This window comes from Hemitrygon akajei, chromosome 11, assembly GCF_048418815.1.
Source record: "Hemitrygon akajei chromosome 11, sHemAka1.3, whole genome shotgun sequence".
In the NCBI taxonomy this organism is placed as follows: Eukaryota; Metazoa; Chordata; class Chondrichthyes; order Myliobatiformes; family Dasyatidae; genus Hemitrygon; species Hemitrygon akajei.
In genome coordinates, this window is record NC_133134.1 from 162,453,978 (window position 1) to 162,514,925 (window position 60,948).

The following is a 60,948-nucleotide window of genomic DNA, read 5'->3' on the forward strand; positions in this document are numbered from 1 at the left end:
CAGTCCTGACGAAGGGTCTCGGCCTGAAACGTCGACAGTGCTTCTCCTTACAGATGCTGCCTGGCCTGCTGTGTTCCACCAGCATTTTGTGTGTGTTCTCTCAGTTTCCCCATCATTTTCTTTTTCAGCAACTGCATCCTCAATTTCCTCACTTATCACGTTTTGTCACCCTGTAACCTTATCCTTCAATCTCTCTGAATTATGGAGGACAGCATGTGTATAAATGTCTCTCTCCAGCAGACTTCATCATGATCATCATGACTCCAGTATTTCTACTATTTTTTTAATGTTTCTTAATTGTACATATGATATTTTTAATGTTCTATCGCTGAGCAGCAGTGAACCGTCTGACTGGCCTATCAGAGTTCTCTTTGGGAACTAATGACTTGATCAGACTTTCTGATCTGGCTATTGTTCACAATTGCACTTCATTAAAAAAAAGATCACAGTCTGTTTGGATTGGCAACATTTACCGCCAGCACAGGTGCACCACGAGGCTAGGTGTCTAGCTCCCTGTTTTCCTCACTTTAAATCCGAGATTCCCAAACTTCTTTTTACACCATGGACCTCGACCATGGACTCCAGGTTGGGAACCCCAGCTTTGATTGTGTGGCGAAGTACAGCTCCAATGCTACATTGCTCTTCTTTCTGCGAAGTTTGCGTAGAAGTTTATTTGGAATGCTGCATACTCAGGGCCTTTGCATTGTCAATGATCCTTCCCATCATATGTTTTGGAACCAACAGAGCCATGCCACCCTCTCTGCTTTCCTGCATGTCCTGTAATGACAACGTGTATCCCTGGATATTAAGCTCCCAGCTACACACACAAAATGCTGGTGGAACACAGCAGGCCAGGCAGCATGTATAGGGAGAAGCACTGTCGACGTTTCCGGCCAAGGCCCTTCGTCCTTCGAGTCCTGACGAAGGGTCTCAGCCCGAAACGTCGACAGTGCTTCTCCTTATAGATGCTGCCTGGCCTGCTGCGTTCCACCAGCATTTTGTGTGTGTTCCCTCAATGAAGAGTCTATCGTTACATCATAGACTGGTACAAAAACACCAATGACCAGGAATGGAGATGTCTACAGAAAGTAGATAAAGCTCTATCCATCACTGGAATATCCTTCCCCACCATAAAACCATAAGATATATGAGCAAAGTTAGGCTATTAGGCCCATTGAGTCTACACCACCATTTCAATGTGGCTGATCCATTTTTCCTCTCAGCCCCAATCATCTGCCTTCTCAATGTACCCCTTTATGCTATGATCAATCAAGAATCTATTAACTTCTGCCTTAAATATAACTAAATTAACATTGGCCTGGACTAGGACCAGAGCCCTCCATACCACTATCATCCACATACCCTTCCAAACTTCTGTTAAACATTGAAATCAAGCTCGTTACACAATCTCATGACGCTCTGCATGAATTATTTTTCCGTATGCTCCCCCTTAAACATTTCATCTTTCACCCTTTACCAATGACTTCTCGTAGTTTCACCCAGCCTCGGTAAATACAAGCAGGCTTTTTCCACAATCTGTACTGCTCATAACTTGGGCTCAGTTCATATCATCAGAGATGCTTACACCTTTGAAACTCAAGAACTTGAAGCTGTCCACTGCTGACACAGCTGCATCACTGCCTGGTTCGGAAATTGCACCATCTCGGATTGCAAGACCCTGCAGCGGATAGTGAGGTCAGCTGAAAAGATCATCGGGGTCTCTCTTCCCGCCATTACGGACATTTACACTACACGCTGCATCCGCAAGTAGCATTATGAAGGACCCTACACACCCCTCATACAAACTCTTCTCCCTCCAGCTGTCTGGGAAAAGGCACTTAAGCATTCAGGCTCTCACGACCAGACTGTGTAACAGTTTTTTCCCCCAAGCTATCAGACTCCTCAATACTGAGAGCCTGGACCGACACCTTACTGCCTTGTTTATTATTTATTGTAATGCCTGCACTGATTTGTGCACTTTATGTAGTCCTGGGTAGGTCTGTAGTCTAGTGTAGTTTTTTTGGTGTTTTTTATGTAGTTCAGTTTAGTTTTTGTACTGTGTCATGTAACACCATGGTCCTGAAAAACATTGTCTCATTTTTAGACCATAATACAAAGGAGCAGAAGTCAGCCATTCGGCCCATCGAGTCTGCTCCGCCATTTCATCATGAGCTGATCCAATCTCCCCTTTAGTCCCATTCCCCCACCTTCTCACCTTTGATGCCCTGACTACTCAGATACCTATCAATCTCTGCCTTAAATACACCCAATGACCTGGCCTCCACTGACACCCATGGCAACAAATTCCACAGATTCACCACCACCCGTGGCAACAAATTCCATAGATTCACCACCCTCTGGCTAAAAAAATTTTTTCGCATCTCCGTTCTGAATGGGCGCTCTGCAATCCTCAAGTCATGTCCTCTCGTACTAGACTCCCCCACCATGGGATACAACTTTGCCACATCCACTCTGTCCAAGCCTTTCAAAATTCCGAATGTTTCTATGAGGTCCCCCCTCATTCTTCTAAACTCCAAGGAGTACAGTCCAAGAGCGGTCTAACGTTCCTCATACGTTAACCCTCTCATTCCCGGAATCATTCTAGTGAATCTTCTCTGAACCCTCTCCAACGTCAGCACATCCTTTCTTAAATAAGGAGCCCAAAACTGCACACAGTATTCCAAGTGAGTTCTCACCAGTGCCTTATAGAGTCTCAACATCACATCCCTGCTCCTATACTCTATTCCTCTAGAAATTAATGCCAACATTGCATTCACCTTCTTCACCACCAATTCAACCTGGAGGTTAACCTTAAGGGTATCCTGCACGAGGACTCCCAAGTCCCGTTGCATCTCAGAACCTTGAATTCTCTCCCTATTTAAATAATAGTCTGCCCGTTTATTTCTTCTACCAAAGTGCATGACTGTACCAGCAGTTATGGTCGAAATGACAATAAAAGTGACTTGACTTGACTTGACACTCAACGAGGACTGGTGAGTTCCCTTGACTTCCCCTTCCTGGAGTCCACATTCAATTCGATGGTGGCTCCAAGTGGTTAGGTGTAGAGAAAATGGCACATATATGGTAGATAGGCCAGGTAACAACACTTCACACTGTTGGTTCATGCCAGAATTGAATTGAAAATACACATGGACTAAGATGTTAACTGTCCTGTGCTACCATCAGTGGGATCATCAGTTGATCTGCCACCTGTCCTCAGGAGATTCGGCCCACTTATGATCAAGACTCCCTGGAGGTGGTGGGCCAGCCGTGCTAAAGCACCACCTCCCACTGATGAGCTTAAAAACTTGGCATCTGCCTCTATCAGAGTTGTTGGTCACTTCCATCCAACAGGTAGTTGGATGGAAGATCCCATTTTAGAAGGAAGGGCACAAGTACAACTAATGAGATTTGGAGAGTCATCAGTGATACAAACATTACACATTGTTATCTAAATCCAGTCCCAGCCCATGCGGTTGCATTAACAGACTTTGCTCTGATCCTCAAGTTCAGAGCTGGGGATTTATACAGTGCCTCTTGAGAAGGCTGATAGCACCCTTCAAGGCATTTGCATTGGCAAGAGGCATTTCTGTGCACAGTGTAGTCTCCTACTCCTTTGGTCTGGTTATCAAAGTTGAAAACAGAATCAAACTCTGTACATTTTGGGGATATATTCAATGGTAACCCAACTTCTCAATGTATATCGGCCCTCTAAAGCATAACCCCAACAACCAGACCGGTTAATACCTAACATGTGGTCAGAAGTAAGACAAAGAAAAGTGAAGACTGCTAATGTCACAGTGATCTGTGAAATGAAAACAGAAAAGAGTGCAGTGTCATGATACAGTTCTGTGCTTAGGAGAAAACAGACACACAGAATACACTAAACTTATCACAAGCAGTAATCAGAAAGTTTAGATAGTCAGTCCTTGTCAAAAAGGGTTTTCTGGCCGTCGGTTCTCTGCTTTGTGACACTGTTTCCTTAACGTGCGATGTGTGGATCCTCATTGGCTTCACCTGCACCTTCAGAGCAATGTACCGAGTCAGCTGTACTTCAAATGGGCCTTCCCACCGAGACTCAAGGCAATGCTTTCGTCAGTTCAATCTCATCACTGTCCTGTCTCCCTTTCTTTTCACCATCTACACCTCGGACTTCAGCTACAACACAGAGTCTTGTCATCTTCAGAAGTTTTCTGATGACTCTGCCATAGTTGGATACATCAGCAAGGGAGATGAAGGGGGAAAAGTTTAAAGGGAACATTAGGGGGGGCTTTTTCACACAGAGAGTGGTGGGAGTGTGGAATGAGCTGCCAGATGAAGTGGTCAACGTGGGCTCACTTTTAACATTTAAAAAAAACTTGGACAGGTACATGGATGAGAGGTGTATGGAGGGATATGGGCCAGGTGCAGGTCAGTGGGACTAGGCAGAAAAATGGTTCGGCACAACCAAGAAGGGCCAAAAGGTCTATTTCTGTGCTGTAGTGTTCTATGGTTCTATCATAATTAGTAATGATCAAAAAGTTTAGATAGTCAGTCCTTGTCAAAAAGGGTTTTCTGGCCATCAGTTCTCTGCTTTGTGACACTGTTTCCTTAATGTGCGATGTGTGGATCCTCATTGGCTTCACCTGCACCTTCAGAGCAATGTACCGAGTCAGCTGTACTTCAAATGGGCCTTCCCACCAAGGCTCAAGGCAATGCTTTCGTCAGTTCAATCTCACCAGTACCCATCTCCAGGCTAGTAGGTGTTACACTCTGAAGCCAGTACAATCTTCTGACCTTCAATTACCAGTTGATGGAAACCTTTGAGTGTGTATCAGTGCCACACAATACAGCAATATGTTTTCACTCATGGTGTGGATGTCATCTGTTTAGCCCAGAGGGAAGGAGCCACTGGTAATAGCATGAAGCATGTCAATACTATCTCATTCACAGACAGGCCTGTCACATGACTGAGAGCACAGCACGTAGTCATGAGAACCATGTTACACTGTACTGCTGTCACAAAGCAACAACATTCATGATGTTTGCAAGAGAATACGCTTGAGTGTTTCCTTGAATGATGACAGTTCCTTGTTGGATTGTACTCCTGTGATCGGTAGTAATTAGAACAGGAGATGGCCATTTGGACCCTCAAACCTCATGATTGATCCGATTTTGGCCTCAGTCCCTTCGCTCTCCACCCTGAGGCCAAATCCATCTGAGCCTTGAATCTATTGAATGGCCAATCCCACAGGTCTCCAGGGTAAACGTTCCAGAGACCCCGGAACCTCAGAGGGTGAAACAGTCCTGTTCACCGTCTTTAGTAGTAATCCACTTCATCTGACTGGTTGTGTTAAACGACACTGTCGTCACTGCTACAACACAAGAACTGTACCGACAAAGTTACACACAATAAGATATTGATCAGATTAAACCCAACTTTATTGATAATCAATAATGGTATTCCATAAAATTCAAGAAATAGGCAAAACATTAAATATTGCACTGTTGACAAAGAACATGCAAATAAATGGTAAATGATTATATAACCTCACCTCACTTCAGGAGAGACATTGCAAACAAACCCGATGGAGCTGTCTGATCCAAAGTCAAAAGTCACAAAAATATTTCCCACTATCCAGAGTAGATTCAAATCAAAGTGAATTTATTTTCAAAGTACCTATATGCCATTCTTATGAGTTTCATTATCCAGCAAAGACTCCCTAAAGTGAGTCCACAGGTTGTGGGTTCAGTTCAGTGTCGGATAACTTCCCTCACCCTAACACTGAACTGTTTCCAAAACCTATCACTCCTTTCAAAGACTGTTACTCATGTTCTCAATATTTACTATTATTGTTTTGTTTTTTTTGTAGTTACAGTACTTGTCTGTTTCACACCGGTTGTTTGTCAGGCTTCGTTCTCTGCAGATGTTCATTGATTCTATTGTGTTTCTTTATCTTTACTATGAATGCCTGCAAGAAAGTGAATCTTGAAATGAAGAAAAAAATATAAGGAGTGAAATGACATTCAGTTGTCCAATCAAAGAAAACTTGTACATTCATACTACCCTGAAATACCCCAATAAGGCAATTTATTGCAGTGTTGCAGCCTGTGCCCCACCACAGATAATACCCTCCCACTTCCCACAATAAATTGTGCAGAGTGGCAGAATCCATTTTTGCAACTCTCTCTCTCTGCCCCCTCTTGGGCATGGGTCGGCTTCACCCGGGGAACACCTGAGCTCCAGTAAACAACTCACATTTATACAGTAGAGTTAAATTCACCTGAGACCATTTGGAGTGGGGAGACAGAGAAAAGAACGTCAGCTCCCCACTAAATGTCAACAGGACCATGGACAGCGTAATCAGAGACATTACAAACATAGACATTACCAGCTCCTCAGTAATCGATTGTACACCACAGTGTATTTGCATTGTCTACAAACCTGACCTGTTATCATTCAGACCACCCACAACATTCTTGTGTTGGCCAATCAGCACATTCTCCTTTCTCCCACATGCTTTGCCAAAGCAACTAAATGAACTTCCATGCTAATCTGGGAAAGGATGGAGTGGGGAGCAGTTGTCCATCATTCACACCCATCAGGAATTATCAGTGGGGACACCGGACTTCCTAGTTGCAAGTCAATCACAGAATTAGTTCTGTCCTTCCATTTCCCCACATCCATGAATTTCACAAAAGCTCAAAACGTCTTTCTTCTCTTGACTGTGGATTTACAAAATCCTTTAGTCAAATGCACTACTTGTATATTTCTTATCATCACATTCATACAATGTTATATTTACAGTAAAGTAAGCTGGTGAGAAGACACAGGCTAAAGTTATTTTCAATAAGTAAGCAGTGTCTGCATGCACCAGTTTACTCTGCACAAAACACGATTCAGTACAAAGAATGGACCTTACCTATAATCTTCACACTTAACCCCTTGGACACTAAGCACCCCAGATTGAGTAATAACTGTGCAGTCTTTGAGAACATGGCTTCCAATGTTGACTAGTTTCCATTTCTGCAAGACTGAGCTTCTATTTCAAAGCTGGGAATGAAGCAGGTTGGGTGGAGTTTGACGGTGAAGGGTAGTACGTGGGACGATCTGAATACTCATCTACAGCATTTCTATTTGAGGTTACAAATGATATCACATCATGATGCTTACATCCCTCATATTAATTGAGAATTCTTGAACAATAAGCCATTGCATAAAAACTCTCCATTATTGGTCAGAAATCCATACTGCTCTACAATGAAACCTGGAAACACTGGTCCATTCTCACCCTGTAATGATTGAACAGTAAGTGGCCAACGAAGTGGGAGGAGAAACTAAGCTTGGCTTGAATTTTGACAGGTTTAAAGTTTATAAAAGCTAAAATTTTAAAATCGTAACTTTTAACCCCACAGATATGGACAAGCAATTTGCATAAAATGTGTTTGGTGCTCTGATTTCTATAGTGCAAATCCAGCTGCCTTTTCTCAAGTTTAAAAACACCCTGAGTATGTTAAAAAAAAAAAGCAGGTGATTCCACCAATCATTATTAAAAAGTGGAAAAGCAAAATGCTGTCTCAATTCCCTGAAAATGATTATTTGGACAAAGTTTAATTAGCAATGGCCCTGACGTAGTGCCATATTTAAAAGGGTGAACAGCTCACAAAACAGGACAGAAGCAAGAGCTGTCGCAGGGCAGAGGCATCGATTGCTAAGGTGAAGACACACGTTACAGGCCACAGTGTCACCACTGAATTCCCCCAGCAACATTCAAATATTACGCAGCACCAAGTCAATAGTAGTACCGGGGAAAATCCAGTCGCAGTCAGCCTCTCTGTGTGTGTCTACGGTGGTGTACATTTTATTTTTTTTAAATTTATCAAGTGCAGAATAGGCCCTTCAAGCCACGCCACGCAGTAATCCCGATTTAATCCTACCCTAATCATGCGGCAATTTACAATGACCAGTTAACCTGCCAACTGGTACGTCTTTGGACTGTGAGAGGGGAGCACCCAGCGGAAACTCACGCAGTCACAGGGAGAACACACAAACTCCTTACAGGCAGCAGCAGTAATTGAACCCGGGCCATCAGCACTGCAAAGCGTCGCGCTAACTGCTACACTGCACATCAGATCTTCAACATTTGAATCAACTGGTATTTTAAGTTCACATTGATTGAGGTAAAAATAGTGCGGGCTAAAGTGGGAGATACAATACAATAAAAGGTGCAAACGCCTTGAATAACGGAAGAATGGCTTTTCTTCCTTCCAAGCTTGAAAAGGCATTATCCCTGAAAGCAGGAATCAGTGTCACATGGTTCTTTGTGACACTCTCTCAATGTTTTAGGAACAGCTTCTTCCCCTCTGAAACGATGAACACTACCTCACTATTTCTGCTCCCTTTCTGCACTACATATCTTTATATATACTGTAATGCTTAGTGTAATATAGTGTATTTTCTGTATGGCATTACACGGCTGCCACAAAACAACACTTTCATGACCTAAGTCAGTGATAATAAATCTGATTCTGATTGTAAAAGCAATCAATGGCTGACACCCCATCGGTGCCACAGTAAGTCCTGTTCTTGTTCGTTCAGCTGCAGCTATCCCAAGGCATTACAATCCAAATTGGATAAAAGCTTCATCCACTGGTATGAACACATTCCACACTCTGCAACATTCACATCGAAGCTCTCGTACACACAAACTACACGGTTTACGGTTTGAGGTTAGGAAGCAGTAACTCAATAACATATTACGTTGAAAAAGGGATCAATTCTTCTCAACGGACTTGCTCTGAAGCCTTTTAGATTTGGATTTTTTTTTCCATTCAAGCCTTGGGCTCCGAAAATTGTCAATCAGTAAAGAACCAATGAAACGATGAGGACTGGAGGTGAAATGATTCCAGGGTTCACCAGAAGTCCCCTATTCTTCCTACTTAAAGAGCTGCGCCTTGGCTTTATCGATTTTCATCTGTTGAGGCAAGTGGACATCATTCGCTGACTGAGAGTCATCGCTGTCACTGTCACTCTTGTTCCAATCAGCCTTCAGTGGTGTCAGCTCAGGGGCAATAATATCACCATCCTGCAGGTAGATACAAACATGGAGTAATTATCCACTTCGAGAGAAACGAAAATCAGTCGCTTATTTAAACCTTAGAAGGGCAATCTCCTTGCACTTCCACACCAACCGGCCAAGAGAAAGGAGGGTGGTGATGCATCCTACAACCAAATAGCTAAAGTCCGGATAAAGGGTCTCAACACAAGATGTCCCCTGAAAGATCAAATACGAAGTACTTACTACCTTGAAATTCATCTTCCTCCTGGAATTTATTTATTTAGTCATTTAGAGACTCGGCACGGATTGGCCCTTCCAGCCCAATGAGCTGAGCTGCCCATCTATTTAACCCAAGCCTAATCACAGGACAATATACAACGACCAATTCTAACTGTTACATCAGTGGACTGTGGAAGGAAACCAGAGCACCTGGAGGAAACACATGCAAACTCCTCACAGACCGCTCAGGAATTGAACTCCGAATGTCGACACCCAGAGCTGTAATAGTGCTGTGCTAACCACTACACCACCATACAGGGAAATGAAGAAATACAATAGAATTGATGAAAAACTATGATAACAAAGACTGACAATGTGCAAAAGACGAATGATACATATAAAAAAAATGCAGATTAATACTGAAAGGTAGATAAATACAGAGGATGTGAGAAGAAGTCTTTGAAAGGAGACTAAGTTGTGCAGCCAGTTCAGCATTGAGGAGTGTGAAGATACCCACACTCATTCAGGAGCCTGATGGTTGCAGACTGCCCAAACTTTCCTTATAACTAGGCCCTCAAGTCCTAGCAGCATTTAGTAAATTTTCTCTATACTCTTTCTAGTTAAGGGCCTTTCCAATAACATGGTGTCTGAAACTGTATACAATGCTCCATGTGGCCTCACTGACATCTTAAAATCTTCTTTTTCAGTACTTTTATTCAGAAGAAAAAACAAGATTTACAGAATGCAACACACAGATACATCTCAACATAAAGTGTGTACATTCATATATTGTAATAAAATTGATCAAAATGTTATAGCACATCACAAAGGTTTACCACTCCGTAATCAAAAATTTAAAGATAGGTCATGCATCATAAAAGGAATTTTTTAATATAAAAAAATCAACCCCCTACCAACTACCAAAGAAAAAAGCTGACGGATGATAATGGATAATTTAAAAAAGAAACATATTCGCTTAAGAGAAGATAGAAATATACATAAAAGTCTGTACACTGTTAAGCTTTATAAATTGGAAAAGTAATTTAGGAAAGGTCCCCAGATATCATAAAAAGATTATTTCGAATTTAAGACTGAGCAGCGGATCTTTTCTAAATTTAAATAAGACATAATATCACGTAGCCATTGAAGATGTGTAGGAGGGGTAGAATCCTTCCACTTTAAGCAAGATTGCTCTCCTTGCTAAAAGAGAGGTAAAAACTAAAACCTGTAGGTTAGGAGCATTTAAAGTTATATCTTCATTTGCAATAGTACCAAACAAGGCAGTAAGGGGATTTGGGTCAAATTGGACCCTAAAAAGTTGTGAGAAGGTATGGAATACTTCCCGCCAAAACTTTTCAAGTTTAGGACAAAACCAAAACATATGAATTAAAGAGGCATCAGCAGAGTTGCATTTATTACAAAGTGGAGAAACGTTCGAATAAAAACTGGACAGCTTCTGTTTAGAAATGTAAGCTCTATGAACCACTTTAAATTGTAGAAGAGAGTGACGAGCACAGAAAGATGATTTATTAACCCGTTTAAGAATTTTATTCCATCTTTCATCAGAAATCTGACAATTTAGGTCATCCTCCCAAGCTTTTTTATTTTATCTAAAAAGTCTTGTCTAGAATCAGTCAACAAGTTATAGATACCGGTAATAGAGCCATTAGCAAAAGGTTTTAAATTTAAAAGATCGTGCAGTAAATTTTTAATCAGGACCTATAGGAAAAGTAGTTAATTGGAAACGTAAGAAATCTCTAATTTGAAGGTATCTGTAAAAATGTATTTTTGGCAGTGCAAATTTAGTTGACAATTGGTCAAATGAAACAAGAGACCCTGAGATAAACAGGTCCCAAAAACACTTAATACCTAGTTCATCCCAATCCTTAAAGACTTTGTCAGTCATGGAAGGGATTAAAAAAAAATTAAGGAGAATGGGAGATGATGATGAAAAATTCGCTAAACCAAAAAATTTTCTAAATTGAGACCAGCTCCTTAAACTTTGCTTAACAATTATATTATCTGTTGTTTTATTTGCTGAAAAAGAAGAGTATGATCCAAGAAGAGAGACAATAGAGGAATTTTTTTTTACAGAATTAACTTCTAAGGAGACCCATGATGGGCAATCTTTACGATAAATATAATAGGACCAAAAAGTAATATTCCTTATATTGACAGTCCAATAGTAAAACCTAAAATTGGGCAAGGCTAATCCACTCATCTCTTTATTTCTTTGTAGGTAAACTTTACTTAAATGAGCTTGTTTATTATTCCAAATATAAGATGTTAAAATTGAATCTAAAGAATCAAAGTAGGTCTTAGGAATAAAAATAGGTAAAGCCTGAAAAAGATATAAAAATTTAGGAAGAATCTTCATTTTAATCGAATTAATTCGGCCAATTAGGGATAAAGAAAGAGGAAACCATTTAGAAAGCGTCTTTTTCACATAATTCAATAAGGGGTTTAAGTTTTCTTTAAATAAATTCTTGAAGTTTTTACTAATTGTTACACCTAGATATGTAAGTTGACTTGTAACAACTTGGAACGGAAATTTGGCATTTGATGACATTAGGTCATTTAAAGGAAATAGCTCACTTTTATGTAAGTTCAGCTTATATCCTGAAAAATAATTAAACTGGGAAATTAAAGAAACAACCGAAGGTAAAGAAGTTTCAGTGTTAGAGATAAAAAATAAAATATCATCAGCGTATAACAAAATTTTATGAGTCATACCTTCCCTTAGTATACTAGAAATGTCCTTAGATTCTCGAAATGTGATTGCTAAGGGTTCTATAGCTAAAGCAAAAAGTAAAGGACTAAGAAGGCAACCTTGTCTAGTTCCCCGCTGTAATTTAAAGGGCTTAGAAATTTGAGAGTTAGTGATAACCTGAGCGGTAGGAGACAAGTAAATTAATTTAACCCAACAAATAAAATTAGGCCCAAAATTAAACTTTTCTAGTCTTAAAAAGATAATTCCACTCAATGCTTTTTCAGCATCTAAGGATAATATACACTCTGATTTTTTTTAGATGGTGAATATATCACATTCAATAACTGACGTATATTAAAATGTGAGTAATGAGTTTTAATAAATCCAGTCTGGTCATGTGATATAATAGATGGTAAAATATTTTCAAGTCTTCAAGCTAAAATTTTTGATAAAATTTTTGCATCAACATTTAATAAATCGGTTTGTATGAAGAACATTCAGCTGGATTTTTTTTTTAAGAATAAGAGAAATAAAAGCTTCATAAAAAGATTGAGGGAGTTTACCTGATTTAAAGGACTCTGATAAAACAGGATAAATAAGGTGTAAGTAACGTAGTGAAAGTTTTATAAAACTCCCCAGGAAAGCCATCAGGTCCTGGGGTCTTACCAGAATGTAAAGCACGTATGGCCTCAGCCACTTCTTCATTGGAAATAGGCTGATCTAACTGTATTAGGCTATCAGCAGACAATGTAGGAACATTGATATTACTGAAAAAGGCATTCATATAGGTATCATCTGAAGAAGAGTCAGACTGATACAACTTAAGGTAAAAGTCTTTAAATACGTTGTTGATTTCAAAATGGTCGGATATCTTAGTACCATTAACTTTAAAAATTTCTGTGATTTGACGATTAAATGTAAAAGATTTTAAGCGATTGGCTAATAAACTACTTGTTCTATCCCCGTGAATGTAAATTTTAGTTTTATCTCTCAACAGCTGTCGTTCAATTGGATAAGTCAGCCGAAGATTATACTTGGATTGGATTTCAATTCGCTTATTATATATACTTGGATCTGGAGATAGGGCATACTTTCGATCAAGATCTTTTAATATCGCTGCTAGGTAAGACCTTTCTTTGTCAGCTTTTTTCTTTACATAGGTAGAGTAAGAGATAATTTCTCCATGAATATAAGCTTTAAAAGTATCCCAGACTATAGTACCAGCAGTATCTCCTTTAAAATTTTCTTTAAAGAAAAAAGTAATATGATTTTCCAAAAACTTATATAATTTTTTAATCAGATAACAATGATAAGTTAAAACGCCACCTTCTATTTGATACAGAATAAACAGGTAATCTTAAAGCCAGAAGCACAGGTGCATGATCAGACAAAGCAATCTCCTTATAATCACAGGATTGTACCAGTGGGAGCAAGTTTCTATCTATAAAAAAGTAGTCAATCCGAGAGTACACGTGATGAACCAGAGAGAAATATGAATATTCCTTTTCTTGGGGGTGCAAAAAACGCCACACGTCGAGAATACCACATTAAAATAGAAAAGATTTAAAAAGTAGAACTGATTTATTAGTGACAGGAGTTTTACTTGAAGAGCGGTCTAATATAGGGTCAAGCCAAAAATTAAAATCTCCACCCATCATTAAGGAATACTGATTCAAATCAGGCAGAAAAGAGAAAAGATGTTCAAACAACAAGGAGTCATCTGTATTTGGAGCGTATACATTCGCAAATACCATTAGTTTATTCTCAAGACTACCCGAAACAATAACAAAATGGCCATTTGTATTATTAATTACATTATGTTGAATAAAGGATACATTCTGATCAAACAGGATAGAGATGCCTCTTGATCTAGATTGGGAGGGTGAGTGAAAATGTATACCCCTCCATCCTTTGAAAGAACGCGAAATATCTTTACGAATATAGGTTTCTTGAAGAAAGATTATCCGAGTTTTAAGTTTCCGGATATAAGAGAAAATCTTATTTTGTTTAACAAGGTTATTTAGACCTTTCACATTAAAACTGAGTATATTAATAAAAGAATCCATCAAGTATCCTTTAGTAATGTATAAAAGGTAATCACAGACATGTAGATAGCGAATAGATAAAACAGTAAGAACATCCAATCAGCTTTATAGAAGAACCCATTTCCCCCCTCTCTCCCCCCAAAGACAGAAATCAGCCAAGGGAGGCTGAAGACTAATTTTAACGTTCCCAACCCAAAACTCCAGTGGCTTCAGAAAATATATATGTATAGCTGTGCTGAATAAATGATTGTAAATATATATATATACAAAAAACAAAATACCAAAGCAAATAAGTTCGCTATATACGAAAAAAAAACCATGGGAAGATATAAGTATTAGTCTCAGTAAAAAGAAAAGACAATAAAATCAAATATTAGTAGAAGCCAATCAGGAAAACAACATATGCTTGCGGGTGCAAAAAATAAGAAATATAGAATATTGTATACTATTGAAAAACAGTAAAAGACCAAAAGGTATATAAATAATCAAAAGATGGGGAAAATCAGAGCAAATTTAAAGTAAAGCAAAACACCCTATAGTTTCATTCCTCAGTAATTACTACATGTACACCCTAATTACCTTCAGTCAAATTACTAAAAGGAAAGTAAAAATCTACATAACATTGAAAGAATATAACGTATTGTTTAAAAAGAGCTGCGAAAAAGTAACATTAGTGAACCCGTGTAATGGCGGAAAACAGCAAAAGAGAAATTGGATGCGGTCTGCCTGCATATTTTGCATAGTTTGAACGATAACAAGGCGCCAATTACTTAATCAAACACATAATTAAGGCTTCGTAAACCAAGAAACCTTGTTATCAACAAAGCGCCAATTACTTGATTGAACACCTGAAATTAAAACATTTGGCATAAAGAGAAATATTCAAGGCTGAATTTAAGTATGGAGACTATGTAAAAATTTCTTAGCTTCTTCAGGCTTTGTAAACCAAGAAACCTTATTATCAGAAGTAGTAACCTTGAGTTTACACGGATCTCTGAAAGAAAGGTGACAGCCAAGCTCAAAAAGATCAGACATGACCTCTTTAAAAGCCTGTCTAGCTCTTAGAACTTCCGGTGGATAATCTTGAACGATCCGAAACTGTTGATCACAAAATTGTAATATGCGTTTCTTCCTTGATTCACGAAGGATCTGTTCTTTAATCTGATCGTCATAAAAGCGAATGATAATAGAGCGAGGTTTGCCAGGATCCCAATTAGGCGGGGTAACTCGGTGAACGCGCTCAAATTTTGGTAGTTCCGATAATATATCAGGGAATAAATCTTTCAGCATTTGAGCACAAAAATCGATAGGTTGATTACCCTCCAGTTTTTCAGAAAGCCCAAGAATTCTGATATTGCACCTTCGGTTCCTGGTCTCCAAATCTATAAGTTTCTTCAGTAACGCGTCGTATTTTTTTAAGTTGTTCCTTAGAGGTTTTCTTGTAACCTTTGATATCCTTCTGCAACACCGGCAGAGATTCTTCATGTAGCTTAATACGAGTTTCGTGGTCATACACAGTCTGCTGTATACTTCCAAGTTTCCAGTTAAGCGTTTTCAGTTCAGATTTAACCAGGTCGAAGGAGTTCTGTAACAAGTCAAACTTGGATTCCAAGTCATCCACAGTTTATCCAATTTTTCGAGTCTCTCTGACATTTGTTGAAACATTTCAGTCAAAGTCTCTAAAGTAACCTCTTTTTTAGAGTGTTTTCTACTCATGGTGCTTTCACCGAGATAGGTTTAAACAGCAAAGTGAATAATTTCGGAGCACGTAGCTACTGCAACCTACTCCATTACAGCCACCAGAAGTACCGGAATGACATCTTAGAATCAAAGTCAGGTTTCTTATCACCGACATACGCAGTGAAATTTACTGTTTTGTGGCAACAGTACTTTGCAATAGACAGTAATAAAAAACTGCATATTACAGTAAGTATATATTAAAATATAAACTACACATGTGTATTTAAATATTTATGCACATAGAAAGGGGGAAAAGAGAGAGGGGTGATGTTCATGGGTTCATTGTCCATTCAGAAATCTGATGGTAGAGGGGAAAAAAAGCTGTTTCTGAAATGTTGTGTGTGTGTGTGTCCGTCCTCAGGTTCCTATACCTCCTGCTTGATTGCAGCAATGAGGAGAAGGTGGTGAGGTCCTTAATGATGGATACTGCCTTTTTGAGGCATCGTCTTTACAAATGCAACATGGATTATTCTATTGGGAGCTGGTACAGAGCTGAAGGAACTAATGGTATGTATAGTTATTTTGAGGGCACTAAAGCAGTTCCTCTAACAGCATCACAACCTTGTTGTGGTTTGGAAGCTTGCGTGCCTCACTGACCTGGGCAGCTGTGTTGGCTGGAGCCAGGGTCTTATGCTTCGATTCTTTGTAGGGTCACCCAAGCCAAACAGGTCAAAGGGCAGAGGACGGACTAAGAGTGGTCCATTGGTCCTCCAGGTTCAGGGGTTCAGCTCAGGGCTACAACCCTGTCTGGTCAAAAAAAAATTGTTATGGAAACAGCAATGAAGAATTCGTCTATAGCTGAGTGCAGATGACAGTATTCCTAAGTCTCCACCCAGGACTTGCATGGCTGACAGTAGTGAAAACCAGAGGAAGCTACTGACACGATGAAGGAAGCCCTGACCACCACCAGAGATGCAGGACCTTCATTTCTGCCCTAAATGCCAGCGGCGTAACGGGCAATAATTAATAAAGGCAGTTAGAAGCCACTTCCTCCTGGCTGATGTTGCAAAATCATAAAGTTTCTCTTATCCTTATAAATGAAATATACAATTCTAATGATTAAAAATAACTCCAACGAAACTCCTGTTCTTCTGCATTTTATTTAACTACAGTTTCTGTGGATTCTTGACCTTCTCAGGCCCAGCAACCATTCACTATCAATTCCAGAAAGAAAGATTGCAAAACCCACTGACCAAAATCAGTCTTGCTGCCTTATACTAGAATATAAAATTCAGTTGTGCAGAATGAAATTCAACGAACAAAGAGTTTCCAAAACTTATACTGTTGTGTTAATTGTTGAAGGTTGATGTTAATTTACACTCAGTGGTCACTTTATTCTGTACATCTGATCATTAATGCAGAACATGTGGCAGCAACTCAATGCAAAAAGCATGCAGACATGGTCAAAAGGTTCAGTTTTGCTCAGACCAAATATCAGAATGGGGAAGAAATGTGATCTATGGGACTTTGACTATGGAATGATTGTTGGTGCCAGATGGGGTGGTTTGAGTATCTCAGAGACTGCCGATCTCCTGAGATTTCTACACACAACAGACTCTAGAGTTTACAGAGAACGCTACAATAAAAAAAAACATCCAACAAGCAGCAGTTCTGTGGGTGAAGATTCATTGTTACTAAGGTTGGAGGAGAATGGCCTGATTTGGTTCAAGTAGACAGGAAGCCACGTGTTAAAACAGAGGTGTGTGAGAGGATCTCAGTGCTCAACACGTCAAGCCCTCAAGTGGATGGATACAGCAGAAGACAACTAACACACAGAAATATACTCAGTGCCCATTTTAATGCACATCTGCTGTACATAAGAAAGTGGCCTCAGAGTACAAGTACTTTGCTTGTAATGTACTGCTACAGCAAGATCGTTTTCAAGGTATTTGTCCCCTGGATAAGTATACCCATGATAATGATCTTTCAAATACTATTACAGTAACACAGCAGTATCTCCCTCTCTTCCTACCCTGGGCTTGGCGAAGTCCCTGTCCATACACCATTTGATAAAGTGTTTCCGTGCAGCCTGCACAATCTCCTCGTTGGTCCTCTTACAGTACACTTGGATCAGCTGCTCCGTAAACCTCTCCGGCAGCAACTGAGATACCTGGATGGGCATCAGAGAGAGAGAGAGAAGGTCAATACCCACAACCACGAGGAGACATACAAATATATGAGGTTTGATGGCCACACAGCCCCTCGTCTGTTACACCTTCCAGCAGATCAAAACTAACCTGTTGTAACTTCCAATCCACAATACTGTCTACCCAAAGTGACCACCCACCAGTTTATCATGCTTCTGCCTTAAAAATGTTCTAGCACTCTGCTTCAAAGAATAGAGTTCCAAGGATGCATGATCACTGAGAGAAAAGGGCATGACCTCTTAAATGGGCAACCATTTAATTTTATAATCTGAACGCCTAGTTCTACATTCTCCAAAAGGAAACATCCTTTCCACTTCAATCCTGGCAAGACCCGCTTAGATGTCTCAAACGATTCTCTCACTCTTCTAAATTCCAGTAGATGAAGTCAAACCTGTCCAAACTATCCTGTTATGATAACCAGACCACAATGAGCTTCCTAGGACAATGGAGCAAGGTTCAGATCCAAGTCACAAGTTCAGAGCTGGATCCCAGTGAGATGGCCAACACCTCCAGGCTATGATAGCTGGGAAGCAAACTGAAAAGCCCACGATGAGTGCCCATAACTGCCCCATAGCAACAGTTAATCACAGCCCCAGCAATGGTCGTTGCAAGGCTAGAAGGAAGCAAGTTACACACTGGGGAGGTTACCTGCTTTTTGCTGATTTTAACTGTCTTGTTCGGGCTATTCTTGCAGTAGAATCGGACCTTATTAATAGGGTTTTTCCCTTTCATTCCATAGTCCATTTGAACAACCTAAAGTGAGGAATTTTAAATATATTTATTTTGAAATATTGACAATTGGGAAGAGTTTAAACTAGAATTGCTGGGGGGGTGGGAACCGAACTGAGGTAATGGAGGAAAGGGAGGTTGGCTCACAAATAGGGAAAGCTTGGAGACAGTGCGAAAGGGAGGATAGGCAGGTGATAGAGAAGGGTCGTGCTCAGTCTGATGTTTTGAGATGTGTCTATTTTAATATGAGGAGTATCATGAATAAAGCGGATGAGCTTAGAGTGTGGATCAGCACTTGGAGCTATGTTGTTGTGGCCATTATAGAGACTTGGATGGTGCAGGGGCAGGAATGGTTGCTTCAAGTGCCAGGCTTTAGATGTTTCAGAAAGGATAGGGATGGAGGCAAAAGAAGTGGGAGCGTTGCACTGTTGATGCGAGATAGTGCCATGGCTGCAGAAAAGGTGGAAGTCATTGGAAGGGTTGTCTACAGAGTCTCTGTGGGTAGAAGTTAGGAATAGGAAGGGGTCAATAACTCTACTGGGTGTTTTTTTATAGACCACCCAATAGTAACAGGGACATCGAGGAGCAGATAGGGAGACAGATTCTGGAAAGGAGTAATAATAATAGGGTTGTTGTGGTGGGAGATTTTAATTTCCCAAATATTGATTGGCATCTCCCTAGAGTGAGGGGTTTAGATGGAGTACTTGATCTGGTATTGGGAAATTAACCTGGTCAGGTGTCAGGTCTCTCACAGGAAGAGCATGGAGAGGGATAGGAACAGACAAGTTAGGGAAATGTTTAATTGGAGTAAAGGGAACTACGAGGCTATCAGGCAGTAACTTGGAAGCATAAATTGGAAACATGCTCTCAGGGAAATGTACCGAAGAAATGTGGCAAATGTTCAGGGGATATTTGGGTGGGGTTCTGAGTAGGTACGTTCCAATGAGATATGGAAAGGATGGTAGGGTACAAGATCCGTGGTGCACAAGGGATGTTGTAAATCTAGTCAAGAAGAAAAGAGCTAATGAAAGGTTCAAAAAGCTATATAATGATATGAATCTAGAAGATTATAAGGCCAGCAGGAAGGAGCTTAAGAAGGAAATTAGAAGAGCCAGAAGGGGCCATGAGAAGGCCTTGGCGGACAGGATTAAGGAAAATCCCAAGGCATTCTACAAGTATGTGAAGAGCAAGAAGATAAGACTAGAGAGAATAGGACGAATCAAGTGTGACAATGGAAAAGTGTGTATGGAGCCAGAGGAGATAGCAGAGGTTCTTAATGAATACTTTAGTTTCAGTATTCACTATAGAAAAGGACCTTGGTGAATGTAGTCAAACACGAGGAAATCTGCAGATGCTGGAAATTCAAGCAACACACACAAAATGCTGGTGGAACGCAGCAGGCCAGGCAGCATCTATAGGGAGAAGCGCTGTCGACGTTTCAGGCCGAGACCCTTCGTCAGGACTAACTGAAAGGAAAGATAGTAAGAGATTTGAAAATAGGAGGCAGAGGGGAAAATGCGAAATGATAGAAGACCAGAGGGGGTGGGGTGAAGCTGAGAACCAGACAGGTGATTGGCAAAAGGGATACAGAGCTAGGGAAGGGAAAGGATCATGGGATGGGAGGCCTAGGGAGAAAGAAAGGGGGAGGGGAGCACCAGAGGGAGATGGAGAATGGGCAGAGTGATGGGCAGAGAGAGAAAAAAAACTAAATATATCAGGGATGTGGTAAGAAGGGGAGGAGGGGCATTAACAGAAGTTAGAGAAGTCAATGTTCATGCCATCAGGTTGGAGGCTACCCAGCCGGTATATAAGGTGTTGTTCCTCCAACCTGAGTGTGCATTCATCTTGACAGTAGAGGAGGCCATGGACAGACATATCAGAATGGGACGTGGAATTAAAATGTGTGGCCACTGGGAGATCCTGCTTTCTCTGGTGGACAGAGCGTAGGTGTTCAGCGAAACGGTCTCCCAGTCTGCATCAGGTCTCACCAATATATAAAAGGCCACACCTGGAGCACTGGATGCAGTATACCACACCAGCCGACTCACAGGTGAAGTGTCGCCTCACCTGGAAGGACTGTCTGGGGCCCTGAATGGTGGTGAGGGAGGAAGTGTATTTTTACAAGGATAAGTGCCAGGAGGGAGATCGGTGGGAAGGGATGGGGGGGATGAATGGACAAGGGAGTCGCGTAGGGAGCGATCCCTGCGGAAAGCAGGGGGGGAGGGGAGGGAAAGATGTGCTTGGTAGTGGGATCCCGTTGGAGGTGGCGGAAGTTACGGAGAATTATACGTTGGAGCCGGAGGCTGGTGGGGTGGTAGGTGAGGACAAGGGGAACCCTATCCCGAGTGGGGTGATGGGTGGATGGGGTGAGGGCAGATGTGCGGGAAATGGGGGAGATGCGTTTGAGAGCAGAGTTGATGGTGGAAGAAGGGAAGCCCCTTTGTTTAAAAAAGGAAGACATCTCCTTCGTCCTGGAATGAAAAGCCTCATCCTGAGAGCAGATGCAGCTGAGACGGAGGAATTGTGAGAAGGGGATAGCATTTTTGCAAGAGACAGGGTGGGAAGAGGAATAGTCCAGGTGGCTGTGAGAGGCTGTAGGCTTATAGTAGATATCAGTAGATAGGCCATCTCCAGAGATGGAGACAGAAAGATCAAGAAAGGGGAGGGAGGTGTCGGAAATGGACCAGGTAAATTTGAGGGCAGGGTGAAAGTTGGAGGCAAAGTTGATGAAGTCAACGAGCTCAGCATGTGTGCAGGAGGCAGCGCCAATGCAGTCGTTGATGTAGCGAAGGAAAAGAGGGGGATGGATACCCGTATAGACTTGGAACATGGACTGTTCCACAAAGCCAACAAAAAAGCAGGCATAACTGGGACCCATACGGGTGCCCATGGCTACACCTTTGGTTTGGAGGAAGTGGGAGGAGCCAAAGGAGAAATTATTGAGAGTAAGAACTAATTCCGCTAGACGGAGGAGAGTGGTGGTAGAGGGGAATTGGTTAGGTCTGGAATCCAAAAAGAAGCGAAGAGCTTTGAGACCGTCCGGGTGGGGGATGGGGGTATAGGGACTGGACGTCCATGGTGAAAATAAGGCGGTGGGGGCCAGGGAACTTAAAATCACTGAAAAAATTTAAAGCGTGAGAAGTGTCACGAAGGGAAGGGAAGGGATTGAACAAGGGGGGATAAAACAGTGTCGAGATATGCAGAAATGAGTTCGGTGGGGCAGGAGCAAGCTGAGACAATGGGTCTACCTGGACAGGCAGGTTTGTGGACCTTGGGTAGGAGGTAGAAACAGGAAGTGCGGGGTGTGGGAACTATGAGGTTGGTGGCAGTGGATGGGAGATCCCCAGAGCTAATAAGGTTGGTGATGGAATAGGAGACAGTGGCCTGGTGCTCCTTAGCGGGGTCATGATCAAGGGGTAAATAAGAGGAGGTATCAGAGAGTTGTCACTGTGCCTCGACCAGGTAGAGGTCAGTACGCCAGACTACAACAGCTCTCCCTTTATCAGCGGGTTTTATAGTAATGTTGGGATTGGTGCGGAGGGAGTGGAGAGCAGAGCGTTCGGAAGGAGTGAGGTTGGAATTAGTTGGTGAATGTAGTGATGATTTACAGCAGACTGAAAAGCTTGAGCATGTAGATATTAAGGAAGAGGATGTGCTGGAGCTTTTGGAAAGCATCAAGTTGGATAAGTCACCGGGACCGGATGGGATGTACCCCAGGTTACTGTGGGAAGTGAGGGAGAAGATTGCTAAACCTCTGGCAATGATCTTTGCATCGTCAAGGAAGACGGGAGAGTTCTGGAGGATTGGAGGGTTGCAGATGTTGATCCCATATTCAAGAAAGGGAGTAGGGATAGCCCAGGAAATTATAGACCAGTGAGTCTTACTTCAGTGGTTGGTAAGTTGATGGAGAAGATCCTGAGAGGCAGGATTTATGAACATTTGGAGAGGTATAATATGATTAGGAATAGTCAGCATGGCTTTGTCAAAGACAGGTCGTGCCTTACGAGCCTGCTTTAATTTTTTGAGGATGTGACTAAGCACATTGATCTAAGGCAGAGCCGTAGATGTAGTGTATATGGATTTCAGCAAGGTATTTGATAAGGTGCCCCATGCAAGGCTTATTGAGACAGTGAGGATGCATGGGATTCAAGGGGACATTGTTTTGTGGATCCAGAACTGGCTTGCCCACAGAAGGCAAAGAGTCGTTGTAGACGGGTCATATTCTGCGTGGAGGTCGGTCACCAGTGGTGTGCCTCAGGGATCTATTCTGGGACCCTTACTCTTCGTGATTTTTATAAATGACCTGGATGAGGAAGTGGAGGGATGGGTTAGTAAATTTGCTGGTAACTCAAAGGTTGGGTGTGTTGTGGATAGTGTGGAGGGCTGACAGAGGTTACAGTGGGACATTGATAGGATGCAAAACTGGGCTGAGCAGTGGCAGGTGGAGTTCAACACAGATAAGTGTGAAGTGGTTCATTTTGGTAGGTCAAATATGATGGCAGAATATAGTATTAATGGTAAAACTCTTGGCAGTGTGGAGGATCAGAGGGATCTTGGGGTCCAAGTCCATAGAACACTCAAAGCTGCTACATAGGTTGACTCAGTGGTTAAGAAGGCATATGGTGTATTGGCCTTCATCAATCATGGGATTGAGTTCAAGAACCGAGAGGTAATGTTGCAGCTATGTAGGACCCTGGTCAGACCCCACTTGGAGTTCTGTGCTCAGTTCTGGTCGCCTCACTATAGGAAGGATGTGGAAACCATAGAAAGGGTGCAGAGGAGATTTACAAGGATGTTGCCTGGATTGGGGAACATGCCTTATGAGAATAGGTTGAGTGAACTCGGCCTTTTCTCCTTGGAGCGATGGAGGATGAGAGGTGACCTGATAGAGGTGAATAAGATAATGAGAAGCATTGATCGTGTGGATAGAGAGGATTTTCCCCAGGGCTGAAATGGCTGCCACAAGAGGGCATAGTTTTAAGGTGCTTGGAAGTAGGTACAGAGGAGATGTTAGGGGTAAGTATTTACGCAGAGAGTGGTGAGTGCGTGGAATGGACTGCCGGCCGCAATGGTGGAGGCGGAAATGATAATTTTTTAAGAGACTCCTGGATGGCTACATGGAACTTCGAAAAATAGAGGGCTATGGGTAAAGCCTAGGTAGTTCTAAGGTAGGAACATGTTCGGCACAGCTTTGTGGGCCAAAGGGCCTGCATGGTGCTGTAGGTTTTCTATGTTTTATGAAACACAAATTACACTGTTGTAAAATAAAATGACTCGGGGTCTCATATTTCTTCCCAAATCTCAAGTGTAACGTACTCTTGGTGTGTAGGTGAGTGGTGGAATCTGTACAGAGTTAACGGGAACATGTGGAGAATGAAATGGGTTAGGGTTTGGTTAGGTAAAGGGTTACTCGAAGACTGGCTAAAGGACTTGTTACCAAGAGACACAATCTGCCAGATGTATGGAGAACTCTCCTCTCCATCATTAACGAGCCAGTACTCACATTTACAATGAGATCTTCTGCCCGGAGTGTAACTTCTACAGGTGCTGATGGGGCAGCTGCAACCAGTTGATCAGCCAGTTTATCAAACTCTTCCTGAAAGAGAGAACATTGCAACTGGGTTGGATTAAATTGGTTACGTACAAATAAAATCCAATGTGCATGAAGGCACCCACCAGAGTAAGCCCCTGCAGTGATTGTAATGTTACCAAAGTCCACCTAGGGCGGGTGGCAAACACGGGTTATAATCTTTAATCTTACCAAAGGAAAAAAAAATGGTGGGAGTTCACTTTGCACTTCAGTGCACGGGTGTTTATTAGGTGTGCCAAAAATCAAACTTGCAAAGATTAGTGAAAATGTAAATATTTACAAGAAGATGTCTACAACACAGCTCCGTGCTTATTAAGTGAATTCCTGGCAGCCCCTATCTCTCTCTCACACAGAGGGCAATCGGCTCTTTTTATTGGAACCAGGACATACCACCTTTAATTACCAACAAAGTTAACTTAAGGCTACACCTGAATTAGAATATGATGCACCGCACAATGTCGTAACACTCATGTTACAAAATAATAGTACCTACCTTAAATACAGCGTACAAACGACATACATATTTACACATCTCCATTTCTAATGGAATTCCACTGTGTACGATGGGAAAGGTGCCATTAGCCAAACCTGAGCACATCAGCTTGGTTTAGGACACAGTGACACCATGAAACATCAGGATGCTCAGAGCAATCACATATTTACAGTTAAAAGGAAATAAAGATCGATATTAAACTAACACACACACACACACAAAATGCTGGAGGAACTCAGCAGGCCAGGCAGCAATGGAAAAGAGTACAGTCGATGTTTCGGGCCCAGATCCTTCAGCAGGACTGGAGGGAAAAAGTTGAGGAGTTGAGTCAGAAGGTGGTGGGTGGGGAGGGAGAAACGCAAGGTGGTGGTGGAAACTAGCGCAGTAGGGAGGAGGTTCGTAAAGAGTTTGTAAGTTGATTGGTGAAAGAGATACAGGGCTGGAGAAGGGGGAATCTAATAGGGGAGGACAGAAGGCCATGGAAGGAAGAAAGAAAAAGGGGAGGGAGCACCAGAGAGAGGTGATGGGCAGGCATGCAGATAAGGTGAGGGATGGAAAAGGGGATGAGGTATGGGGGTGGGGGTGGGGGTCATTACCAAAAGTTAAAGAAACTGATGTTCATGCCACCTGGCTGGAGCCTACCCTGACAGAATATGAGGTGTTGCTCCTCAACCTGAGTGTGGCCTCATCACTACAGTAGAGGAAGCCATGTATGGATGTGTTGGAATGGGAATGGGCAGTGGGATTAAAATGGCAGACGGAGTGTAGGTGCTCGGCAAATCAGTCTCCCAATCTACGTCGGGTCTCACTGACATAGAGGAGGCCACACCAGATAGAGCAGATGGGCCCAACAGACTCACAGGTGATGTGTCCCTCACCTGGAAGCACTGTTTGGGGCTCTGGATGGTAGTGAGCGAGGTGATATAGGGGCAGGCGTAGCACTTGTTCTGCTGTGAAATTAAACTAAACTGTGGTATCTGCAATGCCGGGGGAAACAGCGGCTTAATGATGAGGACATACTGGCAAAGACACTAACGTGTGCACACACTGCAATGACAGCAGAATGGCAAAGCAATGTTTACATATGAGTGAACGTGTGTGTAAAGAGTGCGCTTACGTCACAGCACCGTGCCCAAAACGGCACGAACAAAAACCTATTGACATCTGGCAGGCAGAGTCGCCACTCTATTCTTTAAACACCACCCATAATGAAAACGTCATTGACACTTTTCGCACGAATGCTGCTTCCGTGAAGCCGAGCCTGTGTTGCTGCTGCAAGTTTCTTCTTATTGCCCCGTGCACGCGTGAGAATCAACTCAGATCAGTAAAATTCTCTCTCATCGAAGTTCAGTCACTGACTTTCTTTGGGGTGGCACAGGGACGTAATGGTTATCCCAACACTTTGCAGTGCAGGTGACCCAGGTTCGGTACCCACCGCTGCCTGGAGGGAGTTTTCTCGTTCTCCCCGTGACCATGTGGGTCTCCTCTGGGTGCTCCGGTTCCCTTCCACTGTCCAAAGACAGGTTAATCAGTCACTGTAAATTGTCCTGTGATTAGGCTAGGATTAAATTCAGGGCATGGCTCGAGGGGCCTACTCAACACTGAATCTCAACAAATAAACTCCAAACCCAGATCAGCGGTCTCTGCACACTGAGCAAATCTAACGACGTAGGGATGTTACGGGAACACAGTGCTGAGGTAGAACTTCAGCAATAATCTCACATCTGACCATTAGACCCAACAGGAAGATTGTGATCTTCTCTCATCAGGATGTCTCTTCCACTCACATGGGATACTCACCCGGAGCGCTGTGTCCACAGGGCCCTTACCATTGTTAAGGATCTCCCCCCTTCTGTCCACCAATCTCTTTGACCCTCTACCTTCAGGCAGGTGGTCCCACAGCATTAGAACAAGGACTGTTAGGATGGGAAACAGCTTCTTCCCCCCCCCAGGACATGAAACTACTGAACTCCCTGCTGCCACCTAGGGCTCACCACAAATGAAGCCTCAGTAGATCATAAGATATAGGAGCAGAATTAGGCCACTTGGCCCATTGAGTCTGCTCCATCATTTCGTCATGGCGGATCCAAATTTCCTGTCCGTCCCAGTCTCCCGCCTTCTCCCTACATCCCTTCATGCTTTGACCAATCAAGAATCAATCTATCAACCTTTCCCTTAAATATACATAAAGATTTGGCCTGCACTGCTGCTTGTGGCGAAGAATTCCACAGATTCACCACTCTCTTGCTAAAGAAATATCTCCTCGTCTCCATTCTAAAAATGACACCCCTCTCTTCTGAGGCTGTGTCCTCTGGTCTTACAACTCTCCAACCATAAAAAAACATCTTCTTCACATCCACTCTATCAAAGCCTCCCACCACTCGATAGGTTTCGATGAGGTCACCTCTCATTCTTCTGAATTCTAGTGAATACAGGCCCAAAGCCATCAAATGTTCTTCATATGACACGCCATTCAATCCTAGAATCATTTTTGTGAACCTTCTTTGAACCCTGTCCAGTTACAGCACATCCTTTCTAAGACAAATGGCCCAAGACTGCTCACAATACTCCATGAGAGCTCACTAGTGCTTTATAAAGCCTCAACACTACACCCAGTAGTGTTAACACGAGGAAATCTGAAGATGCTGGAAATTCAAGCAACACACACAAAATGTTGGTGGAACGCAGCAGGCCAGGCAGCATCTATAGGGAGAAGCGCTGTCGATGTTTCGGGCCGAGACCCTTTGACAGGACCTGATTTTGGGGGGGGGGGGGGGGGGGTGTTAATCACGACCAGAATATAGGTGGTAAGTCAACTATAAGTCACTTATAAGTGGCTAATAGACTCAATTTCATTTCTAAAAGGGTTTATCTAACAAATTTAATATTAAACATATAGTGCCTATTTTCCTTGCATGAATATAGTGTTAAGTCAATTATAACTCACTTGTAAGTCAACAGCATCATAATATTTTAAGTAACATTTGGATATTAAACGCACAGCACATATTTTCCTCATATGAACATATAAAATCATTGCAACACACCAATATCGCAGAATCAGTGGGAACCCTGGGCTTGTTTCCCTGCAACAAGACAGTCCCAGAGGGGTGATGGGAGACAGCGATACTCGAAGGGGGTTCCTTATGTCCAGACTATTCCACAAGTTAGTTTTTGTTGCATTCATTGCAGAAAACCCCGCTTCGCAGAGATATGATGCTGGAAATGGAAGCAACGTTTTCAGTGCTTTAGTGGCTATCTCAGGATATTCAGCCTTGACTTTGATCCCGAATGCCGGCAGAGATGTTATGTCAAACATACTTTTCAGCCCACCGTCATTTGCAAGCTCGAGGAGTTGATCTTCTTCCTGCGCTGACATGGATGATTCACCGGGGACATTCACAAATGGATCGCGGACACATTCCTTTGCATTTCTTGGGTTATTTGCAGTTGGGAAGTAACGCTCGAATTCTGTCGACAGTGAAGATAGGTGATCGCGCACCAGCTGTGAGAAGGATGGTGCAGCCTCAGTCTCTCCCAAAAAACCCAGCTAATGTTGGGAACATGTCAAATATGCCCCTGTCCACTCACCTACCCACAGTTCCATTTTGGCTTTGAAAGCTGACACTTTATCTGCCAACTTGAAGACAGTTGTCATTCTCCCCTGAAGTGACAACTTGAGTTCATTGAGCAGGTTGAAGATGTCACACAGATAAGCCAGTTTTGCTATCCACTCCTCATCACTGAAGTGTGCTGCCAGAGGTGACATTTTTCCCCTGAAAGAAATCTCTGTAGCGGCTTTCTTAACTCAAAAACCCTGGCCAGGGCTCTCCCTCAATAGCCACCTGACTTCAGTGTGTAAGAGAGGTGTTTGGGCTCTGCATCCATTTCCTCGCAAAGCTGCTCAAACAGATGTGAGTTAAGGGCTTTTGCTTTGATGTGATTGATAACTTCAACATCACTCAATATGCTGTTAAGATCAGGTGACATTTTTCGGCTAGCCAGCATTTCCCTGTGTATGACACAGTGTGTAGACTGGCATTCAGGAGCGACCTCTTTGACTCGGGTAGTGAAACCAGACAGCCGTCCAGTCATAGCTACAGTCCTGTTTGTGCATATTCCAACACAGAATGACCAGTCCAGTTTGCCTGACCTGTAGTCATTCAAAGACTTGAATAGTTCTACCCTAGTTGTGTTAGTTGGCAGCAGCAGTGCACACAACGTATCGTCGTGCACATCATCTTGAGATATATATCGCACATAAACCAGCAGTACTGCCTTGTTGTCGACATCGGTAGACTCGTCGACCTGGATAGCATACCATGGTGACTCGTTAAGCCGTTCCAACAGCTGTGCTTCGATGTCCTCCGCTATGTCGTCGATTCTCCTTGAAACTGTGGTAGCTGAAAGAGAAACCTGTGCCATCTTGTTAGCTGCAGCTTCTCCCAACAGTTCACGGCACATGTCCTTGGCAGCAGGCAGAATCAATTCTTCACCAACAGTGAAAGACTTCTTAGCCTTAGCGATACGGCTAGCCACTAAGTACGATGCTCTCAGAGCAGCAGCATTTGTGGAGGTGGTGGCTCTCAGCACTTGCTTCTGTCCCGCTTGCTCACGTTTTTTCCGCTCAAAAAACTCAGCGGGTTTGCCTTTAAGTGCAGGGTGCTTGGACTCAAGGTGCCGAAGCAGTTTTGAGGGCTTCATTGCCTCATTAGACAGCTTGTCTCCACATATCACACACAGGGGGCTTGGAACGTACGAGTCACCGGTCGCATTAAAGCCATATTTTATGTACGACTCGTCGTATTATATGTTGAAGGAAGCTTTTGTTTTTTTGCAGTCTCGGCCTCAGCTGTCTCTGCGTTATCATCATCCTTAGGCCTTTTATGCCCCCCACCACCTCTTCCAAAGAAACTCTCAAGCAACGTTTGTTTTTAACTCATCAAGTAGTTGTAGGTTAATAACCAATTGAAGACCTTGTGTGCGTTCAAGTTCAACAGTGGGCGTGACAGGGAATGAGGAAAGGTGCAGCTGACTCATATCGTTTCCTCACGGCCCGGTAGCACATGCTTTGCGGCCCGGTGGTTGGGGACCACTAGGGTAGATGACCCATTCCTCCACAGCTGCACTACCAACCTGGGTAATAATTACCTGTTTAATTACTGTATCTGCTGCAGGCTGAGTCTGCCCAATCCACTTGTACAGTTTGCGGCATACAACATTGCTCAGGACTTCCCGTGCCTCTTGCAGTTCAGCATCAGCTGAATTCAGGATCTGTTCAAAGATACTGTCTAGAAAAAGAAACAATACCTAAGGTCAAACAAAAAATATGACCACTTTGATCACTTGGCACCAAAACATACTTCATTCTGTTGTAACGGAGTTCTTTCTTGTAAAATTGTGTGAAATTCATGTTTAATTTGAATGCTAGTTATTAATGCAATGTGCCGTTAATGCTGCTGTAAGTTTCAGATTGCATTTGTGCTTCTGTCAAACTGAACTTTGACTTTCAACTTCACAAGATGATAACAACAGTGACTGGATTTAGATTAAATAAATATTTTAAATGGACATGGCAGGTCAGGATATGTGTGTCGCTGAAGTGTTGAGGGTGTCAGAGTAGCGTCGCAGTTACTGTGATGTTTTTACAGCTCGGGGCGTCGGAATTCAATTTTAATTCTGGTGTCCTCTGCAAGTTTGTATGTTCTGCCCCCGAGTACAAGGATTTCCTCCGGGTGCTCAAGTTTCCTCCCACAGTCCAAAGATATACCGGATGGTAGGTTAATTGGTCATTGTAAATTGTCCTGTGATTGGGCTAGGGTTAAATAGGTGGGTTGCTGGACATTGTGGTTCTTTGGGGTGAAGGGCCTGTTACATGCTGCACCTCAATAAAATCAATGTGGGACTTGGCTAAAAACTGCCCCGACCCATGGTAATGACATCTGTAAAAAGCCCCTGCAGCCCAAGGGACTTGGCCTTGGAGATGATGAATCCAGCTTAAGAAGTGGATGCTGAGATGGAGAAAGAAATTTAGAGTGAGATTTTACATCAAGAATATCAGAATTGAACAGTCAAGAGGATGCCGCTATGACTGAGGATCCAGAGAGAAGCACGGCACATCCTCAGGTAGGGAAGGGGAGGAAGGTGGGGTGATGTGGTCCCGTTGGATCAGGATGGGAGAGAAAAGAATAAAGGGGGAAAAGGGACAGAGGGGGAGCAGTTACTGGGAGTTTGAGAATTCAGTGTTCACGTACCAGGTTGAAAATTACCCAGATAGATTACGAGGTGCTATTTTATGACAAAATTCAACAGGCTATAGTGATGACAAGGCTTGCCCAGAAAAACCTGCAAAGTAGAATTTGAGAAACACACACAAAATGCTGGAGGAACTCAGCAGATCAGGCAGCAGCAATAGAAAAGAGTACAGTTGACGTTTCGGGCCGAGACCCTTCAGCAGGACTGTACTCTCTTCCATAGATACCGCCTGGCCTGCTGAGTTCCTCCAGCATTTTGTGTGTGTTGCTCAGACTTCCAGCATCTGCAGATTTTCTCATTTGAAAACGGAATTTGGTTTTCAAATAAACAGTGCAAGAATGAAGGGGAAAGACCAGGGCAGTGGGATTTATTGGTGAACATTCACAAAGAAGCAATGATGGCCTTGTACTGTGAAGAGAACATCCAGGATTAAAGAGTAAATTCTGGTGAAACTTAAGGACAGGAGTACTCACCTGTGAGTTTGGTGTAAGCCTCCATGTCACCAATGGCCGTTGACATTCTATACTGCTTCCCATCCGAGCCGCTGATCAGGATGTGTGGATCTGCCAACACCATTGCTTCTGTGATCCTAATGGATGAACATGTTGAGAAACGTGTCAGTACTGTTGTCCACACAGCCTCCTTCTGATATTAACAGCAAACACAAGAAATGGATGTGGGAATGGCCTCAGCTTACTTGGGCTATGGGAGAGGAAGGGTAAGGAAACGTGTTCAGATTCACCACTCATCAGCAACACCCGAGTGAACACTGCAACAAACACTCCACGTTCTGGTTAGTAAAGGGTGTGACCAAATTATCTGCCAGTTAGTAGCCATAGGTTGACCCATGTGGTCACAGTGCCTTTCACACAAGCCAGTGCCATTCACCAGCACAAGGGCTGGGAGAAGATGAGTGGGTGGACACAAGGGTGTAAAATGAGTGAAAGCACCGTACCAGCCACACTGCAGGAATACTCACATGCTCTCAATGCTGTTGACCACTCTGTGCTGATAGGCCCTGCGATGCAAGGTGTTGCGCGTGTGAAACATGTTGTACAGATCGCCAGCCTCCTGCAGGGAAAGGTGGAAAAGGAGAGGGAGAGGTCATTTCACCCTTATCATTGTGTGTATGTCAGGAACTGATTGCAGCAGTGAGCAATCCTGCCACTTTGGCAATGAAAACTATCCACTGATCACAAGACTATGATTTACTAGATGCCAGAATGATGCAGAATACTTTTGCCCCATTATAATCCAAAGCATTCATGGACTTTAATCTCAATATGCCAACATTGTAAGTATGTAATTCTGTGCATTTACCTGACTACATGCAAACTGTTTAAGTAGGTGATTATAGCAATTGAAACTGTAGTTAAACTTTTTCTGTTATCTTTATGTTGGGAAAGGGCAAAGCACTGCGTCGGGAGAGTAAGATTCTCCTGGACACACACACTTCCTCCCTCTCTTGAATGACGGCTGTGAAAATAAACACTTTTATTTCCCAGATACAGATTCTGTGTTGCTCAGTTTTAGTCACAACAACAGATTCCACAGGTTTAAAATAAATACAAAAAACATCTACATAAGGCTTCAAAATGTAAATAAGTGCTCTGCTCCTGAACAAAATTAGTCACAGGTGGCAAACCAGGTGACACCGGTCAGATGTGGATCTTAAAGTGCTCAGTTACTTTTATTATTTAGTTATTGAGATACAGTGTGGAATAGGCCCTTCTGGCCCTTTGAGCCGTGCTGCCCAGCAACCCCGCGATTTAACCCTAGCCTAATCATGGGACAATTTACGATGACCAATTAACCTACCAGCAAGTATGCCTTTGGAATATGGGAGGAGACCCACGCAGTCATGGGGAGAACATACAAACTCTACAAGCAACGGCGGGAATTGAACCTAGGCCACCTGTACTGCCAAGCGTTGTGCTCACCACTATGCTACTATGCCACCCAGTCGTGCAAAGGGAACTTAAAAGGGAATTCAATATTTAAACTCCCAACACCAAAAGTGGGGCCAATACATGGGGGAAAACTGGAGTCCAGAGATATCTGGAGGAATATGTCTCCAGAGGAGCCTTAAAAGTGCTTCTTTTATACACTCTTTATTGCCTGCAAGAAAATGAATCTCAGGGTTATATACGGTGACAGATATGTACTTTGGTAATAAATTTACATGGGAACTGTGAGGAGGTTCTCACCAATAGGAGAGAACAGAGTTTAGTTCATTAAGAACAGAGGTCACAGTGAATATGATTGGGGCAATCATGATTAAAGGCATCAATGGTTTGTGTGCACCTCTTCAGTTCAAGTACAACTGAGATAACATTTCTGGCCCACCAGGCATCAGCAGAACTGTTGCAATTAGTGTCAAGACTGCATGAGCTTTGGCAAACAAACTCAAGAGACTCCCACTACATCTTAGAACATTCATCACCTTATCTCGAGTGCAAATGACCTTCTTTTTTTTGACTTCGTAAACTCGAGCAAACTTGAGGAAACGTTGAAAGTCAAAGTTGTTTCTGATTCCAAGATGGTGACAGTCCCTTTAGGGGCAAGAAGAGACATGTTAATGGCTGCCTCTGCCATGTCATTGGTATTTGGTTTATTGTTACATACAGTTCAGTGGCAACTTTTATTAAGTACAACTGTATACCCGCTCATTAATGCAATTATCTAATCAGCCAATAATGTGGTAGCAGTCAGTGCATAAAAGCATGCAGACAAGATCAAGAGGTTCAGCTGTTGTTCAGACCAAACATCAGAATTGGGGAAAAAATGTGATCTAAATGACTTGAACATAGAGTCACAAACAGGAGGAAATCTGCAGATGCTGAAAATCCGAGCAACACACACAGAATGCTGGAGGAACTCAGCAGGCCGGGCAGCATCTATGGAAAAGAGTACAGTTGATGTTTTGGGCCGAGACCCTTCAGCAGGACTGTAGAATGATTGCTGGTGCCAGATGGGGTGGTTTGAGTATCTCTGAAATTACTGATCTGGGATTACTGATGTGGGACGGACTTATTTCCACTTGGCATAATTTAATTATTATTATTTAGTTATTATGGTTTTATATTTTATTGTATTTTATTTTTATATTATTTATAGTTTTGAATTTCTATATTTCTACACTATTCTTAGTTGGTGCGACTGTAATGAAACCCAATTTCCCTCGGGATCAATAAAGTGTGTCTGTCTGTCTGTTTTCATGCACAATACTCTCTGAGGTTTACAAAGAATGATGAAAACAAAACAAGAGACATCCACGCAGTGGCAGCTACGTAGGCGAAAACACCTCGTTATTGAGAGACGTCAGAGGAGACTGGCCAGATTTGTTCACGCTATGCATTCACTTTCAAGGAACCCACAACTCATGTTCTCAGTATTATTTATTTAGTTTATTTTTAATTGATTATTGGAATAACTTGTTCTCTTTTGCAGACTGTATATTTGTCAATCTTTATTATGTAGACTTTCAAGTCTATTTCCTCATTTTCCTGTAAAAGCCTGCAAGAAAATGAATCTCAAGGTAGTATATGGTGACATACTGTATACGTATATGATAATGAATTTAATTTGAACTTTGAACAGTGGGACAGAATCTGTCTTTGAACCTGGTGGTGCATTGTCCATCTTTCCCATTTTCTACCTGATAGAAGACGACTGTTTGGGGTGGTGGTGGGATGGGGTCTTTAAAGCTGGCTGCTTTAGATAGATAAATAGACACTATATTGATTCCAAATGAAATTACAGAGTCACAGTAAAAAGAATAAAAGTTAAGTTACCTCAAACAGTCTAACAAGAGGGGTCATCACTTCCCTGGCTATAGGTTGACTCATTGTAAAGCCTAATGGCCGAGAACAAAAATGACCTCATAGCACTCTTTGGAGCAGCGCAGTTGTCTTAGTCTATTACTAAAAGTGCTCCTCTGTTCAGCCAAGGTGGCATGCAGAGGCTGAGAAACATTGTCCTGAATTGTCAGGATTTTCTGGAGGGTCCTTTATTCTACCACAGCCTCCAGTATGTCCAGTTTGACTTCTATAACAGAGCCAGTCTTTCAAATCAGTTTATTGAGCCTGTTGGCATCATCTGTGTTGATGCCATTGCCCCAGCACACCACCACACAGAAGGTTGTATTGGCGGCAAAACAGAGGCCTGCATACTCCAAAGGACCTCAGTCTCCTCAGGAAGTAGAGGTGACTCTGGCCCTTCTTGTACACAGCCTCTGTGTAGGAGCTCCACTCAGTCTCTCATCCCGGTGCATCCCAGGTACTTGTAGATCCTCACCACATCCATATCCTCACCATCAATAGTAACAGTGCAGGCTTAGTCTTCCTAAAGTCCATCATCATCCCCTTTCTCTTACTGATACTGAGCTACAGATGATTCAGTTGGCACCATTTGACAAAGTCCTCCAACAGGGCCCTATATTCATCCTCCTGTCCTCCCTTTATACACCCAACTATTGCTGAGTCATCGGAGAATTTCTGCAGATGACATGACTCAGTGCTGTATCTAAAGTCCGAGGTATACAGGGCAAACAGGAAGGGAGCCAGTACAGCCCCAGTTCTGCTTATGGCCACGTCTGACACACAGCTCTGAAGCTGCACAAACTGTGGTCTGCCAGTCAGGTAGTCCATTATCCAGGACACGATGGAAGTGCCAACCTGCATTGATCGGAGCTTTACCCCCAGCAATGAGGGCTGCTTGGTATTGAAGGCACTTGAGAAATTAAAAAACATAATCCTCACAGTGCTGGCCTGCTTATCCAAATGGAATAGGCTCTGCTCAGCAGCTAGATGACAGCCATCATCGACTCCAGTGTGCTCCTGGTAGGAAAACTGCATGGAATGGGAGGCTGCTCTGACCAGGGGTCGGAGTTGAGTCAGGACCAGCCTCTCTAGGGTCACACATCCGGCCGCTGAGGCAGCAGGAAGCGTAGACAGAGCTCGTGGAGGGAAAGCTGGTTTTCACGATGGACTGAGACGTGTCCACAGCTCTGCAATTCCACGCAGCCTTGGGCAGAGCAGTTGCCCGTACCAAGCTAAGATCCATCTACATGGTTCGGGCCAGAGCAAACTACGTACTAAAGCAGACACGCCATCTGGTGAGCGCTCGCACGGATGACATTAGTCAAAGGGCTTACATCTCAACGTTCTAACATCCCTAATGAAGAAAAAAAAATCTGCTTCTCAATTTCAATTCCAAATCGCAATGGGTTAATTTCATTTTTTGCCTCCTTTTCTGGAGGAATTAATCCAGAAGTTGACATTTTATATTGATTGTAATGTCTCAAATCCCTGAGTCAGGAATCATGAAATTAACTAGTGAATAAGACCATATTAGACATAGGAACAGAATCAGGCCATTGAGTCTGCTCTGCCATTTCATCATGGCTGATTCATTTTCTCTCTCAGCCCCATCCTCAACCTTTCTCCCTGTATCCCTTCATGCCCTGACCAATCAAGAATCTATCAACCTCTGCCTTAAATATATGTAAAGACTTTACCTCCACAGCTGCCTGTGGCAAAGGATGCCCCTCTACTCTGAGGCTGTGTCCTCTGTTCTTAGACTCTCCCACCATAGGAAACATCCTCTCCACATCCATTCTATCAAGGCCTTTCAACATTGGATAGGTTTCAATGAGGTCACCCCTCATTCTTCTGAATGCCAGTGAATACAGGCCCAGAGATATCAAGATTCTGGGATTGAAAGGCATTTGTGAACCTCCTTTGAAGCCTCTCCAATGTCAGCACTTCTTTTCTTAGATAACAGCTAAGAGTTAACTTCATGGCTTTCGATCGATCAATACAGAAATGATCATTTAGTTTGATGGGAGAGAAAAAAAGACTGAATAGAAAGTTTTCATTTAAAGCGGGCAAGGGAAATGTTCAAGGAGGCACATGGGTGCGAGGGGAACTGGAAAACACAGACAAATACGATTTGACCATTTCTGTTTATCAGAGAGTGCTTCCAGTAGAAACAATTAAGTTTTGTCCAAATTAACTAAGCCATGTTCCTGGTAAGCTCCCTTTGAAAAAAGTCAGAGATGATCAAACACTTATCAGCAGTTGATAAAGACTACAGAGAGGCCTACATACCTGGCAAAGTAATCCCACTTATCGACATCAATCCCAGTTCGCTTATTGGCAACGATTTCATACAGAAAGCTTTTCTCCTGAGAACGACCCTTGTACGGCCACTGGGGAGATTAGATAGCAGAGTTAGTGATGAGCAGCACACAGGGAGTGAAGATGGATCCACCACTCAGGCTCTCCCTCATTCCCTCCACATCACACAGACTGAGTGCAACCCCAGTGGGAAAACCAAACCGTACTGGCCCAGGATGAGAGGTAGCACCTCGCCCAACAGATCAGCAACAGGAACCAAAGGGGCGAACTGTGAGTGGAGATGGGGGTGCGGGTGAAGTCCTTAACGGAACCTACTCTGTACTTACCAAGGACATGGTACAGGGAGACTTCAGGGCAAGGTACTGTGATTTTATAGAGCATGCTGACATTTAAGAAGAGGTACTAGATGTCTTGGGACACAAAGCTCGACAAATCCCCAGGGTCTGATAAGATGTGTCTCAGTCTACTATGAAAGGCAAGGGAGGAGATTCTTGGATTAGGGTGTAGAATTGTTACTTCTCTATTATTTTTCTTGGCGCTCAACTTTCCTATACTTATAGTTTTTACACTGTATAATCACTTATATATATGTAATTCTCCTGTGAATTTACTAATTGCAGTACAGCTAATTCGATATTCTCCAGAGGAATCTCAGTTATTCTGCAGCAGGTCATACACCTGAAATTGGCTATTACACAGGTTAACGACTATCACTGCAAAGTTGTCATCTCTGGTCTGAGTATCACACAACCACATCTTCTTCTTTCTTTGACATTTGCTCGCATACTTCATAAAATGGCCAAAACCTTCATGTTTTATGTCTCATTGTTGACTTCCAAACCACTGGAAAAGTATCACCACGATCCAACAGATCCTGGTGGACATTTTCAGAATCAGGTTTAATATCACTGGCATTTATGTCATGAAGTTTATTGTCATGCAGCAGCAGTACACTGCAATACATAATAAAATCTGTAACTTACATTAAATATATACTAATTTTTAAAATACTTATTAAATATATATTAATTGATTAAATAGATATATTTTATATAAAATGTATTGTGTATATAAATACATTTTAAATATATATATTAATTAAAAATATATACCGTAGATTCCGGATTATAAACCGCTACTTTTTTCCCACATTTTGAACAGCTTTGAACTCTGCGGCCTTTAATCCAGAGCGGCTAATACATGGTTTTTTTTCATGCCGCCTCGTAAACATTTTGCCTCGTAACAGTAGACCAATAAAATTGATGAGTAGTTCACAGAGGTCCAATGAAATTGTACGATAAATCAAGCGCACTTTCACAATTAAATTATTGTAAATCAGTCATTTGTACTCACCCTCATCAACATGGAAAATACTCGAAGAAAAGCAAGACCCGAGCGCGTCAGACCTGATTAGACCCGATCGCGTTACGCAAGCGCGTCAGACCCGATTAGACCCGATCGCGTTACGCAAGCGCGTCAGACCCGATTAGACCCGATCGCGTTACGCAAGCGCGTCAGACCCGAGCGAAAACGCTGCTTTTAAGTTAAAGGCTCGCAGTATATATATTTTTACCAGTCGCTAGGAGATATTGGAATGTTGTTCGTGCTGTTCAGTAAAAAAGTATATGCAACGTAATTTGTGTTACCGATACGTATGTATATTTAAAAGTAGCGGTGCGGCCTAAAATCCGGTGCGGCCTTTACAATTAAAAAATTGATTTTATTTCTAAAATTAGAGCCAGCGGCTTTTAATCAGGTGCGCTCTGTAGTCCGGAATCTACGGTAGTTAAATAAGTATAAAAAAAAGAGGGGAAAAAGTAGTGAGGTAGTGTTCATGGGTTCCAGTTTAATGTCCATTTTTGCATTTTGAAGAACCTGGTGACTGGAGGAAAGAAAATGATGTTACTTGTTCAAGAAGGGCATCAGGGATTATTCAAGGAACTAAAAGCCAATAGATCTTACTTCAGAGAAAGGAAAACTATTGGAAAAATTCTAATGCACACCAATTATGATGTGGAAATGCAGGGATTGATTTGGGATCATCAGCATAGCATTATTCATAGAAATCCTGTCTCATAAATGTGACAAATGTCCTAATACCATCTGTTAATTCCTCTCCACAGATGCTGCCCGACTTGTTGAGTTCCTCCAGAATTTAGTGTGCGTTGCTCTGGATTTCCAGCACCTGCAGAATCTCTTGTGTTCAGTAATGCAACTGATTTGTTTTGAGGATATAGATAAGCATATCGATGAGGGAAACGTGGTGGATGTTGGCTGTACGGACTTTGACAAGGTCCAACGTAGTTGGCTGTTTGAAAAGGCTGGAGTGCATGGATCTGAAATTGTCCTGTTAAAGTTGGGAGGTAGAGAGTAATAGTGGAGGATTGCTTTTCTCATTGGGACCAGTGCTAGCAGCTTTGGTGTTTGCACATCAACTATTCAATTGCAAATGGAGAAGATACAAGTCTGCACGTAACAGGAAAATTGATCTTAAAGACCATGAGGAAACTTGTCCCCGGGTACAGAATGACACAGATCAGTTGGAATCTTGGACAGAGCATAAGAAATTAAATTGTGACAGATGCAAGGTGATGCATTTTGGAAGAGCAAACAAGTTATGGACATGTGGAGTAAACCATAGGCCCATACGGATCACTAATAAACACAGATATTGATCCTGGTTCCTTAAGGTTGTTATAGCTGAAGGTAGTGGGGATAAGTTCTAATGGGGTGCATCTCAAATAGCCTCTCTCAACCAAGTCCAGCTCCTGGGCTTCACATGTGGCCAAACTACTAAGCCCAGCTAAACATTTTCTACTGACAGGAGAAGGGACAAAGGCAGGTTACTGGCACATTAATACCAGTCGCTTTGGGCAGATGGGGTCTGTCAGCCGTGGTTGGCAGCTCATCTAGAAGGAAAACTCTGATCTCAAACCTCTGCTGCCTTGCGGCTACACCCACTCATGGGGAAGGCTTCGGGTGTAAATCCCAAGGGAAAAAACTCTACAACTGGATTCCGTAAGGCAGTCGTATGTTGAATTCAACACTGACTGGCAACTCCGGCGGTGCCAATCTCTGCTCTTCCTTCGGGTTCATCAGATGTGTGGAGAGGGGGAGGGAGCTTGCTACATGGGCAACAGCTTGCTCATCTTAGTGTACCCCCCTGGCTTGTATATCTAGACAGCTAGGGAGCAACATCCATGGTCGACCCTGACCAATGGAGGATTCTGCCTATAGACCCTCGAAAATACTTGCCTTCAGGGCATTGAAATGAGAAGTGTGGACTTCAAGTTACAATGACACACACACACACACACACACACACACACACACACACACACACACACACACACACACACACACACACACACACACACACACACACACACACACACACACACACACACACACACACACACACACACACACACACACACACACAGACACAGTCAGGCCCCTTCATTCATCTTTTCCAGACCCGACGAAGAGTTTGTTTATTTATTTGAGATAATGCACGGAATTGACCCTATTGGCCCACCCAGCCACGTTGCCCAGCAACTTCAGATTTAATCCCAGCCTGATCACAGGATGATTTACAATGATCAGTTAACTGACCAAACCAGTTATGTCTTTGGTCTGTGGGAGAGGAAATCGGTACACCCGGAGGAAACCCACATGGTCACGGGGAGAACGTACAAACTCCTTACAAGGAATAGCAGGAATTGAACCCAGGTCATTGGCACATTGGCATTGTAAAGCGCTGTGCTAACCACTACGCTACCAGGCCGGGCAAAAGTCTCGGCCCATATTCTCGACTGTTTATTCCCCTCAATAAATGCTGTCTGACCAGCTGAATCAAAACTGTGCGCACAGCTCTGGCATTTACAGAAGGAACGCAAATACACTGAAGGGTGAACATGAGGTTTGTAAATATGCTGCTAGGGATTTAGAAGTTTACTTCTGTTGAATGTCATTTGCTCTGACGACCTGCTGACAAGCCTCAGCAGAGTCTTCACCTATGCAGCCACCAGAAGCGTCTACCTTTATCCACAACGTTACACAGACATACTCTGCAAGAATTACTGGATAGCGCCCAGGAGCTCCAGGCAGAAAGGACAGTTGGTATTACCATTCAGTTATGTGGCAAACTGAAATAGAAAGGCAACTTACAACGGACAACCCACACAAAATGGCCGAGGAACTCAGCAGGTCAGGCAGCATCCACGGAAGAGAGTAAATGGTCAACGTTTTGAGCTGAAACCCTTCAGCAGGACTGAGGGAATTGGGGGGGGGGGGGGGCAGATGCCTGAATTAAAAAGGTGGGAGGAGGGGAAGGTGATAGTTGAAGCCAAGTGGGTAGAACAGGTCAAGGGTTGGAGAAGAAAAACTCTGATGAGAGGAGAGTGAACAATAGGAGAAAGGGAAGGAGACCCGGGGAAAGTAATAGGCAGGTGAGAAGTAGTAATAGGTCAGGGTGGGGAATAGAGGAATGGGGTGGGGCGACTTCCAGGTTCTATTCGAGTTCCTTTACTCGAGACTCGGAGGGCAGAGCAAAGTCAAGATGGTGCTAAACGGTGACTCCTCTGCTTTCAACTTCAGAAGCAGCTCAATTTCTCTCTTTCATCTCTTTTTTAAAATCCTTTCCAAGGTTCTTTTGAAGATCCTGACCTGGAGTTACACTTTGACTTCAGTTCTTTGCGGGAGTGGGACCTGCTCTCAGGGCCTCACGACCCGACACGGCCTGGAAGACTAGCGTGTCTTCAGGGTGACAGATTTTCATGGCGCTGGAGACGTGCTGACTCAAGGCTGGTGCCCCTGACTAAGGAGTCACGGGAGAACACGGAACATCGGAAACATCCGTGGGCTACGTGTCCAAATCGGAGAAAGCGACGCAACAGACTTTTAACATCATAAATCAGCGAGCTGTTCGTTATGTCTCCCCTCTCACTGTGAAATGGGGACATCTCTGTTTCCCTTATTAGGGAGAGAGTGGGGCTGTGGTATGTCAAATTACCGGGTGAATGAGTAGTACTGCAAGTCTGTGTCTTTATTGAGGCTGCTGATGCTTTTTTGCTGGGTGGGGGGTATTGTCTTGCTGCTGTTTGCACGTGGGAAGGGGGAGCTCGGGAGGGCTTTGGGGTTCTAACATTTAACTGTTATTTGTTCTCTCAGGCATTCCTCTTTTTTCGTTGACTTTTGCGAAGAAGAAGAAGAATTCAGGATGTATATCGTAAACATTTCTCTGACATTAAATGTAGCTATTAAACCTATTGAAGTTCCTTGGTTCAAACAATATTACTTACCACCGAGCCCTTACAATTAGCACCCACACCATGGATCATTTCCTTTATAAACACCAAGTCTTCTGACAAATCCAGGCCATAGCTCTGTAGCACCTTTTCCAACTTATTGGAGGAGATCAAGTGATCGAACATCTCTATTGAAGCATTCTCGTGCTGCACCAATAACAAATAAGAGAACAAGTTGTCATTCTAACCCCAGATTAATTGCTGTAGTCACACAACATGGAAACAGGCCCTTTGGCCCATCTGGTCTATGCTGACCAAGCAATTCCCATTTGCCAGCATTTGGCTCATTCTAAATCTGCCCTCTCCACAATACAGGTTCAACTCCATTTTAGAACATACAACACTCAAGCACAGAAACGGGCCCTTTGACCCATGCAGTCCATGCCAAACTATTAATCTATTGAGCCCCCTTGATCTGCACCTGGACTACAACCCCTCTAAAGTTCTCGAATCTTGAAATCAAATCTGCATCCACGACTTCCACCGGCAGCTCCTTCCTCACCCACACTACCCTCTGAGTGAAGAAGTTCTGCATCATGTTCCCCTTAAACATTTCACCTTTCACCCTTAACCTATGAACTCTAGTTCTAATGTCATTCAACTTCAGTGGAAAAAGCCTGCTTGCATTTTCTCTATCTATATCCCTCAATTTTGTATTCTTGACAAATCTCCCCTCATTCTTCTATGCTCCAGTGTAGAATTCAGTCTTGAACTATTTAACCTTTCCCTATAAATCAGGTCAAGTTTCAGTAGCATCCTTGTGACTTTTCTCTGTACTCTTTCAATCTTACTGATATCCAGCTGTACACCACAATTTCTGGAGTCAAGCTGCAGTCATGTTGTTGTCTATTATTTGGTCACAAATGAGCCCGGCTACAGCAACATTGGCTTTTTGTTGCAGATTTAATCCCTTTTAAATTATCTCATCATTGTGAACCTCTGGACTACTTGCCATGCAACCCAGCCTTCATGTTACCATCTCTCCAACATGACAACTGGAAGTTCAATGGCACTGAACCATGCTCGCGGGAAACAGGATTGAGACATCTCACTCAGAATCCATACACCAGGCACATGGGACACTGATATACACTCAGTAACCACTTTATTATGTACCTCCTATACTGTGTACGTTCATGGTCTCTGCTGCTGTAGCCCGTCCATTTCAAGGATCAATGTGTTGTGCATTTTTCATATTTTTACTGAGTTAAGTATTGTATGTAATTAGTTTTGCTACAACAAGTGTATGGGACATTGGAAAAAAGTTGAATTTCCCCATGGGGATGAATAAAGTATCTATCTATCTATCATTCAGAGATGCTCTTCTGCACACCACTGTTGAAATGTGTGGTCATCTGAGTTACTGGCATCTTCCCATCGGCTTGAACCAGTCTGGCTATTCTCCACTCACCTCTCACAATAACAAGACATTTTCACCCACAGAACTGCCACTCACTGGATTTTTAGTTTTGTTTTTCCCACATCATTCTCATTAAACTCTAGGAAATCCCAGGAGATCAGCAGTTTGAGGTACTCAAACCATCTCGTCTGGCACCAACAATCATTCCACGGTCAAGAGTCACTTAGGTCACATTTCTACACCATTCTGATGTTTGGCCTGAACAACTGAACCTCTTGACCGTGTCTGCACTGAGTTGCTGCCACAACGTTGATCAGATATGTGCATTAACTGAGTGTACAGCTTTACCCAATAAAGTGGCCACTGAAGAGTATTATGACAAAGGGAAATGAAACAGATACCAAACCTAGAAGGTTTTGAAAAGTTATTGACATTCCCTTTACCAGAAACCTAGAGCTTCACACCAACTGAACTTCCTCAAAAACACAGCCCCACTGATAGCACGCAGCCCACTCATTTCTGCTAACATCCATCCATCTTTACTCAAAACCTGCAGAGAATGTTACCTTCCATTTTAAACCACTCCGCATCCGGGGGATAAATTTTCCATCAAACAAATGCGAAAATGGTCCATGACCTGGGAAACAAGACATCTGCATTATGATGGAAAGACACTCAAGTGAGAAGGTGGTTAGTTTCAAATGTGATCAACAAGGTCACCTCCAAAGAGCAATAGACCTTCAGCAATGCATAGGAATGCCAGTCCAGATCGCTGCCTCAATTAGTGCGACCTGCATTACAACCACATTGTAGAATCTTTTGCCTAGGAGATTTAAGACACCAATTGTTGCTATGTTACCATAGCACCCAACAGAACTGTACTTCATCTTGATGTACAAAGGCTTCCAGCACATGCCAGAATATTTGGAAGTGGATATCATTATACCACCTCCCAATCCTGCCCTTGCCTGGCACATGTTCTTCAGTAGAGACTGACTATCAGTCAGGAACCTCAGGTGGACATTGTCCAAGACAACTAGGCCTCCAGTGACTACCCTGTTCAACTCAACTATCTTTACTTGGAAAAATACCAGAATGTTGGAATCCAGAGAACCGTAGACTGGAGCCTGAACACAAGATTAGTCTGAACTATTCTTTGCTGGCTTGCCCAGACAAGATGGGCTGACTGGCCTAACCTGGTACCCGATATGCCTAAGACTGGGCAATAAACCTGGAACGGTTTATTGCATTCCTATGCATTGCTGAAGGTCTATTGCATTTTGGAGGTGACCTCCAAAATGTAAAAACTACTAATTTGTGGGTGATGCCATCAAACACCAACTTCTTTAGGTAGAGACTGGCATCCCTCTTTGCTTCAAGCCTAAGCTGTGAAGTCAATAAATAACATGTAAAAATATTAGAGGTTGGATGGTGCCCCACCAACCCCTCCACCACCTGCGTGGTGCCCTCACATGGGAGGCAGTTCAGCCCCTACAGAACACACACACAAAATGCTGGAGGAACTCAGCAAGCCAGGCAGCATCGACGGAGAGTAACAAATGGATGGCTGACTTTTCAGGTCAAAAGCCTTCATCAGGACTGGAAAGAAAGGGGAATGAAGCAAGAATAAGGAGGGTGGAGGGGATTCAGTACATGCTAGAAGGTGATAGTCAAAGACTTGCAGGGTGAAAGGGGGGAGGGGTTGAAGTGAGAGGCTGGGAGGTGATAGGTAGAAAAGGTAAGGCTGAAGGAGGAATCAGATAGGAAAGTGGACCATGGAGAAAGGGAATTAGGAGGAACATCAGAGGGAGATGATAGGCAAGTAAGAAGAGAAGAGGTGAGGGGAAGCCAGAATGGGAAATGGACGAAGAGAGAAGAGAGGGAGGGGGGAGCTATTCCCTCACCTAGATCGTGGCAGAGTCCAGCGATCTGAACACACAGGATGTCCCGATGGTTAATCCGAAGTTCCGGTTGGCGGCCAGACAGGGCTTTCACCAGTTCTCCTGCCAGATGTGCCACACTGCAGGGCAAAGAGACAACAATATATAAACACAACCTTTACTTGACTATCTCCTTTCAAATATTGATTACCACTGATGCCCATAGTTGATCCAAGTATTGTTACGAATTGTTTCCTTGTCATAGACTCTGCAGGTTATTAAAACCAATAGTGATGGAGAGAGGTTGAATAGGCTGGGACTTTATTCACAGGAGCAAAGGAGAATAAGGGTGATCTTATAAAGGTGTGTACAATGTCCTGTGTATGTTACTCAAAATGGCTTCTTTGGTTTGTTAAGAGTAGGAATGCTTCTTTGTCTGATAAGTCTTTTCTCTCGCAGTTGTTTAGCTTTGGACTTGCTGATATGGGGATTGTATTCATTTGTTAACCAATGGGGAATGTTATTTTGTCTGGTGAGGCTGGGAGCTTGGGGGTTTTCGCGGTTTTTTCAGGGGAGGTGGGAAAGAGACGCTGAGGAAGGTGGACATGCGCTGCACTGCTCGGTCGACCACTGGGGTGGTCTCAGGTGCGAGGACGTGGAGGTCGGAGGAAAGTGACGAGGGGTCGAATGGTTCGATGGTTGAGCTCCAACGATGTGCACTAAACTGACTGAACTTTGATAAGTTGGCGCCTTTTGCTTTTTCTTTTCTTTCATATATATTGTATTGCCTAGTACTCTTTTAGTTTTAGTAAAATCTTTAAATTTTCCTTATAACGGTATCTGGTGTGAATTTGATCCTGCGTGCGTGCGCGAGGCATAAACTTGATTCCCACAGCACCTGCATGTACGGGAGGTGGGGGTGGTGTGTGGCTGGATCTCATTTTCCCCTAGACATATACCAACCTGTTGGGTGAGTGTTACAGGTGTATAAAATCATGTGGGGCACAGACAGGGTGAATGCATAGTTTTTTTTCCCCTAGGGTTGAGGACATGTGTTTAAGAGAGAGATTTAATAGGAATCTGAGAGGCAGCTTTTTCCACAAAGAGCGTGGTCAGTATACGGAATGAGCTGCCGGAGGACGTGGTGGAGATAGGCACAGTAACAACATTCAAAAGGCACACGGTCAGTTACATGGACAGGAAAGTTTTAGCGAATACGAGCCAATAGTGGGCAAGTGAATATGCTTATGGGAATCCTGAGCAGCGTGAATTAGATGGGCTGAAGGGCCTATTTTCCTCCTTTGTAGTTTTATTTTTAAAAAAATCAAAGGCTGAAAGGAAAAGACAAATCATATTGTAATGTGGTAGTTACGGCAAGGCAAGAGTTAACAGCGTTCAGGCAAGCAAAGCCTTTGAAGAGCTTAGCTTCCCTTTGCATAATGGAGGGAGGGATTTGCAGGTCCACTGGAGATAAGATAAGAATGTAGAAGAATGATGCCAGAAACACCAACTAAGGGACAATTGCTTTAATGACTTCAAAGTATGACTGGTTGTTAGATTGCTGTTTCTATTGACTCACAAACACTTGTTTTGTGAATGGTGACTGATCATGTAAATAAGGAATTCAAACCGTTTACCAAATAGTCAACATCAATAACTGCTAGTCAATTCTGTATAAAATTAGCATTCCTCTGTTCAGACTTCAGATGAGAGTGGTGCCAGAGGCCAGACTGTTCTCCTTGTGCACAGGGATGATTGAGGAATGAGTAAGTCAACTCTTTGTTCATTTCCATGGATGCTGCCTGACCAGCTGAGTTCCTCCAGTGTGCTACTGAGGAATCAGTGCAAGCTTTCAGACTCCAGTTAATTGGGTTTATTTTCTCCTCTGTTCCGATCTCAGTTCTGAACTTTGCCCACTCCCCAGTTTGCTCCACACTGTCCCATTGGTCTCTGACCTCTCAGTAATACCGTGTCACTGTCTGCCTGTTGGACAATGCACTCTCATCAGGGAACTCTTTACAAACCAGACTAAACACAGACTGAGAACACCACGGAACAGAGACAAGAATTCATGTCTTCAACTAGTGGTTGGTGGGAGGAGGGAGCTGTGAAATTGCTCTCAGCAAACTTTTTCTAGGGTTGGGGAGGAGAATCAGGAACTAGATGACAGATTTATGGTGAGATTTAAATCGGCCTTTGATTTTTTTTAAAATGAAGGACAGAAACAGGCCCTTCAGTCCAATCAGTTGATGCCAACCAAGATTTTCATCTAACACAACGGGACACTCAGCTGTGACTTGGTTGCAATGCTCGCACAGCCCAGAAAATCCACCACAGTCCACACGTGTGGTGGCTGGGGTCACCCGACTATCACAGGGAGATGAACCTTGACTTTGGAGGAAGACCCACACGTGTCAACTGATCCACTGACCAAGCTGACGTGGCAGTGGAACAGTTCGCACTGTGCTGTTACCGCTCCGGGCATTCCACAGTTTGGGGTTCGATTCTGGTGCCGTTCTGTAATGAGGCTCTGTATGTCCTCCTCGTGGAATGTGTGGGTTTGCTCTGGGTCCACCAGTTTCCGTCCACAATCCAAAGACGTACGGGGTAGGTTAACTGATCATTCTATATTGCCCTGTGTTTAGCTTTTAGGGTTAATCCAGTTTGTTGGGGATTGCTGGGGTGCCATTAACCAAATTGTCAGGGATTGGAGGGTCCACTCTGTACCGTACCATTAGATAACTTCTCAAACTGCTCTCCCAGTCCTTACCCGATGGGGTGCTGGAATATCCCTGAGTCCTTACCCGATGGAGTGCTCGAATCTGTTGTGGGAGGCCCCGGGATACACAAAGTACGTCGCCCCGAGCTGCTTAATGAAGCGGAGACGCTGGAACTGCGGCGTGTCTATGATGCGGACGAGCAGTGGGTGCATCTCAATGTGGCCGTGGATCGGGTCGTTGAACACCTGTGGGGGAATTGAAAGGTCTCTGCTCACATCACAAGGCAGCTTTCTATCCCTCTGTCAAAGACAATGCCCGACTCATTGGGTATTGTCAGTACTATTCTGCTTTCCTCCTTTAAACTTGTAGATACGAGATGGAATTTTGGAACTCTCTTTTTCTCAACAATCAGTCTATACCATGGGTATACACCCTGCTCAATATGCCTGCTGTCCACACCACTCAGCTAAGCCTATCTAAAAATCATTCTAAACCTGCCCATCACTGCTGTCTTAATGAGTGAGCTTCCCAGTAAATAAGGCTATGTTGCAGACTTGAAACATCTCTTCCACAGATAGTATCTGATCCTCTGAGTTTCCCCACCATTTTCTGCTTCAGTCCTGTGTTTCACAGCCCTCCACCCCCTCCCCAAGGAGAAAGAGCTTCCACATTTCACACTGTCAGATCGCTTGGTCCAACCGCTGGCAGGCAGAACATCAGCAATGTTCATGATCCAGGCTGTGTACGACATCCTGCCTAGTCCAGCAATCCTTTTTGCTTGGGGCAAAACTGAGGCATCTTCATGTTCTCCCCGCCCTGGCTGAGGGACCCTGGAACACATCCCTCAGAAGCTGCCCAAAAGACCCGGGAGAAGTCCGCTACTGGTGGCACCATGACTGGGTGCTGAAGATAGTGGTTGAAAATATCTCCTTGGCCTTTAACAACAGTAGGCCCTCTGTCAACCGAGACACCCATAACCACTGTCAAAGCTGGAGACCAATCACAGCCTCAACCCAGATCACCAGAAAGCTTGCTCACCAGTGTCAGACTGGCAACTGAAAGTCAATTTTGGCAAGCAATTAAAGTTCCCAGACTTCATCACAGCATCATCCGAGGCCTCACAAGGTCATTCTGTCAAAAGCCTCGAAGCAGTGCTCAGGATAGAACTGATAGTTCCTTGGGAAGACAGGATTGAGGTGGTGTTGCAATGCAAGAAAGCCAAATACGGTTAGAGCAGAGACTGAGGTGGAGGGCTCGATGTGAGCCTGTAGAAGTGGGGTGTGGAGGATTTGCCAGCTGCTTGCTGTGTAGAACCTACTCGCTCCTTGGCATCATGGGGGCTGCAAAGAGCCATCACAACCATCACACAGGCTGCTGATCGAGCCTCCGGATGGCTATGACCCATGACCAATGCTGCTGGGACATAAACTGGGGCCTCATTAACCCCGGCTGGGTCGCCTGGGTGAGAGGATCTGATGTTGAAAGACCAGAAACATCCTATGATCCCAGGCTGCATCACTGATGACGGGTCCCATTTCCAATTCTCATACCAACGGAAACTTCTCTTTGGAATCCCTTCATGTCATAAAAGCTCCATTCATGTCACCTGCTCACCCTCTGGAATAATGAGCCCCCGCTTTGGCCAATAGTTCCGACTTTCACTGAATAATGTGGCTCATCAGCGCCTTATTCATCCCCAGACACCCATCAACCTCAACCAGCTCCTAGCCTGCTTTAAATCTCAACACTTGTGTGACTGAACGAGAGTGCAAGTTTGCAGAAGCCCCTGCCAGAGGTGTTCCCTTACCTTTGCGTCAATTGGGCTCTGCCAGAGGGCACTGATACAGTTGATAAGATTTATTCGATCTCCCAGTGTGCTAGATGGAAAATAGATCAGCAATCATCTCCATGGTAATGAGGGAACCTCCATACACAGTAAAAGAATATGTCCATGCAACAGTCAACATTAATTCCCAGCAATCTATGTAGTAACTCCTCCATGGGTGGTCCCAAGCCAGGCTGCAGGAGGAGGATTGGGCATGGGGCTAGTCACCCCATCCCATCAAGAGCTACAGAGATACCAACAGAAGCTCCAAAGACATCATTCTCGGGAGAGGAAGGATACACAAAAAAAAATGGGCTCCACCTGGGAGCAGATTCAAGATTGGCCCAGTACAGAAGACTGGGAGGAGCTGCTGTCAGGAGCCTGTGCCCCAGTGGGAGTGTCTATATACCTTCTCTATATCTATACTGCTTTAGCAGTTCACAGAGCAGAGTACATCCCATACAATATCTATCTGCAGGGGAGTTACACTAGTGCTACAAGTTCAGCAGCAGCCTCAGATTTGGGACGGAGATGAGGAGGAATTTCTTTAGCCAGACGTGGTAAACCTGTGGAATTCATTGCCACAGACGGCTGTGGAGACCGTCATTGGGTGTATTTAAAGCGGATCTATGAATCATAGATTCCTAATCTATTTTCTAGATTAGGAAGGATGTCAGAGGTTACAGGGGAGTCGCGAGGGGCAGTCAATCCGGCACGCTGGGGTGAGGTTCGATGGACCGAGTAGCATGGTTCTGTTCCTATCTATGTCTTGCAGTATGAACCTTCAAGTGCAGTTAAACACAGAGATGGGTATTCCACCTTTCCTCCCCTTGCCCCACCCTTCAATCTTTGTCTGCCTCTGCTTGAGAAACCTCATGCCTCCAGTCAGGTTAGTCCCGCCGACTAAGGTTACGCTTACCTCACACCCAAATTTTCCAAATCGTCCTTGGTCAGATAGGGCAGGGTGGCGCCGGACAGCTTTTCATCTGTTAGAGAGTTATAGAAAACCAAAAGTGAAAGCACAATTCAGTAAGGATCATTCCTTCTCAGACCACAAAGCCTGGACGGTGTTTCAGAAAGGACACCAGCGCCCTGTCCATTTGTAAACTTCTCAACCCCAACATCTGCGTACCCAAACCCGGCAGCAAAGCACGAACCATCCCTCCCAGTGACGCCGAACACGCAGCTCACAGCAAACTCTGTTATGTTGCTAAGATGTTCGGTATGTTACTAAGATTACACACGCCACGTTTTAAGGTTTTTTTTAGGACGACTTAGGAAGCAATGACATGTGCATCCGGAACGACTGCAGGACGAGCAAACTTCAGCCTATCTCGCTGGGGAACATCAGCCCCAGATCTTCCGTACTGATAAATGGAGCTGATCATGGAAGTGTCGCACCTCTGTCCGCGTTCACGTCCTCGGCGTGCGGCAATACTGTTCTGAGGGAGGTAATACAGTGGAAGACTGTACAGTTTTTATTTCCCAAAGAGGCGGCACGGGCGGGAAGGGTTCGCACGTCTGGCTCATTCCATACTTGCCTCTGAACAACTCCTCGAACTTTTCCCAGCCATGCATCCGGAGGAAGCCGCAGACATCCTCCACGTCCCATTCCAGGCAATTCGATCTTTCAGACGGCAAAACTCCCCTCTCTGGGGTCCTTCTGTCCGCGGCCCCTCCGTCAGGAGTGCCGGACCTCCGTCTTTTGCGGCTTGCGCCCCGGTCCATCTCGCCTCTTGGAGACGCGGCTGCGGTAACCCCCCCGAGCAACCTCTGCACCGACCGGCAGCCGCCTGCGTCTGCGCGCTGCCCGCTTCCTGCTTCGCTGTCAGTCAAACTGTCCGCCCACTCCCACTCGAAAGCTCAGTGCTCCTTTGGAATAACAGGCAATAGAGGTCGGCAGCACACCGTAACCCTGCTGCCTCAAGTACCCGCTCATGCTAATCCCATTTACCAGCAAAAGTAATCATGGCGGGCCGGGGTCAGGTAAAACACAAAAGGAACATGTGTTTAAGAGTTGGGTCATTCAGCACATTGTGGATTCCCTGCAGTCCAAACAATCATGCCCCGTCCTCTGTATCAAAGCATAATTCCCACATTGTCTCCAGTCCTCTTATAGATAGATAGATAGATAGATAGATAGATACTTTATTCATCCCCATGGGGAAATTCAACTTTTTTTTCCAATGTCCCATACACTTGTTGTAGCAAAACTAATTACATACAATACTTAACTCAGTAAAAAATATGATATGCATCTAAATCACTATCTCAAAAAGCATTAATAATAGCTTTTAAAAAGTTCTTAAGTCCTGGCGGTAGAATTGTAAAGCCTAATGGCATTGGGGAGTATTGACCTCTTCATCCTGTCTGAGGAGCATTGCATCGATAGTAACCTGTCGCTGAAACTGCTTCTCTGTCTCTGGATGGTGCTATATGCCTGTATTTTCCAGCAATCAAAGCACGGGGAAGTTCCCCCCCCCCCCCACCCCCCAAATGAAAACGTCAAACCGAGGGCATGGGTTAAGTGCGAGAGCGGAGAGATTAAAGGAGATTGAAGTTCAAAGTAAATTTATTGTCAATATATCACCAGTTACTACCCCGAAATTCATTTTCTTGCAGGCATTCACAATAGAACGAAGAAATACAATAGAATCAATTTAAAACTACTCCCAAACACTGACAAACTGTGCAAATACTGCGAGAAATACACACAAAATGCAGGAGGAACTCAGCAGGCCAGGCAGCGTCAATGGAAAAGAGTCGATGGTTCTTGCCAAGACCGTTCATCAGGACCAGCATCTGTAGATTCTCTTGTGTTTGAAATACAAGAAGAAATAAGTAAGCAAGCAAGTAAGTAAGTAAACAAAAATCGTAGAATCTTTGAAAGTGAATCCATAGGTTTTTTAATGAACAGTTCACAGTTGAGGTGAGTGAAGTTATCCACACTGGTTCAGGAGCCTGATGGTTAAGGGTTAATGATTGTTCCTGAACCTGGTGGTGTGGGACCAAAGGCTCCTGTACCTCCTGCCTGATGGGAGCAGTGAGAAGAGAGCATGCTCGGGATGGTGGGGGTCCTTGATGATGGATGCTGCTTTCCTGTGGCAATTCTCCATGTAGATGTGCTCATTGGTGGGGAAGAGGGCTTTTCCTGTGAAGAACAGGGCAAACCTGCCTGGTATGGGAACTGTACTTCCCTCAATCACAGGACTCTGCAGAGAGTGGTGCAGACAGCCCTGTAGATGTGAACTTCCTACAATTCTGGACATTTACAAAGACAGGTGTGTAAAAAGGGCCCAAAGGATCATTGGGGACCTGAGTCTCCCCAACCACAAATTATTCCAGCTGCTACCATCTGGGAAACGGTACCGCAGCATAAAAGCCAGAACCAACAGGCTCCAGGACAGCTTCTTCCACCAGGCCATCTGACTGCTTAATAACCATGCTGATAGGACTGTATTTCTATGTTATATTGACTGTCCTGTTGTTCATACTATTTATTATAAATGACTATAAATTGCACATTTAGATGGAAACGTAATGTAAAGATTTTTACCCCTCATGTGTATAAAGGATGTTTGTATATATGGATTAAATTCAATAAGCAGTGCAAAAAGAGAGCAATGACAGTGAGGCTTTGTGGGCAAGTTCATTGTCCATTCATAAATAGGATGGTGGAGGGGAAGAAGTGTTCCAAGAACATTGTACGTGTTTGTTCAGGTGTCTGTTCCTGGTCTTTGATGGTAATAAGAAGAAGAGAGCACGTTGTGAGGTGATAGGAATCTTTAATGATGAATGCTGCCTTTTGGAGACATCATCTTTTGAAGATGGCCTCAGTGTTAGGGAGGGCGTGCCCCAGGTGGTGAAGGTCCTTAATGACGGATGTCATCTTCTTAAGGCACTGCCTTTGGAAGCTGTCCATGACAGCGGGCAGCCTTGTGCCTGTGGTAGCTGGCTGAGTCGACAATAGTCTTACCATCCTGTACATTGGAGGCTCATTACCAGATGGTGACACAACCAGTCAAAATGATCTCCATGTTACATCTGTAGACATTTGACAGACAGACAGACAGACAGACAGACAGACATACTTTATTGATCCCGAGCGAAATTGGGTTTCGTTACAGTCGCACCAACCAAGAATAGTGTAGAAATAAAGCAATATTAAACCATAAATAATTAAATAATAATAAGTAAATTATTCCAAGTGGAAATAAGTCCAGGACCAGCCTATTGGCTCAGGGTTTGCTAGAGATAGATAAAGATTTTGCGAGGGAATTCCAGGAGATTAGGACTTCAGTAGTTAAATACATGGTCAATTCAGGTGGAGTAATAGGGATCAAAGTCAAATTCAAAGTAAATTTATTATCAAAGTACATTTTCCATATGGAGACTAGACTCCATAGCATCCAGGACATTTTCAGGAGTGATGCCTCAAAAGGGCCACATCCATCATTAAGGACCCCCATCACCCAGGACATGCCCTCTTCTCACTGCTACCATCAGGAATGAGGTACAGGAGCCTGAAGGCACACACTCAATGATTCGGGAACAGCTTCTTCCCCTCTGCCATCCTATTTCTAAATGGATATTGAACCTGTGAACACTACCTCACTACTTTTTATTTCTATTTATCCACTACTTATTTAACTATTATATACATATATATAATGTCTACAATAGATATGGAGTAAAGCAGCATGGAGTAAAGGAATTGCTCGAGGAATATAAAGAATGTAAAAGGAATCTTAAGAAAGAGATTAGAAAAGCTAAAAGAAGATACGAGTTTGGTTTGGCAAATAAGGTGGAAGTAAATCCAAAAGGTTTCTACAGTTATATTAAAAGCAAGAGGATAGTGAGGGATAAAATTGGTCCCTTAGAGAATCAGGGTGGTCAGCTATGTGTGGAGCCGAGGGAGATGGGAGAGATTTTGAACGATTTCTTCCCTTCGGTATTCACTAAGGAGAAGGATATTGAATTGTGTAAGGTGTGGGAAACAAGTAAGGAAGTTATGGAACCTATGACAATTAAAGAGGTGGAAGTACTGGCGCTTTTAAGAAATATAAAAGTGGATAAATCTCCGGGTCCTGACAGGATATTCCCCAGGACCTTGAGGGAAGTTTGTGTAGAGATAGCAGGAGCTCTGACGGAGATCTTTCAGATGTCATTAGAAACGGGGATTGTGCCGGAGGATTGGCGTATTGCTCATGTGGTTCCATTGTTTAAAAAGGGTTCTAGAAGTAAGCCTAGCAATTATAGACCTGTCAGTTTGACACCAGTGGTGGGTAAATTAATGGAAAGTATTCTTAGAGATAGTATTTATAATTATCTGGATAGACAGGATCTGATTAGGAGTAGCCAGCATGGATTTATGCGTGGAAGGTCATGTTTGACAAACCTTATTGAATTTTTTGAAGAAGTTACGAGGAATGTTGACGAGGGTAAGGCAGTGGATGTAGTCTATATGGACTTCAGCAAGGCCTTTGACAAAGTTCCACATGGAAGGTTAGTTAAGAAGGTTCAGTCGTTAGGTATTAATGCTGGAGTAATAAAATGGATTCAACAGTGGCTAGATGGGAGATGCCAGAGAGTAGTGGTGGATAATTGTTTATCGGGATGGAGGCCGGTGACTAGCGGGGTGCCTCAGGGATCTGTTTTGGGCCCAATGTTGTTTGTAATATACATAAATGATCTGGATGATGGGGTGGTAAATTGGATTAATAAGTATGCCGATGATACTAAGGTAGGAGGTGTTGTGGATAATGAGGTGGGTTTTCAAAGCTTGCAGAGAGATTTATGCCGGTTAGAAGAATGGGCTGAACGTTGGCAGATGGAGTTTAATGCTGAGAAGTGTGAGGTTCTACATTTTGGCAGGAATAATCCAAATAGAACATACAGGTAAATGGTAGGGCATTGAGGAACGCAGTGGAACAGAGAGATCTAGGAATAACAGTGCATAGTTCCCTGAAGGTGGAGTCTCATGTAGATAGGGTGGTGAAGAAGGCTTTTGGAACACTGGCCTTTATAAATCAGAGCATTGAGTACAGAAGTTGGGATGTAATGTTAAAATTGTACAAGGCATTGGTAAGGCCAAATTTGGAATATTGTGTACAGTTCTGGTCACCGAATTATAGGAAAGATATCAATAAATTAGAGAGAGTGCAGAGACGATTTACTAGGATGTTACCTGGGTTTCAGCACTTAAGTTACAGAGAAAGGTTGAACAAGTTAGGTCTCTATTCATTGGAGCGTAGAAGGTTGAGGGGGGATTTGATCGAGGTATTTAAAATTTTGAGAGGGATAGATAGAGTTGACATGAATAGGCTGTTTCCATTGAGAGTAGGGGAGATTCAAACGAGAGGACATGATTTGAGAGTTAGGGGGCAAAAGTTTAAGGGAAACACGAGGGGGTATTTCTTTACTTAGAGAGTGATAGCTGTGTGGAATGAGCTTCCTGTAGAAGTAGTAGAGGCCAGTTCAGTTGTGTCATTTAAGGTAAAATTGGATAGGTATATGGACAGGAAAGGAGTGAAGGGTTATGGGCTGAGTGCAGGCAGGTGGGACTAGGTGAGATTAAGAGTTCGGCACGGACTAGGAGGGCCGAGATGGCCTGTTTCCGTGGTGTGTGTGTGTGTGTGTGTGTGTGTGTGTGTGTGTGTGTGTGTGTGTGTGTGTGTGTGTGTGTGTGTGTGTGTGTGTGTGTGTGTGTGTGTGTGTGTGTGTGTGTGTGTGTAGAATATTCACCCACCCTACCCCTGGGAAGTTTCCATGTTGTTTTTGTTTACAACACTGAATCACACTGGATTTAATTTGGCTTTTTTAACTGATCAACAAAAAAAGATCTGTGTCAAAGTGAAAACAGATATAAATTAATTACAAATATAAAACACAAAACAATTGATTGCATAATTATTCACTCAACCCCACCACTTTAATATAACACACCAAATCATCACTTGTAGCCAATTGGTTTTAGAAGTCATGTAATTAGTTAGAGATCTGTTTTTGGAGACGTGTACAGTCAAGGTGTTTCAACGGATTGTAATAAAAATACACCTGTATCTGGAAGGTCCAACTGCTGGTGAGTCAGTATCCTGGCAAAAAATACACCATGAAGACAAAGGAACACTCCAAGCAACTCTGTGAAAAGGTTATTGAAAAGCACAAGTCAGGAGATGGATACAAGAAAATTTCCTAGTCACTGAGGATGAGAGGTGACCTGATGGACGTGTACTGTATAAGCTGATGAATGCCATTGATTGTGTGGATAGACAGAGGCTTTTTCCCTGGGCTGAAATGGCTGCCACAAGAGGGCACAGATTTAAGGTGCTTGGGAGTAGGTACAGAGGAAATGTGAGGGGTAAGTTTTTTTACGCAGAGAGTGTGTGGAATTGCCTGCCGGCAACAGTAGTGGAGGCAGATACAATAGGGTCTTTTAAGAGACTTTTGGATAGGTACATGGAGCTTAGAAAAATAGAGGGCTATGGGTAACCCTAGTAATTTCTAAGGTAGGGACATGTTTGGCACAACTTCATGGGCCGAAGGGCCTGTGTTGTGCTGTAGGGTTTCTATGTAACTCTGGATGAGTTACAAGCTTCAGTGGCTGAGATGGGAGAGACTGCACATACAACTGTTGCCCGGGTGCTTCACTTGTCACAGCCTTATGGGAGAGTGGCAAAGAGAAAGCTACTGTTGAAAAAATTCACATGAAATCTCGGCTAGAGTTTTCTAGAGGGCATGTGGGAGACTGAAGGTTCTATGGTCTGATAAAACCAAAACTGAGCTTTTTGGCCTTCAGACTAAATGCTATGTTTGGCATAAGCCAGACACTGTACACCATCCCAACTGTGAAGCATGGTTACGGCTACATCATGCTGTGGGGATACTTCACTGCAGCAGGCCCTACAAGGCTTGTGAAGGTAGAGGGTAAAATGAATGCAGCAAAATACAGGGAAATCCTGGAGGAAAACTTGCTACAGTCTGCCAGAGAACTGTGACTTGTGAGAAGATTTTGTTTTCCATAAAGACAATGACCCAAAGCATAAAACCAGTTACACAGGAATGGCTTAAAAACAACAAAGTTAATGTACTGGAGTGGCCAAGTCAGAGTCCAAACCTCAATCCAATTGAGAATTTACGGCTGTACTTGAAAAGAGCTGTTCACTCACAATCCTCATGCAATCCGACAGAACTTGAGCAGTTTTGGAAAGAAGAGTGAGGAAAAATTGCAATGTCCAGATGTGCAAAGCTGATAGAGACCTACCCACACAGAGTCAAGGATGTAATTGCTGCCAAAGGTACATCTACTAAATACTGACTTGAACAGCGTGAGCAGTTATATGATCAATTATTTCGTGTTTTATATTTGTAATTAATTTAGCTCACTTTGTAGAGATCTGTTTTCACTTTGACACGAAAGAGTATTTGTCTGTTGATCAGTTCAAAAAAGCCAATGTTATTCAATGTTGTAAAACAATTAAAATTAAAAACTTCCGAGGGTGGGGGTGAATACTTTTTTATAGGCACTGTGTCTGTGTGTGTGTGTGTGTGTGTGTGTGTGTGTGTGTGTGTGTGTGTGTGTGTGTGTGTGTGTGTGTGTGTGTGTGTGTGTGAGTGTGTGTGTGTGTATATATATATAATACTTACTGTAACTCATTATCTTTCTATTGTTATGTATTGCATTGTATTATGTATTGCTGCCACAAAGACAACAAATTTCACGACATATGCTGGTGATATTAAACCTGATTCTGATGTTCTGAATTGTGATTCTGTTACCATATACTACCTTGAGATTCATTTTTTTACTGGCATTTACAGGAAAATAAGGAAATTAATATAATTTATTAAACACTCTGCATAAATATAGACCGACAGACAACCAATGTGCAAAAAAAGACGTGCAAATAAAATATGTCAGCAAGATTTGGATAGGTACATGGATGTGAGGGGTACGGGGGGCTATGGGCTGGTGCAGGTTGATGAGACAAGGCAGATTAATAGTGTGGCATGGACCAGATGGGCTGAAGGGCCTGTTTCTCTGCTGGAGTGTTCTATGACTCCAAAAAAGAAAAAAACTGAGAACATGCGTTGTAAAGAATCCTTGAAAGTACGTCTGTTGGTTGTGGAATCGGTTCAAAGTTGCGGAGAATCGGAATCAGAATCAGCTTTAATATCAGACCACCAGAAAATCTGCAGATGCCTGAAATACAAAGCAACCCATACAGATTGCTGGAGGAACTTAGCAGGTCAGGCAGCCTCTATGGAAAAGAGTCAACAGTCGGCGTTTCAGGCCGAGACCCTTCACCAGTCCTGATGAAGAGATCTGGCCCGAAATGTTGACTGTTTACTCTTATCCATAGATGCGGCCTGACCTGCTGAACTCCTCCAGAATTCTGTGTGTGCAGTTTAATATCACTGACATATGTCATGAAATTTATTGTTATGCAGCGTGAAGTCGTCCCCACCAGTTCAGGAGCCTGATGGTTGTAGGGTAATAACTGATCCTGAACTTGGGGAGGTGTTTGTACCTCCTGACTGATGAAATCACAGAGAGCAAAGTTGCTCATAGTCACATGTGCCCACTGAATCAGGATGGTGTTCAGTAGGAGAGTTTCGATGTTACCGTATGGAAGGAATGTAATAATAGAGTGAAAACTTTTATTGTGTTTGTATCAGGTTCTTCACCTTACCGCTTCAACAAAGAACTTACGGCTATCATCAATTGTCATTGATAATACAGGGCTGATACAGCTTGGCACCAGTGTCGTCGCAGAGCAATGTGTGGTTAAGTGCCTTGCTCAAGGACAGAACACGCTGCTTAGCTGAGGCTTGAACTAGCGACCTTCAGATAATTGGACCAACACCTAAACCACTTGGCCACACGCCAACACTCTATTCAACACCGACGTATCCTGTAATTGATATACTTGTTGATTTATTACTATTATTATTTCTTCTATATTATGTATTGGATTGAACTGCTGCTGCTAATTAAACATGTTTCACAACACATGCCGGTGATAAGGAACATTCTGATTCTGTCCATTTGGGTGGAGTGGAAGAAGCTGTTTCTGTAATAGTGCCTCCAGGGGTTTTATCCACCCACCCAGATGCCTGCTGAATCATCCAGTGTCTTGTTGTCTTTAACAGTAACACCCTGAGACTATCCTTGCATACACCTCCCCCACTCCAAAACCTGTGATTAAAATGTCTTTGTTCTTGGAGAATACAGTTGAGAAATGCAACAGCTTCTTCCCCCCATTGCCATCAGTATTTGACTGGATTTCTTCCCCTCTCTCTCAACCTGCACTCATGTCATTATGTTTATTTTGTCCTGTAAGTTCTATGTACTTTTAGTTAATTTAAGTGTGTTAACTTCTTGGTAATGCTTGTAATGTGCAGTTGTTGCAAAAAGCAAACTTTCATGATTACTTCAAAGTAAACTTATTATCAAAGTATATATATGTCACCAAATTTATTTGAGATTTATTTTCTTGTGGGCATACTCAATAAAATCTACAGAATAATAACCATAACAGAATCAATGAAAGATGACCCAACTCTGGTGTTCAAAGTTCAAAAGTTCAAAGTGAATTTATTATCTGAGTACATATATGTCACCAAATACAGCCCTGAGATTAATATTCCTGTGGGATACTCAGGAAATCTAGAGAATAGTAACTCTCTAACAGGATCAGTGAAAGATCAGAGTGCCGAAGCCAACAAACTGTGCAAATGCAAATATC

The 60,948-nt window shown here is 43.3% G+C and overlaps 1 protein-coding gene and 1 long non-coding RNA gene across 2 annotated transcripts; one reads left to right on the top strand and one right to left on the bottom strand.

Moving 5' to 3' along the window:
* Window positions 1-5,403: 5,403 nt before the first annotated feature.
* On the bottom strand, window positions 5,404-51,988 carry LOC140736208 (deoxynucleoside triphosphate triphosphohydrolase SAMHD1-like). Its single transcript, XM_073062120.1, has 16 exons — window positions 51,742-51,988; window positions 51,120-51,186; window positions 50,183-50,252; window positions 48,460-48,620; window positions 45,680-45,795; window positions 44,342-44,412; window positions 42,410-42,562; window positions 37,077-37,177; window positions 33,410-33,518; window positions 31,946-32,037; window positions 31,440-31,555; window positions 29,863-30,002; window positions 24,132-24,224; window positions 18,548-18,652; window positions 17,725-17,862; window positions 5,404-9,065 (listed from the first exon to the last, which is right to left on the bottom strand). Exons 1-16 carry the CDS (start codon window positions 51,926-51,928, stop codon window positions 8,916-8,918), a joined length of 1,869 nt encoding a protein of 622 aa, XP_072918221.1. The 5' UTR covers window positions 51,929-51,988; the 3' UTR covers window positions 5,404-8,915.
* Window positions 51,409-60,660, top strand: LOC140736210 (uncharacterized). The gene is made up of 3 exons (XR_012100905.1): window positions 51,409-51,651; window positions 52,823-53,057; window positions 59,879-60,660. It is a non-coding gene; the product is annotated as an uncharacterized lncRNA (long non-coding RNA).
* The last annotated feature ends 288 nt before the right edge of the window (window positions 60,661-60,948 follow it).

Coding starts and splice junctions, on each gene's coding strand:
- LOC140736208 (XM_073062120.1), bottom strand. CDS start 51,928: ATGGACCGGGGCGCAAGCCGCAAAAGACGGAGGTCCGGCACTCCTGAC. Junction 42,563..44,341: donor GGAGTGGTTTAAAATGGAAG/GTAACATTCTCT, acceptor TTATTGGTGCAG/CACGAGAATGCTTCAATAGA. Junction 37,178..42,409: donor CTAATTGTAAGGGCTCGGTG/GTAAGTAATATT, acceptor TAATCTCCCCAG/TGGCCGTACAAGGGTCGTTC.